The sequence below is a fragment of the Lupinus angustifolius genome, chromosome LG14, assembly GCF_001865875.1.
Source record: "Lupinus angustifolius cultivar Tanjil chromosome LG14, LupAngTanjil_v1.0, whole genome shotgun sequence".
In the NCBI taxonomy this organism is placed as follows: Eukaryota; Viridiplantae; Streptophyta; class Magnoliopsida; order Fabales; family Fabaceae; genus Lupinus; species Lupinus angustifolius.
Window position 1 is genome coordinate 3,642,498 of NC_032022.1, and position 60,684 is coordinate 3,703,181.

The 60,684-nt window shown below is 34.0% G+C and overlaps 2 protein-coding genes and 1 long non-coding RNA gene across 3 annotated transcripts; 2 read left to right on the forward strand and 1 right to left on the reverse strand.

Moving 5' to 3' along the window:
- Positions 12,227 to 31,895, reverse strand: LOC109326038. Its single transcript, XR_002105210.1, has 3 exons — positions 31,885 to 31,895; positions 25,298 to 25,305; positions 12,227 to 12,308 (listed from the first exon to the last, which is right to left on the reverse strand). It is a non-coding gene; the product is annotated as an uncharacterized LOC109326038 (long non-coding RNA).
- On the forward strand, positions 14,365 to 19,917 carry LOC109326037 (glutamine synthetase nodule isozyme-like). Its single transcript, XM_019558675.1, has 12 exons — positions 14,365 to 14,539; positions 15,361 to 15,400; positions 15,490 to 15,593; positions 15,684 to 15,732; positions 15,833 to 15,939; positions 16,319 to 16,406; positions 17,077 to 17,205; positions 17,958 to 18,032; positions 18,163 to 18,216; positions 18,333 to 18,370; positions 18,462 to 18,621; positions 19,546 to 19,917. Exons 1-12 carry the CDS (start codon positions 14,466 to 14,468, stop codon positions 19,696 to 19,698), a joined length of 1,071 nt encoding a protein of 356 aa, XP_019414220.1. The 5' UTR covers positions 14,365 to 14,465; the 3' UTR covers positions 19,699 to 19,917.
- Positions 55,389 to 60,676, forward strand: LOC109326102 (D-aminoacyl-tRNA deacylase-like). The gene is made up of 9 exons (XM_019558764.1): positions 55,389 to 55,673; positions 55,871 to 56,054; positions 56,281 to 56,423; positions 56,931 to 56,994; positions 57,660 to 57,712; positions 57,913 to 57,968; positions 58,312 to 58,386; positions 59,040 to 59,225; positions 60,395 to 60,676. The coding sequence occupies exons 1-9, from the start codon at positions 55,419 to 55,421 to the stop codon at positions 60,486 to 60,488; spliced, it is 1,110 nt and encodes a 369-aa protein (XP_019414309.1). The 5' UTR covers positions 55,389 to 55,418; the 3' UTR covers positions 60,489 to 60,676.

The window sequence follows — 60,684 nt, forward strand, 5'->3', positions numbered from 1 at the left end:
TTATTCAAAAAGATTTTGTCTCCTCAAGAATTTGTTAATATTTAGTTTTATGTTTATTGTTACTTGTTTATATTCACTTTAATTCAAAACCACGAAAATATGTTCAAATCCATTATTTGTGCATTAACATGTTTATATGATTAATTTTATTAGGCAATTCCTTGTGGTTCGACATAACCCTATACTATACTACAATTGAATCTTGAAAGAGGTGTAAATTGTAAATTAGTAAAGTGTTATCAATAAATTTATTTGTTGAAAACACCTTTTAATATACAAAAGTGATGAAACTAACTTATTAACTTTTATTTATTGTTATTTACTTTCCGCATTTTATTTATTCTTTAATACCAACCTTCCTTAAGGAAGAAGTTTGGTTTGTTAATAAAATGAACCCGAAAGGGAGTAAATAAATAAAGGTCACTAAATTTATTATTCTTTTGTTCTTTATTTATTTATTTGTATCTAACAAACTAACTATTCATAACTTTTATATATTAGAATACCATTAAACCAGTATTGGAATTTATTCCACAAAACCGAGATGGTATTCAAAGGTACTTAATAATTATGTAATAGGTAATTGCTTCGATACCATTATACCGACGTTAGAATTTATTCTAACAAAGCCGAGATGGGGCAAAGAAGGAATGACTTATTCACATGATTATTAAGAAAGTAAGTTGTAACTGGAATATTCTTGAAACCATTATACCGGCGTTGGAATTTATTTCAATAAAGCCGAGATGACAAACAAAGAATAAAACTGAGTTCTCTTACTTACAAAAGGAACATAACGAAAATGAGAGTATTAATCTTTCAACAAATTGGCACTACTGTCAGGACGATTTGTTGAGAGGAGAAAACTCCCAACAAAATAAACACTGAACAACCCTTTCAACAATGGCTTAAGAAACCACACATACATAATCCAAACAAACATACAATTGATTAAGTATAAGATTTCTTAATATCCAAGACAACCCCAAACTTTTGAGGTAGTTTAGGAGATCTGGATGTCATATTTTGACACCACTATGTCACGATGTATTCTCCCTCACCTTAGGTTGTCGATTGAGTGATTCCCTTTAAGTGTGAACGAGTAGGTTGTCCAACTTCTGAAGCTTCAGAAGTAAACACACACAAAAATTAGTGGGTTTGCGAGTTAAATTTTTTGCATGATAACCCTAAGGAAAAGACATATTTTAACCTATCATGGACTCAATCACTTTCATCCATCCATTTCAAGATTACATATTCTTGAACCATCCCTTATCATCGAAACTCATGTTTAAGAAAACAATCATTTTTAAACTTAAGACTTTAACAAAGTTTGTATTTTTAACTTTAACCCATATTAATACTTTCATAAAGACTTTATAAGGCATATTCTCCACTTTAAGGTAAGTTTATTAACCAAAATCAACACTTTAAATCAAGATCTCTTAAGTTAAACTTACCAATTTAAAGTAAGCTAACTCAAGTGGATTCAATAAAACTCTATGATCATCTCAACACATTTCATTCTATTAGTAACCACAAGGGTTGCTAGTGTTGATCACATAACCAAGAACAACATATCAGAAGTTCACATTTTAAATCAAGATTTCTTAAGTTAAACCTACCACTTTAAAGTAAGATAACTAAAGTATATTAAATAAAACTCTATGGTCATCTCAACACATTTCATTCTATTAGTAACCACCAGGGTTGTTAGTGTCGATCACATAACCAAGAACAACATATCAAAAGTTAACATTTTAAATCAAGTTTACCATCTATGACTTCATAACACTTTAAGTTTATCTTAACAACGTCCCCACTTTAACTAGTTTACCATCTATGACTTCATAACACTTTAAGTTTATAAAGTTAAGACTTTGCTAAGTCATCTTTTATCCCAAGTCATTACTTGAACTTGGAAATCAAAGGATAACCTTTACTAATTAAAGCCTTAACACAAAATACTTTAAAACAACACTTTTTCAACAAAAACTCACCCTTTTTCATAATATGGTTCATAACTTCACTAATGTGCCCAAAGGGTGTCATCCAACAACATTTCATTCTAGGTAATCACATGGCTTTTTAATGTTGATAACACATCCATTAAGCACACTAACAACACTACTTTAACACTTTCAAATACACTTAAACTCAAACATTTTGGATTTCAAAAATAGAAAATAAACTTTTCCTAGACACATAGGTCATGATTTTTAGTCAAAATGGCAAGGAAATTTTTTTGGTTTTTTAACTTACCATTAAACACATTAAAGGTTCCTTTGATGTATAAATCATCACCTTTAAAAACACATTCAAACACCAACATTAAATTTTCTAGCATTAAAACCGAAAAATAAACTATTCTAAACTTGTCCAAGACCATGGTTTTTCAAGCCAAAAATAATTGGAAAAATCGAAACTTTACATGGTTTAAAAACTCCTTAAAGGTTCCCTCGATATACAAATCATCACCTTTAAACACATTCAAATACCAACATTATATTTTCTAGCATTATATAAAAAAATAAACTATTCTACACTTATTCAAGGCCATGGTTTTTCAAGCCAAAAACAAGTGGGAAAATCCAAGCTTTACATGGTTTAACAACAACAAAATACTTGGATCCAAACAATAAAAAGAAAACAGCCCCATGAACAACATAAAAAATTGATAACTATCTAATGATGCATGTGGGATAGATTGAGAAACCAAGGAGAGAAATACCTTGAAATCTCTTTGAAATACTTAAGAGGTAAAGTGAGAAAGTGAGGAGAGGAAATGTTCTCCCTCAAGGCCAAAGGTTGCCTTTATAGAGAGGAAATCAAATTGGGGGGGTTTATTAAGGCAGCAAGTTTCTGATTGTGTTATTTAATGACATGTCGATTCTTTGCTCGTCATCTCGGCTTTGTTGGAATGCATTCCAACACCGGTATAATGATTTCAAGAATGTTCATTTTTTCTCCGATGATGCTTGCTTTATTAAGGCAGCAAGTTTCTGATTGTGTTATTTAATGACATGTCGATTCTTTGCTCGTCATCTCGGCTTTGTTGGAATGCATTCCAACACCGGTATAATGATTTCAAGAATGTTCATTTTATCAAAAACTTAACTTTATTGAATTATTAATAATTTCATACCATCTCAGCTTTGTTGAAATAAGTTCCAACGTCGGTTTAATGGTATGAATTTAGCAAATCAATACAAGTGATAATGAGTGATATTTAATTAGTTAGTGACTTTATTTATTTACTCCCTTTTCGGGTTCCTTTTAACCATACCATAAAGGTCGGCCTTATTTTATTAAATTAACCATACCATTTCTTATGAAAGGTTGGTATCAAAAAAATAATAGAATGACAAAAGAATAAAGTTATAAGTTAACCGTACCACTTCTACCAAAGGGGTGATATAAAGAATAAATAAAACAATAAATAGTTCGTTGCAGAATTTAAATGATAGAAAATAAATGTTAGTTGCGGAAATGTAAATGACTGAAAGTAAAAGTTAGTAGTTAGATCACTCATTATAACTGTGTATTTTTTCTTTTCACAAAGATACAACTTATGACTTAAATTGCACTTTGATTCAAAGTTTCTTTCTTTGTCAATAAATAAAATTTATAAGTTAACACTTTACTTTATTACATTTGCATCTCTTTCATTTCAAGATTCAATTGTAGAGTATAGGGTTATGCAAACCACAAGGAATTGCCTAATAGAATATTATTATAAACATGTTATATTACTAATAATGTTTAAATATATTTTTTGGTTGATTTTGTTTAAGAAATATGGACAAGTAAACATAAACATAAAACAACTATTATGCACAAATTCTTGAGGAGGAAATTGTTTTGGAAATATGGATTTATTTCTACACTTAATTGATTTTTAAAACATTACAAGTTATGTGTTATACTTTTGGCTAATTCCATACGTCATTTGTAAATCCTTCATCTAGTGTCCTAGAATGATAACATGATTTTCAAACCTTATGAAATACACTAACTAATAGTTAAGTGCCACTCGTCGGAGCAGGTTGTTACACCCTACTTCAGGCTCCATTAACTTTATTTAGCCTTGAACATAAGTTGGTTAAAATAGATGCTTAATATGGCAAGTGAAATAAGGTGTAGGTTATACTTTTTAGTTCACTTGTCAACACTTTAAGAAGAAGCATTTTGAATCTTTAAATCAAGTTTTAGGTGATCAAGCTAAAACCGCATTAAGAACTTCATAAATAATCAAAACTTAACCAAAAAATAATAACTTGAATGCATTGATTCCAAAAGATGATAAATTAAAGAGAAGAAATTACACCATAACTCAAGTCAATTTGTAGGAGCATGAGTCATCTATCCATGGATGAGATGCTTTTGGTCCCAAATGAGATTACAAAATTATGTTTTTGCATCTCATTTGCCATCTCCTGTCTCATCTTGAATTAAGCAAGAAAAACTACAAACTACACTTACCTAAACTACTTTGGAGTGGATATTCTCCAAGAAAATTATAAGAAGAAGAAGAGAAGAATTCGGTTCAAGTGTGTGGATGTAGGAGTGAATGTTAGAATGAAGAATGGAATGTGTTTTTGCCTTTTAGATGCATCCTTTATCTAGGCCTTCCTTGACCCCGCCAAGCTGCTTGTTTCCACTGTCAAGCTGCTGACCAAACCCTTCAGCATGGGTTTGGTCACTTGGCCAAGCAGCTTAGTCACCTGCTTGAGCTGACTCATCGAATTTATGGTGGGCTATTTGACTAAGCTATTGTGAGCTACCGCAGAAAAGCCTATGAAGGCTACTTGTAGTGAGGTCATGCATGATGTCACAAATACTTAGTGGCTAAGTCAACTTGACCAAGTTGCAGGGTGCACACCGCTACACGCCCATGTGGCACCGCTGAGCTGCCTGCTTGAGCACCTCTGACCGTGTTGGTGGTGATGTGGCCTGGTGTTTGCTGACCTGGTCAGGTGTGTGGTTCCACGCTGGGCGGTCCAGGTGCTCTACTAAGCTGTCTGCTTGAGCAGGTTAGCTTGTGCTAGGCTTGTGTTCTGACCGTGCCAGATTGGTTCTGACCGTGTAATTTTGGTCTGATCGTGTCAGGTTGGTGTCCACGTCAAGCTGGGCGTGTGTTTGTCCAAACTAAGCTGCTTAATGAACAGCTTCATGTTGACTCCACATAGGCCAAATTTTTTATGAGTCATGCTTATATGTTGAGCATTTTGGCCTATTTTGAGAACTTTGTAAACCTTTGATAAATTCTTCTCTTTTCTACCTAAATCCTATAAAATACAGTACAAAAGAAATATACAAAGCATATATACATGATTGTGATATTTTATCCAAAAAGTGTTGAATTAAGTTGGTCTTCTCAATTTATCCAAGGATAAGTGCCATGAAAAGTATATGAAAATTAGGTATTTTGGCACTTATCAGGGGGAATCAAAGTGGATTTCCAAAATCATTATGATGTAAGGAGTTGATGAGTGATTTTTAGGAATTGTGCAAAGAATGTATTTTGCTTCTTCAACAAGCAAGCATGACTCATGGATGGTGATGTGACTAATGAGATAAAACATTATGATTAAAACCATGCCCGAGTCTTGTCGGCTAAAACTCGGTCGAATATTAAAAATCTCCCAATTTAAGGTTAAGTTTAGAACGTCGAAACATGATTTTGGAGTTAAAAATACCTAGAGATGCGTTATGGAAATAATTGGTGTCTATTTTGACTCGAAATAATATTTCGAAGCCAATGGTGAAATCAGAATTTGATTCTAAGTTACAGAACTCAAAAATCAACTTTTGGGTCGAATTTATGGTGAATTTGGGTCTGAAAGAGGCCCGAAGAGTTTCAGTCTCATAAAATTATGCATATTTACCATAAATTAGAAAATCACAATAAAAGACTAAAACTGAACAGAGGTTTAGCCTAAATCAATACCGATTAATTTCTAAAATTAATCGCTTGTCAATTAAATAATTAAAAAAATGCGCACAGAAAATCACGGTGCTACAAACCCAACATAAATAAAACCCCTACACAAAGACCATATATAATACCCATCTAACCGAGCATAAAACTCGTGGGGCCAAACACCCCATCACCGAGGCCATAATGTTAGGGCGTCTCGTAGAGCGACTCTCAACGAAGACGTTGAGACTTTTTAAATTAAAAAAAATCTTTTTATTAATCCGCCCTTACTAAAGATCAAGGAGTACACTTGTATTTCGGCTAAAAAGGGAAAGGTTTTTTTTTTCAAATCCAAGTTTGACTCTAATTAGATCCTTAGCGCAAGCGCTAAGTCAGCCCTAAACTAAATGCCTTATGTAATGTAAAAAAACCAAGGAAAATAACGTCAAGTAGAAAGGGACAAGGTCTTACAACACGATCGATATATCTTTTCTTTTTCTTTCTCTCTCCTCTATAGAAAGAGGGGATGATACGTGGCGTGGTATACCTGATCGTTTGGTCAACGAGACGTACATCAGTCGACATAGCTCCATTTAGATTAATATACATTTATTTCACTTAGCCCGCCTCTCCCATGACTTTCCCCTTTACCTAATTACTTAGCCCGTTGATCAAGGCCATACCTGATGTAAACAGTAGTTAAACAATGTAATTAAACGGTTAAATCTCTTTGGTTTGTTTGTTCACAACTCAATCCTCGGTTTCAAAAGATAAATTTCAGATTCCCACCATCAGCATAAGCACCAACATTAACAAACCCACACAAATTAAGTGTTCATGCACTAGAGAGTAAACCAACTAAACGAAGATAAACTCACAAACCAGTTTCCAAATAATAGGATTAAGCAACCACATTCAGAAATAGGATAGAGAAATAAAAAGTAAAGAAACTGAAAATGCATTAATAACAAAACCTCAATAGTTGTGATACATTACAAAAGGAATTTAGTCTATAAGTTTAGTCTTCCATTGAGTGGAAGAAACAAACCGAAAATGAAGAAGATGAATGAAAATCAAAATGCTTAGCAACCCCTAGCAGAGCCAAAAAGAGGAAAAAATGAAATTGTAAAATGAGTGAATGTAAAGTGTTAGATGGAATTCGATTTCCCATCTCTAAGTAAATAGGTAAAACTGAAATGGGCCCTAAACAATGTGCCCAAAAAAATTACAATTAAAAACTTCTAAAATACAATCGTCACTTTAACACATATTTTTGCCTTCTATAGTGCCCAAGATGTCCTTGATGCCAAATATGATATGAAAATGATAATAGAATTAATTAGGCTAAATAATCCCAAATTAACTCATTATAGGAATATTAGTCCAATAAAGTCTAAAATACTAAACTATGTCAAACAAAGTCAACTAGGCACCAAAAAAACATTAATCATGCTAAATTAAGGTTATGAGTAGTGGGTAATATATTGCTCATCAAATACCCCACACTTAACCATTTGCACTCCTGGGCAAAATCAAGAAATAAGGCTATGCTAACCGATATGCACCAAAGTGAGTCATGCAAGAAGATCACAAAAACTAGGAAAATGAAACACCTAAGAAAATCACATACTTCACAATGAAATCTAGGAAATGCAATAAAATGGGCAAAATCAAACACACAAGACTGAAAGAATCGAATCAAGATATCGATGAACATCATCCAATGAATTCAAGTATGCCAAGAAACCAATTAAACCAAGAGGCGAGTCACAACAATGATAGAACCTCATAATATATGCTCTCTAAAGTATTTACACTCATGTGTCTTAGGTTGCAAGTGTTTACACTCAAAGCACTTCATGAAAGCAAACACAACTATAGGCTTGACAAGCCTCTAACATCAACATCATAGCACATGCACATAAAGATCAAAATGACTTTTCAAGGTTGTAATGGAGCCAATGACAAGGTAGGATAAATATAGAATATGTAGCTAAAACAAAATGGAATAGAGGAGCAATAGGGAATAAGTAAAAAGTAAGTTAAAATCAACCCCAACATAAGACCAAATCTCTAATTCCAATCTTCTTTGCCTTGATCAACCTATTATTAACTTTTGTTTCTCTTTTTATTGTTTTTCTTTTTCATTTTCGTGTTATTTAGGAACACTTATGTACACAATTGTATCAACCATTAAGACATAACCAACAAAAAGGGTAAGGGGTGTGCACAAGGTAGAGTTTGATGCTCGAGCTGCAACCAAATGAGCCTCTGCCCTAGTTAGACAGCAAGAAGGGGGCCACCTCAAACAAAAAGGGCAAGGGGTGTGCACATTTTAGAGTTGGATGCTCGAGCTGGCAAAGGAGAATTTCGGCCACAACCAGAAGGGAAAATATCTATTTGCAGCTCGGGCCACTAGAGACCAACCTGGTATATATGGGCAACACCCTCCCAGAAGCTTAGAAAATGAAGCTCGTCGAATGTTTGAGGGCCAATAGGGACCTCTTTGCATGGTCTGCAACTAACATGCCTAAAACTGACCCCTCAGTAATATGTTGTCAGCTGACGACCAACCAAAGGGCAAAACTAGTTCTCATAAGTGAAGGAAAATGGGTTCCTAAAGAACAACAAAGGTCACTCATAAAAAAACGAGCTTTTAGAAGCTGAATTCATCTGAAAAATCACTTATACCTCATGATTGGCAAGCGTGGTGTTGGTCAAGAAGCCCTCCGAAAAATGGCGGATTTGTGTGGATTACACAGATTTGAACAAGATGTACCCAAAAGACCCTTGCCCTATTCCCAACATTGGCCATTTAGTGGATAACTCCTCACGCTATCAGTACTTATCCTTCATAGATGCTTACTCGGGCTATAACCAGATCCCGATGTATCCACCAGACTAGAAAAAGACTACTTTCATCATTGACTAAGCAACTTATTTTTACACGGTTATGTCGTTTGGTCTAAAGAACGCAAGGGTAACATATTAGAGAATGATGAACAAGGTATTCAGGATACATATTGGCTGACCCTTAGAAGTGTACATTAATGACATGATTGGAAAAACCCTTCCTCAAGAAGATCATTTCTCCATTCTGCATAACATTTTCCGACAACTCCACAAGTATAACATGAGACTCAATCCGGAGAAATGTACTTTCAGCATTGAAGCTGAGAAATTCCTCGGCTTTATGCTGACCAGCCGAGGAACAGAAGCCAATCCCACCACATGTTCAATGAAAGAGGTTCAACAACTGAATGGTCGGTTGGTCATCTTGTCCATGTTCCTCCCATCAGCCGCCAAACACTCTCTCCCATTAATTCCAGTTGTTGAAGAAGAGTAAGAGATTTGAATGGTCAGTTGATTATGAAATGACTTTTCAAACCTTCAAGCAGTACTTGGCCGCCCCACTAGTGCTAACTAAGCCAACACCCGATAAGGTGTTGTATGTCTACCTTGTAGTGGTTGTGGCCACCACTTTGATTCGTGAAACCAAAGAAGGTCAGAGTACGACATATTTTACAAGCAAGGCACTACAAGGTCCATAAATCAGGTATCAACGATTGGAGAAAGTAGCATATACCCTCCTGGTGGCCACTAGGCAGTTACGCCATTATTTTCAGTCTCACCCAACACTGGTCAGAACCAACCAGTTTATCAAACAGATCTTGCACAAACTAGAATTGGTCGGTCAGATGATAACATGGTCATGTGAACTCTCACAGTTGGATATTCGGTATGAACCGCGAATTGCTATCAAGAGCCAAGACTTATCAGACTTTGTTGTCGAATTGACCACACATCCGGACAATCCGAGGCAGACTTGGACGATCTTCATTGATGGATCTTCCAACCCCAAGGGAAGTGGGGCTAGAATACTACTAGACAATGGCAATGGGATGACCATCGAGCACTGTCTTACTTTCACCTTCCCAACCTCCAAAATCTAGGCCGAATATGAAGCCTGTATAGCCGGACTACAATTAGTAAGGGAGGTTGGGCTGAAAATATTGTTATCCGTAGTGATTCCCAATTGACGGTCTCACAAGTAAATGGTGCTTACCAAACCAAAGACACACTCTTGGGTAAGACACACTCTTTGGATTGGATTGAGAAGAAATGAGATCTGGTCTAGATAAGGGAGACGCCCATAAAAAGGAGGGTAGCGGATAAGTATAACACCTCGGTCGTCCCCCGAGGATTTGAAGAAGGTTCCCTGGTCCTTTTGAGGGCAGATATTGGTCGAGTCAAAGGGAAGTTAGCACCCACTTGGGAAGGGCCATACCAGGTATTAAGCAAGATTGGGAAAGAGGTTTCACGATCTTAGAATGTTGCCAACCTCCGTGTATTTTACCATTAAAATGTAATGTCAACCCCTTTTGAGGTTGGACAACCCATTGTAACACCAAATATATATATATATATATATATATATATATGATAATGAGATATTATTCATTTCATGTCATTGTCACAAGAACTTCCCTGACATCTACACCCCCAAATACGTGTGCCATGTCCCCCTTCAGCGGCGTTTCATTAAATCACCCAAGGCGCAGACCTTGTCCACCTTACCTCTGATAGGTCAGAATGGTCGGGCATGCCCACAGTATCCTCCAGAGCCACGTCATCCACCTCAACCATTATAAATAGGGGTCTCCCCCAACAAGAAGTATCACTTAGAACTTATCACTTTCCATTATTACTCTCTACTTACTTATAGCCTCTCATTTATTGGTCCCAAACATTACCTCTATAGTCTTATACTGACTTGATCATCAGCGAACCTTTTCAGGTAGCTCCACTGGCGGGTCCAAGTCTACTTTCGCCCAAATAGCAGAGAAATCTTACCCGTACCTCCAATCCGACCAATCCGATCAAGCACAAAAGAACATTTACATTGATCTATTTTCAAAATACTTGTTGACAAATTTCTAATTAAAATGTGACTGGGAAATTTAAAAACTCATAACAACCTAGAAAATAAATGATAAGATAGATATCCATTGCTAACAAGTTACTAGAAACAAGAATCCATAATCGCTGAATTAGGAAATCAGAATTTCCTTTTCCCGTTCATAAATCATACGTACAATAATAATTAAGTAGGATCAATGAGCATTTGTTAAATTAAGTTTACCCACTGAACAATGAATGACTCACAACTTGGACCCTACTAATTCTAAAGAATTTACATAGAACAAGCTCGTATCGTACACACATTTTCACCCTACTGATCATACAATTTTTTTGTCGAGTTTATATTTTTTATATCAACAATTAGCACTAACAAAGTAACAATACGTTTATCTAGTGGTGTAAAATTATGTTTGATCTCTAGTACGATCAAGAGGTTAAAGGTTCGATTCTTGCATACGACAGTTGTTGGACAGGACAACCATACTCTCCGATAAAGATTAGTTCCTTACCAAAATGTGAGATGACAATATTAGTAGCAGCAAAACAATATATGAACAATTAGCAACTAACCATGATAATAAAAGATAAAAACAATTTGTACCAAAAAAATATGGATTTCACAAACTAGTTTAAGGGGTAATTAAAAACTACTTGCAAAAGACATAAAGTTTAGAATCATTTTTACCTAATAAGAAAAATACTAAATCTCCATTCCACAAAAAAGTTAACCCAATAGAAAAAATCATAATAGTTTTTAGGTATATAAATTAATAGATTGATCCGAAATCTGATTCAAATCCAATATAGCACCTATGGGTTACATAAGAAATATATTGGATTGATTCGATCGCAACTTCGAATGTGGAATTAAAAGGTATCAAATAGGAAATGATACTTTGAATCATAGAACTATAATGAAATACACGATCAACCAACATTTATCAAATTTGAAAAAGAGTCAGAAGAAATAGTTCAATCCTCTTATTTTGATTTCTCGAACTGAGAGATCTATGAATCGGGATCCTAATGCATATAGATACAAATAGTCCAATGAGAGCAAGAATTTCTAGGAATATTTCATTTCTGAGCAGAATAGTCGTTTTCAAGTAGTGTTCTATCTATTACATAATAGTCATTTTCAAGTAGTGTTCAATCGATTACGTATTAATCAATATTCGATTGATTAGTCTGAGGTTATCGGGAAAAAAAGCATGTCTGTAGTGAATTTATTACACGGAAGTGCTAGTGTGGGACAATCTACCTTGACTCGTTTTTATAGTTTACATACTTTTTTATTACCTCTTTTTACTGCCGTATTTATGTTAATGCACTTTCCATTGATACGTAAGCAAGGCATCTCCGATCCTTTATAGATAGTATAGTCTAGATCGTAGGCATTTGTAATTGAGCATTTTTCATTTAGGGGAGGAACAATAGTATTTCACTACAACAAATATGTCTTATTCTTTAATACAATAAAAAATCAGTTAATTACTCCTTTTTTTTAAGACGAAGAAACAACTTCTATTTTCTCGACTTTACTATTTACTACGGCGACATAGAATTAAATTATTACTATATTTATTCATTTTTCTACTTCTTCTTCCAAGTGTATGATAACCCCAGGGAGTTGTGGGTTTTTTCTACCAATTGGGACCCTCCCTTCACCACCCTCATGGGGATGGTCTACATGGTTCATAACTACTCCTCTTACTACAAGACGCTTAGCTAGCCAACACTTAGATCCGGCTCTACCCAAACTTTTCTGATTTACCCCAACATTCTCCACTTGTCCGACTGTTGCTAAGCAGGTATTGGATATCAAATGGACCTTCCCATAAGGTAATTTTAATGTGGCTGATTTTCCCTCTTTTGCAATTACTTTCGCTACAGCACATGTTGCTCTAGCTAATTATCCACCCTTTCTGAGTGTCATTTCTATGTTATGTACGGTCGTGCCTAAGGGCATATCAGTTGAAGTAGATTCTTCTTTTTGATCAATCAAAACCCTTTCCCAAACTGTACAAGCTTCTTACCAAGCATACGAATTTCTGGATGTAGATGATGATATCTATACAGATGGATCTTATATATATATATATTGCCTAATGAAGTACCGCATGAGTAGATATATAGGAATCCAAATATGTTGAATCACTCATGTTATGATCTTCTACATCCTAGGTCTTCACGTTCCTTCATCTAGCTTATGTTCTTATGTAGCATGCAATATGTATTAAGGTCTCATAAAATTATTTATGAGAATAAAGCGCTATTAGTTCAGTTTGGTAGAATGCGGGCCTCCAAATCCCGATGTCGTAGGTTCAGATCATACAGAGCGTGATTTCATTCTTGTTAGATCTAGACAGAACGACACTGCGAAATATTTGAACCACAGTCTAAAGTCTGAATTTGACCTATAGGATTAGGATTAAAATAAAGAAATAGTAGGTCAATAAACAAAAGTGGTGTAAATTGATCAAATGTCTAACTGATCATCACATCAGTATCGTAAATATGCAGTTACGAATAATTCAGCCAAAGTAATAGGAATGAGACCTAACACGATTTCAATGAGAAAAAGGATTAGGATTAAAATAAAGAAATAGTAGGTCAATAAACAAAAGTGGTGTAAATTGATCAAAGGTCTAACTGATCATCACATCAGTATCGTAAATATGCAGTTACGAATAATTCAGCAAATGAGACCTAACACGATTTCAAAGAGAAAAACTTCAATCATTTGAATTTGTTTGAAAGGGAAAGGAGAGGTAATATCTATCCTTAAATATTATTAATCTATATTGACCATGAATCCCAACAACCAAGAAATTGGAAATGAACACGATAAGAAACTGTGGTATATCTAGAATATAAAAAAATTCAATTCATTTTATCATTTCAAATCAAATATGCAGTGTTATTAATATTGTACCGGTCATCAAACCGGTTAAGATACTAATATAGTGGTATAAGGTTCAACTTGTGGTTCACTCATTAAACCACATTTGAATGAAATTAGATATACATATATATATAATTTAGTAACATTAATGTTGAAAATCAACAAAAAAAAAACAATAATTTTTTTTGATTAAAAATTTAATTTTAAATAAAAATTGACTAATATGACTGTTACAGTTTAATTGAACACTGGTCGATATGACTAATATGATTGCATGACCAGTATAATTATTGTAATATACTAGTATTGAGATCAACTGATTGGTTTACATATAATTATTGAACTGGTAAGCACGAACCAATTTTTATAACACTGAATATATAAGTGTTACTAATTCATTATTTATTGTTCTTTATTATCCGTTTTAAGGGATCGTTATTCTCCATCCTCGTTACAGTGTTTCATATTTTGCATAATATGGTCCCAAATATTACCTTATTATTTAAAGCAGTCACTTATTTTTATCTATTTTAATAAATTGTTTATTTGAAAAAGTCTTTGTAGGAAAAATAATTCCAACCAAGTGAAGCCACTATAAAAAGGTTACCACAGGAATAACTACGATCACGTTTCAGTTTTGAATCCTCATATTCAACGAAGAAGGAGGAGAGAGTGAAGAAGAATTCGTTCCTTGCATCAAAGTTTTGATTTTTGAAGATGTCCCTGCTCTCAGATCTCATCAACCTTAACCTCTCCGAAACCACGGAGAAGGTGATCGCTGAGTACATATGGTTAGTCACATGTTCATGTTAGTTTTTTTTCTGTTATTATTTTTTTTGTTAATATGTTACCTATTAACAAATATAGAAATAATATAGCATGGCCCTATCTATCTTATTTACATGCAACAATTATTGTTTTATTCAAGTGTGAACTCTTGGATAGAGGGAATTAACAAAGGAAATAATTTATAAGTGGGAAAGGCAATAGAATTATTGAGGTAAGGTTTTGGTTCAAGACATGTTATTTCACATATGACTCTTCACTCTTCTATACACATGTATAAAGGAGACTCTCTAGTAATCGGAGGTTCTCCGATAACAGCAGGGTCCAACAACAATTTGCAGAATGATTTTCATCATGGTGTGATGCTGCTCTGCATTTTCTTGCATAACCTGTTTTAGTTCCATATCTTCTAGAAATAAATATGAAAAAAATCTTATTGATAAATAAAGTTGGGAAGGTATCCACTTATTAAGTTTTTTAAACTTTAGGACAAGTTAATATTTAAAAGGGGCAAAGTTCTATTTTTTTCATTGGGAATACTAAAACGGGAAACCTTGCTTCAACGAAACTTTAGCTCCATTCAACTTGGACTATTATGATTCGGTCTATATTCATTAAGTTGTGTATAACAAGGAAAATAATTATTTATATCCCTGCTTTGACTTCGTCTTTTGTTTTACTGATTATTATCATGCTTGGTTTTTTATATTATTTACTATTACTGCTATAATGAGTCCGTTAACTTCTTCAATTCCACCTAATTTGTTTTTATCAGAATTTCTCCTTTTGATAAACTCTAATGATCCTGCTTCTATTTTCATTGTAGGATTGGTGGATCAGGATTGGACCTTAGGAGCAAAGCAAGGGTAACGCACAGTTTCTAGAAAAATAAAATGTGAATTTTATATTGTTTGTTTTATAACTAATGCAAATATAAAATGGTTATGGGATATAGACTCTACCAGGACCAGTTAGTGACACATCAAAGCTACCCAAGTGGAACTATGATGGTTCCAGCACAGGTCAAGCTCCAGGAGAAGATAGTGAAGTGATCTTATAGTAAGCTATTGTTTTTATGTTGAAATTTTTAACACCACTTCAATATTTTTTCACAACTTTTTTTCTTATTTGGGGTTTGATTCTATATAGTCCTCAAGCTATTTTCAAGGATCCATTCAGAAGGGGTAACAATATCCTGGTTAGAGTTTTTGTCTACTTGGTTTTCCCTAGCTTGTGTAGTTGAACTTGTTTTTCATGGTGTAACCCTTTTTTTATTTTTCAATTGAAATTGACTTAAGGTAATGTGTGATGCTTACACTCCTGCTGGAGTACCCATTCCCACTAACAAGAGACATGCTGCTGCAGAGATTTTCAGCAATCCTGATGTTGTTTCTGAGGAACCCTGGTACCTGTTCATTATTGCTTCATTACATTAAGCTTATAACTAAGTGTTTCAATCATGTTTTTGTTTTTGTTGACAACTTTCCTTTTGAGGCAAAGAAAGAGATAATAAAATAGTAAGTGTAACATCAACACGATGTTGGTCTAATGGTGTAAGACTTTACTAAATCCCCAAATAAATTAAGATGTTAAGGGTTCAATTCTTGGGAGTAATACTTATTGGGAAGGACAATCACACATCCTAAAGTGGATTAATTCCTTATCCATAGGGTGAAAGGATATACTTATAAAATTGTGCAACCATGTAGCATGGATAACATAATTGTGACTTTTTCACATGAGGTTTTGTGTGCCTAACTATAGGTCCATGGTTTTGTGAGTAGGTATGGTATTGAACAGGAATACACCTTGTTGCAGAATCATATCCAATGGCCTCTTGGGTGGCCTGTTGGTGGTTTTCCTGGACCGCAGGTGAAGACTCGTTAACCAAAACTTCATTTTAGTCCTTAAAAGCATCATTTTTTTAATATATTGGTCCTTTTCCTAGACCAATTTAACTGTAAAACAGACCAATTTCATTATGTTTTTAAACATAAGGACTAAATGTGATTTATTTTCTTGGACTAATATGAAATTGACATTTTGGCACCCCAGTTGTACAAAACTATTGGCCCTATTACTTGATTCCACCTCCATATTGAGATCATGGTCACAATTGCTTGACCTCACAATTGTCACAATTGTGATGTGACACTAAGTCACAATAATACAATAATGTATGTTCACAATGCAACTATATTTAAATTGTATTAGATGGCAGTTGGGCCAAACTAAATTTAAAAATATTTTTGTAATGACACATCTATGAGCTCGTCTCTATTTTTAATTTCCTCGTCATATTGGTATGAGGGGTGTTTAGTAACATTTGGCGTCTCAAATTTTCAAATGTTGCTCCCATGGGACCCCCAATATGGCACTAATCACGTGCAACATAAGAACAAATGATATTAACCAGAATTACCATAATTTGGCAACTTTGAAATCAAGGTGAATAATTGAATAGATTTTCCAATTTAAACTTGTTTTCTTTTGCTATTTTATTTGCTTACATATGTTCTAATTTTATTTGGTTAATTAATAGGGACCATACTATTGTGGTATTGGTGCTGACAAGGCATATGGTCGTGATATTGTTGACTCACATTACAAAGCCTGTCTATATGCTGGCATTAATGTCAGTGGAATTAACGGGGAAGTGATGCCCGGGCAGGTTAGTTGGTAAAATTCATTCTCTGTTTTAATTTGTAATTCATAACATTAATGCTAAGTACAATATTAAGCTTATTAAAACTAGAGTTTTCCATAAAAAGTAATGAAAATGTTTTTTAGTTAGAAATAACTAATATAATTGTTAAACATTTTGAATGATAAAATTGGGAGACAACTATTTAAAGTTCTTTTCCTTTGTCATTTCAAAAGATTTTTAAAACCCAACTTTTAAATGTTATAACATCATTTTTTAAAAGCTATAATTCCTTTCAATTTTTTTTGTTAATCAAACAACTCTAATAAGTTACTATCTGATTCAGAAGGCTATAGCGAAAAATTATAAGTTCGCACAGCAGGACACCACTATTGTGGTTTTGATACTTTCCATAATTATAGTAATATTAGTCATACACTCACACTTGCCTACAATTTTCTAATGAGGATGGAGATCACCTATTTCAACTTAGTGTCTCCATTTCTATCTCATTTCACTTATATCTATACACATGAATATAACATATTATTTTAATAAAATAAAATTAAAATGAAGTTAAAATAAAGTATTATTTTTGACTTATTGGCAAATACTAATTAGTCCGGGACATATGACATAAATTTTGTACGACAGTCCAATTACGATGAATACAACATTTACTTGTCATTTTTTACCCTTAAAATTTTAATATTTTCCTTTCGTACAAATATCTTTCAATTATTAAATTGAAACATCACTTGTTGTTTTTCTAATTTTAGTGGGAATTCCAAGTTGGTCCATCTCTTGGCATCACTGCTGGTGATGAGATATGGGTTGCTCGTTACATTTTGGAGGTAGGTATCACATGCCTACTCTTAATGTCACTATCACCAAGTTTTTAATTATTTTATCTTTCGAAAGACCAATGTTTTCATTTTTTGATCTAAATTAAGAAACTAAATTTCTTTATTTCTGTTTTAACAGAGGATCACTGAGATTGCTGGTGCTGTGGTTTCCTTTGACCCTAAACCAGTCAAGGTTGAATACCCCCTCCCTTTTAGTGCAAATATTTTGACCATTTCATTCCTTTTATTTTTTATGGAATTGGTGCTGACCCTTCTAGTCTTGTTACTTGGGTTATTAAAAAAAACCAGGGTGATTGGAATGGTGCTGGTGCTCACACAAATTACAGGTAATTTATGTTAATTAAATGAAAGGATTGAGTTTAAACAAATTTTCTTTGGTTTCATGGTTGACAAGTGCATGCAAAAATATTGTTGTAGCACCAAGTCCATGAGGAATGATGGTGGTTATGACATCATAAAACAAGCTATTGAGAAATTGAGCAAGAGGCATAAGGAGCATATTGCTGCTTATGGAGAAGGCAATGAGCGTCGTTTGACTGGTAAACATGAGACAGCTGACATCAACACCTTCTTATGGGTAAGCAAGAATACAATGACTTTACATGCACTATTACTTTTGCACATTCACTACTCATCTTGTGTACAATTTTTACTGTTTAATAATAATGGAGGTCAACTTTAAAATATATGTATTGACAGTGTATAAGTTTTATAATACTATCATTGTATCATTTTCATTTATGTTTAATTATTATTGACTCTTCAGAAAATATAAAATAAATTAATTACAAGTAATATATCGACTCTATATAAATCTTTACATTGAAAATATATAGGTATCCCCTAAACTTTTGAATAGTGTTTTGTAAGAGATGTGTTTTAGAGCAAGGCATCAGATTAAAAAATGTAACACTCAGTACCTTTTAGTTGGTTGAAATTGAATAGAGTAAAACTTATTTAGGCATGTGAGTGTAGGCACACAGGTACAACTAATCAAAATAAATCCAGATTAGTTGTCATGGCTAGGTAGGCATGTGCATAAAAGCATACAGGTTTGAGATAACCTGAAGATATGGCATATTAGATTTAATGAGTTAAACAGTCCAACCCAATTGGATGGTGTGATATACAATTAATGATTATGAATATATATATATATATAAATAATTGTATATAAATATATAATTATAAATAATTAGTAGTTACATATAATTGATTGTAGTAACATTTCTCTACTTTTTCTAGCCGAATAAAACAAAAAAAGTAGAGCAGTACTTCATTTTTTTATATTTTAAGTGAATTGTTAGATTTACATCTTGTATTATCTTGTATTATTATTACGGTTTAACCATATTTACTGCTGGGTCGGAATTTTTACGGTTCAACCTTTCATCCGGTTAAACTATGAACCAGGACCGTTAGCGACTCCGATCAGGGATTACATAGGATCGTCCGCCAGTTCCGTTTTCATTGATTTGAACTATTTTCGTGTGAAATGCAGGGAGTTGCAAACCGTGGTGCTTCTATTAGAGTTGGAAGGGATACTGAGAAAGCAGGGAAGGGTTATTTTGAGGACAGGAGGCCTGCTTCTAATATGGACCCATATGTAGTCACTTCCATGATTGCTGAAACCACCATTCTCTGGAAACCATGAGCTACCACTACTAACATCATTTGTTAAAGTTACGGTGGCATGCATGATAGTTTAGTGCTTGTTTGTTGGTTCTAACTTACCAAGGCTAACTACTTAACTAGTTCGTTGTTTTCCATTTCATTCTCTCGTTTTCCTATTGGATGTTTCAATAATTATGTACTGTTTGGTTATCAAGTAAATGATAATGGCAATAGCAATATAGCATACGACATTGTTATGTGGGTGAAATATAGAAATGTGTTGATTTTAGTATTTGTTACTTTACCAAATAAAAGTACATTTGGTGGACCACTCAATATAGCTTGATCATGCTTTCAAAAATAAGAGTTGTTTCACATTGTGATTTTGGAGGGGAATGGAATGGAATGGAAGACTTTGAAAAACCTCTTCTTATTTGGGAGTATGAATGATAATGAGTACCTGGACCTGTCGGTATTCGTAAAAAGTACTCACAATAGGTTGGGTATTGTGAATACCCATTTTTGTCCGGCTCAGGAAAAACCCAAAACATTTTTTTTTAAAAAGGTAAACAAATAATATTAAATAGGAAAGTCAAATCAATGTTTTTAAGGTATCTAAGTGTTTAGGTTAACCAAAGTTAAAAAATAATAAAAATAAACAAGATGTGTTAGGGTTCCTAAATTTAAGTGATTAAGTTAACCAAAATACAAAGCTAAAATTAAATTAATTTAGAAAAATGATTTTTCATCAACAAAAAACTAGGACCTAAAAACCCACACCCTTTTAAGATAATTTTTTATTATTGTTTTATTATAAAATAAATAGATGATAATTAAAAAGATTTTTTATTAATTTTTATAAGTGACATATTGATTGTGACATATTCTAAATATTCTTTTTAAATTCCAAATAAAAAAAATTAATTTAATTTTTTTCAAAAATATAATTTTTTTCAAAAATATAATTTTAAAAAATTGAAACATACTCATATATAATTATTTATATTTTTTTTTGGGAATTTATAGAATATAAAAAGTAATTAAAATATATTTAATTAGGTTTTAATTAGATTTTCAAAAAAATAAAACTAAAAGATATATTTTTCTTAACTAAAATATACTCAACCAACAAACATTTTTCTACCTAAAGAGCTACATAAACTTTCGATACCATTAATAGGGATACGTAAGACTAGAGTCAATTTTGTCATGCACACTAATAAAAATAAATAATTTTTTATTTTTAATAATTAATTAATGAGACAATATAATAAATAATAATAATAATGAAGTCATATATTTTAATGAAGGGTACCGTTTAAGGCAGACGGGTAGGGTGTTAATACATTCCCTACCTTGTAACCAATTCCTGAACCTGGATATCAAAAATTGAAAAGCCCAAGGTAATTAGGCTTATAAGATTTTTCTACATTTTTAACTATAAAATGTAGTAGCGACATTTTTAACATAGAATGGATGTCATTGGCAAGTTCTAGGCTTCTTATAAAGGTTATCATATTGCATCTCTTTCAACTAGATAAACCCAAATATTATGATATTAGAAACATGAGACTAACTCAAGCGGCTAACTCATAATAAGAGGTAACAATATGAGTGGTCCACGTCACCAACACTTTGAAGCGGCAAAGACCGCGACCAATGAGGCTAGTGTACCTTCTATCCAAAAAGGTATCACTAATACTCGGGTATATGGCATATGTGTACCTAAAATGTGTACATTATATCACATAATAATAAAACAATAGAAACATGCACATATACTTCATATACACAACATATAATTACACAATTCATACAATTAATAATTTAAGCATGTAACATATACCTATACATACAAATAATAATTAATAACATATAATTCATATTTATACATATAATTAAAATTAATCATATCATTCATATTTATAACACTAAACTAATAATTAAGCATACAATTTTCATATTTTTATATACAATTAATAATTAAACATGCAATTTTCATATATATACACACAATTAAAATTAATCATATAATTCATATTTATACATGCAACTTTCATATTTATACGTACAATTAAAATTAAACATATAACTCATCTTTATATATATAATTAATAATTAACTAATCAACAAAATAATAATAATAATAATAATAAATAAACAGTCACACATTTTATTGATTGTGAGCTGGACTCTCTCCAAAAAGTCCCTACCAGAGTCGTCAACTGTCACGCCCCGATTTTCGGCTGCACGACTTATTTAGAATCGCCACTACATTTTATAGTTAAAATGTAGAAAATCTTTTAAGCTCAAGCTTTTGGATTTTTGAAGTCCAGGTTCAGGAGTCGGTTACAAGATTTCAAAAAAATAAAACTAAAAAATATATTTTCCTTAACTAAAATATACCCAACCAACAAACATTTTTCTACCTAAAGAGCTACATGAATCTTTGATTCCCTTAATAGGGATACGTAGGACTAGAGTCAATCTTGTCAGACACACTAATAAAAATAAATAATTTTTTATTTTTAATAATTAATTAATTAATGAGACAATATAATAAATAATAATAATAAAGTTATATATTTTAATGAAGGGTACCGTTTAAGCCAGATGGGTAGGATGCTAATATCTTCCCTGCCTTGTAACCGACTCCCGAACCTGGATATCAAAAATCTAAAAGCCCAAGGTAATTGGGTTCAAATGATTTTTTTACATTTTTAACTATAAAATGTAGTGGCAACATCTTTAACATACAATGGATGTCATTGGCAAATTCTAGACTCCCTATAAAGGTTATCATGTTGCATCTCTCTCAACTAGAGAAACCCAAATATTATGATGTTAGAAACAGGAGACCAGCTCGAGCGGCTAAAGAGGTAAGGCTAGTGTCCCTTCTATCCAAAAAGGTATCACTACAACCCGGGTATAGGGAATATGTGTGCCTAAAATGTGTACATTATATCACATAATAATAAAACAATACAAACATGCGCATATACTTCATATACACAACATATAATCACGCTATTCATACAATTAATAATTTAAGCATGTAACATATACCTATACATACAAATAATAATTAATAACATATAATTCATATTTATACATATAATTAAAATTAATCATATCATTCGTATTTATAACACCTAATTAATAATTAAGCATGCAATTTTCATATTTTTATATACAATTAATAATTAAACATGCAATTTTCATATTTATACATACAATTAAAATTAATCATATAATTCATATTTATACATATAATTTAGGCATGCAACTTTCATATGTATATGTACAATTAAAATTAAACATATAATTCATCTTTGTATATATAATTAATAATTAAGCATGCAATATTATTCGAAATTAACTAATCAACTAAATAATAATAATAATAATCTATACTATTAATAAAGGGAAAACACAAAATAACCACCATCATGGTGTAATTTGTGTTTTCCTATTTTGCCCTTAATATCTTTTTATTTCTACCAAAAAACCATATAATATTATTTTATCTTTATTATCTTCTTATTTTAAAAGTGTATTTAAAAAATTGAATATTAGACCAATTGAATAAATTCAACCGTAAATTTAGCGCAAAAAATTATATTTGAATTTATAAAATACAAACTATACATTACAAACAATAGGAAAAACGGGTTGACAGGCACGACAGTGCATGTCAACACGCTAGTAATAATAATGGTAAATAAACAGTCACACATTTATTGATTGTGAGCTGGACTCTCTCCAAAAAGTCCCAAGAAGAGTCGTCAACTGTTGTGCCCCGATTTTCGGCTGCACGACTTATTTAGAATCGTCACTACATTTTATAGTTAAAATGTAGAAAAATATTTTAAGCCAAAGCTTTTGGATTTTTGATATCGAGGTTCAGGAGTCGGTTACAAGGTAGAGAAGGTATTAGCACCCTACCGACCCTCCTTAAGCGGTACCATTCATCAAAATATATGACTTTATTATTATTATTATTTTTAGATTGTATGATTAATTATTACAAAGAAAAAAATATTTATTTTTATTACTATGCCTGACAAAATTGACCATGATCCTACGTATCTCTATTAAGGGAATCAAGGCTTACGCAATTCTTTTGGTAGAAAAATGTTTGTTGGTTGGGTACATTTTAATTAAGGAAAATTTATTTTTTTAGTCAAAATATTGATTTTGCATATTTGTTTATTGGTAAAAAAGTTTTTTAATTTATTTATTAATTTTTATTATTTATTTAATCAAGAAAATAGAATTTAATTGATTTTGAGATTTAATCGATTGAAAAGAATCAGCATATCACAACCTTTCGAAGATGATTTGAGAAGAAAGAGGCCTTCAAGGCGACCTTCTCGACATCTTTGATTAAATCTCAAAGTCATTTTATTCCTGTTGAAAATTGCTTATTTATCATGTTTTATTTAAAAGTGTTAAATTTGTAGAGGTGTGGTTTGAAATTTTATTATATAAAACAATTATGGATTATTAAATGACTAGGGTAACACTTAATTTAATTGAAGAATGCACTAAAATACTTTGTTTTATACTTTAAACATTTACTAAATTATTTTTAGGAAACCGATGTTCTTTATTCATAATTGCTGGATAATTACAGAGAATAGAAAAATCGGTTGCTAAGAAATAAAAAAAAATAGAATACTAACTACTCATTAAAAAGAGTGAGATTCTATTTATTTTTACCCATTATCCTTAAAAATTTCCATTTTTATGTATAATGTCATTATTATATTTTATATGATAATTAGTAAATTGTTAATGCCGAATTTATTTTTTTACAGATTTAATATTGGAAATATAGTATGCAAAAGAACTAATTAGAACCCATTAAAACACATAAAATTACATAACTTTACATCGTGTAAGTTGGGATAGGGTGTGACTTGCCTGGAGTGTATGAGACACGTGGCAGTAGAAGAATGGATGGCGCGTTGTAGCTGGGTGGACCGGGGCACATGTCAGGACGTAGTTGGTGCAATATTATGGTCACACACACACGAGATCCTGTGTTCTCAAGGTCGGGCTAATCTGGTGAAACTGGTTGAACCGTGGCTAGGACGCGTTTCGTCCTGTGATTGGCTGCAGACGGGTCAATGCGAAAGTAAGTAAGTAAATCGCACAGTGACTATGGCGGGTGCACAGCGCGAATTCTGATCGCAGCTGCACTGGATCGCTTAGAATAAAAAAGTTTTTCTCTCTCTCTCTCTCATAGTGGTTATGTTTCTTTTGCAAATTATTTTTTTAGCGTTTTTTTGGAACTAGAGGAAGAAGACTTTCACTCTACTAAACTAGTGTATTTATAAAACTCTTTAACCTTAACCTAATCCTAATAATTTTCTCACTGAATGGCTATACACTAATCTATAATCCTAGTTTTTTGGGATTTAAACCAACCCACCAAGTCAGGTTTAACTTGGTGTTTTAATTTATTTATTATTTTTTTGAAAATCGAATTAAAACCTACTATAAATTCCGAAAAAATATAAATAATTATATCTGAATATGTTTTAATTTTTTAAAATTATATTTTCGAAAAAAATGAAACTAAAAAATATATTTTCCTTAATTAAAATATACCTAATCAACAAACATTTTTCTACTTAAAGAACTAATGTAAGCCTTGATTTCCTTAATAGGGATATGTAAGACCAGAGTCAATCTTGTCAGGCACAATAATAAAAATAACTAATTTTTTCTTTGTCATAATTAATTAATTAATCAGAAATTTTAATAAATAATAATAATAATAATAATAATAATAAAGTCGTATATTTTAATGAAGGGTACCGCTTAAGGCGGACAGGTAGGGTGCTAATACCTTCCCTACCTTGTAACCGACTCCCGAACCTAGATATCAAAAATCCCAAAACCCAAGGTAATTGGGCTTAAAATATTTTTCTACATTTTTAACTATAAAATGTAGTGGCGACATTTTTAACATACAATGGATGCTCTTGGCAAGTTCTAGACTACCTATAAAGGTTCTCATATTGCATCTCTCTCAACTAGAGAAACCAAATATTATGATGTTAGAAACAGGAGATCAGCTCGAACGACTAACTCATTATAAGCGGTAACAATATGAGTGGTCCACATCACCAACACTTAGAAGCGGCAAAGATCGCGACCAGTGAGGCTAGTGTTCCTTCTATCCAAAAAGGTATCACTAATACCCGGGTATAGGGCATATGTGTGTGCCTAAAAAGTGTACATTATATCACATAATAATAAAACAATACAAACATGTACATATACTTCATATACATAACATATATTACGCAATTCATATAATTAATAATTTAAGCATGTAACATATACCTATACATACAAATAATAATTAATAACATATAATTAATATTTATACATATAATTAAAATTAATCATATCATTCGTATTTATAACACCTAACTAATAATTAAGCATGCAATTTTCATATTTTTACATACAATTAATAATTAAACATGCAATTTTCATATTTATACAGACAATTAAAATTAATCATATAATTCATATTTATACATATAATTTAAGCATGCAACTTTCATATATACGTACAATTAAAATTAAACATATAATTCATATTCGTATACTGAACCTTCTTGCGCTCCTCATCAGTCCATAAGCATTTAGGCTTTTCTTTCGGTTCGTCATCCACTAAGTGAAGTGGGACGAATGGTCCACTAATCACGGATTCCCAAATGTCCGAATCAATGGCCTCTATAAAAATCTTCATTCAGACTTTCCAGTAGGCGTATCCCTCGCCACTGAATATGGGAGAGCGATTAATGGATGCGCCATCACCGCCAAAGGGGATGGTGGAACCCATTTTAATTCTCTTAGGATCATGCGAATATGGTTGAGCTAGTACGTCGTACTAGCTCTGATACCACATGTTAGGTATCAGTGGTCTAGGCACACATAGAAGGGGAGTTGAATAGGTGTAGCGGTTATCAATCACCACTTCTCGGACCAAAACCCAGTTCTGGAAACAGCTCAGTTAATCAATTAACTAGTGGGCTTAATAGATTAACACACAACTGAAGCAGAATGATCAGAGCAGCTAACTACACAGTTATTTATTAACAGATAAGCAGAGATACAACAAATATCTTTATGCAATATTAACAAGTATATGGCAGGGTATAAGCATACAAATATGAGCTTCTAACTCGCATTAAAACAACAAGAAATGTAAAGGAGATTAAGAGAGAACAACGTGCACAGATGAATTTTTATCCTGGTTCATTTGCGGTCCACTACAAAATACATCCAGACCTCCCCTTCTGATCTTGGGAGATTTCCTTCTTCACTATATTGAATACAAGTATAATCACATACACCAATACAATGTACAAGACTCATGATGCTTCTTTCTTGAAATCCTAGAACATCTAATCCTTGGTTTGACTCTACCTATCGCCTGAGAAAACCTTTCTCGCAAACCAGCCCCAGCCAAGATTCTCGTTCTCAATTCAAGACCTCATAGTCTTGGTGAAGAACCACTCTATCTCTATGGTAGTAAGACACCAAGAGACAAATTCAACACACAAAAACATATTACAAAAACAAGGTTTAACAAGCACAATAATGCTCAAAATATAACAATGAAAAACCTTAAGACTAACCCACTCACAATTTACTCAAGCCATCATGCATATGTGAGTTAATCACAAACAGTAAACACAAAATATCTCTCTAAGAATCTCTATGAAGAATGCATGAACATGTGAAAAATAAAAGGATGAGATTAAGCATATGAAAATAAAGCATGCAAATAACAATGAATCAACTTCAATAAGGCATGTTAATCTCTCTTCCTCACACATGCATTTATCTCTGCAAAACACAAAGTAAATCATGAAAATATGCTCTTTAATCAATCCTAAACAATAGTATGCAATGCTACACTTCTCTGCAAATTGCCTAAACTTATACAAAACAGTTTTGACACTTCAAACTGTTGCAATCAGCTAAACAGTTAAAACAGAAAACCGTTATAACATACAAAAGACCTATTAATCGATTAACCAGTGTAACATGATTAAACAGAAACCAGTTGTAACAAAAAAATTGATATGACAGAAAAATAGTTGAGTTAATCGATTAAGTCACCACGTTAATCGATTAACCAACATATTAAAACACGTGATTCAAAAGGCAAACTACTATATGTTATGCTTAACTCCTATACATGTTTTAGCAATTATATTATGCCTAATATGCACATATAACATGTATGATTAATGCATGAACATACAATTAACTAGATGATATGTCTCATGAATGTGATATGACAATTATAATGGCTTGAGAGACTTGTATCTAGATTTACCTCACTACTAAGGCAGACATCCCAGACTACTTAGAATAATGACTATATTGATATAACCTAGTTTAGATATGACCAATGAGCTCTAGGCATGTTAATTGTTGAGCCATCTTCAAGCTTTAATAAAACATTGCCTTCATCAAAACATAGGCAAAGCATTGCTAGTGCGATCCTTGACACTTTGCACTTTCACAGAATTTGGATAATACTAGGTTAAGGACCAAGAACGCACGTCGGTGTACTACCGGAACTTGGAGTGAAAAGGGTGAAACCAAAGACACAGGTCAGTGTACTACCAGAATTTGGATGACACTAGGTTAAGGACCAATAATGCAGGTCGATGTACTACCGGAACTTGGAGTGAAAAGGGTGAAACCAAAGACGCAGGTCGGTGTACTGCCGAAATTTGGATGACACTAGTTATTTTAACGTGTGATGCCATGTTTATGTTGTTTCATTTTTGTATGGATGCAAATGCATGTTATGAAATGCTCATGTTCGACAATTCTATAGTTTTTCAACACAGATTGTGTTGTAATTAGTATTCATCGCCATTGCTCTGTCACATCCTCAACATTTGGTTGTAGATTGTTGTTTGTAGGGAACGATGTTGTTTGTTCATACTAGAAGACAACGATTAAATTTGTCCTTCAGCATCAAAGTGCTTTTTTTTTCCAATATTAATCAAGTCAACATGTTTAAAATTCTTAAGATAGTACAAGTTTAATAAAAACAAGATATGCAAACAAAAGGCTTTAACTCATATGTGACTAAAGAAATATAAACGTGTTTGGAATTTTGTGTTATGGGTAGAGTGGTGGGAGTTGGTTTTAAATAACAAAATATGTTAGATCACCATTGCACAATCATTGATCCTCCAAAAAATTACCCCAATATTGACTTATTGCCTTATACTCTTAAGAGACCTTTCATTTTTCTTTTGTCCCTAAGTTTTTCTTAGACCGCCCTTTCGGATTTTCGACCTAGCGAGATTTATTCATTTCTTTAAGAGTGTTTGTGTATTGATCACACTATGCATAGACTTTTAAGAAAAAATGTTTTGAATTTGTTTTGGAGTCAGTCATTTGGTACCTTGGTGTGTATCTTAAACAGTTCGAATCTCAACAAGTACTTTTTGGGCTTGTAATGCGGTATGGTTAGGGGTTTACAAGATAGGAAAGGATATAAGGCTCAAATAATGTGTTTCCCGCTTCCAACTTTCTCCATATTCTCCATAATCCTATTTCAAACATCTCCTATATTTCAATCATGGATACGATTTCCATTCGTTTTGGGAAAGGAAAGTTTTGTAACCATTCTAGTTTGAGATTTTCTTTGATTTGCCCTAACTTTTGCCTAAGGTTTTACTAAAACTCTTAGCGGGCTCTTTTTGTAATCCACTAGATCCCTTTTTGATCTTTTGAGGATTTGTTGGAAAACTACCATTTCCCCGGTTTATTGGTGTTTCTCGAAGGTGTTGTATTTTTTGAATAAACTTCTTTCATATTATCTTGCCTCAAAAGGGGTGACTTGGAATATCTTCATTGGTGTTTGGAACAATAAAGAATCTTTATGTCATCAACCTGACCTGTTTGAGGATACACACGGTATGAGATGTGTTTACATCATCCTCCTAAGAGAGTGCGCAAAGGTATGCAAAAATGCATCATCAATGCACAAACTTTTTCTTTTGTTTTTTCTTGTTTTTTGTTTTTTTGAAAGGTCTCTCAAGCATAATACTTCTTTACGACATCTGAATTTACGGAAAGAGGTAGATCATTTCCGTCCATAGTACTCAATATCAATGCTCCTTTAGAGAATGTTGTTTTCACCATGAATGGTCCATCATAATTTAGGGTCTATTTACCCCTATGATCCTTCTGGATTGGGAGTATCTTCTTAAGCACAATATCTCCCTCTTGAAAGTGGCATGGTCAAAATTTCTTAGCCTAAGCTTTCATGAGTCTTTTCTGGTATAGTTAACCATGACATATAGCAACTAACCTCTTCTATTCTATCATGTTCAGTTGGTCGTACTGCTCCTGGATCCATTCTGATTCTTTCAATCCTAATTCTACCATGATTCTGAGTGACATAATTTATACTTTAACAGGGAGCACTGCCTGAATCCCCATATACTAGCGAGTATGGTGTTGCCCCAATTAATGTACGTACCAATGTGCGATACCCATGTAGAGCAAAAGATAACATTTTGTGCCAATCCTTGTATGTCACCACCATCTTTTGAACAATATTTTTAATATTCTTGTTTGCTTCTTCTACTGCTCCATTCATCGTAGGGCGATAAGGCGAGGATGCATGATGCTTGATTTTGAATTCGCTACACATCTCGGTCATCATCTTATTGTTTAGGTTGGTGGCATTGTCTGTGATGATTTTGTTGGGTTACCCATATCTATACACAAACTCCTTCTTGATAAATCGTAGTACCACTGTCCTGATCACATTGGAATATGAACACGCCTCAGCCCCGTGAAGTAGTCGATGGCTACAAGGATGAAGCGATGCCCATTAGGAGCCTTTGGTTATATTGGTCCAATCACATCCATTCCCTACATGGAGAAGGGCCAGGGTGCTGAAAGGATATTTAGAGTATTTGGTGGAGCATCGATGTTGTCTGCATAAGTTTGACGTTTGTGGCATCTCTTGACATAAGTACAACAGTTTGTCTCCATTGTCATCCAAAAGTAACCTTCCCTTAATATGTTTCTAGCCATAGCATGTCCATTTGCATGAGTTCCAAACGAGCCTTCATGCACGTCCTTGAGTATCACCTCAACCTCTTTGTCTTCTAGGCATCTGATGAGTACCATGTCATAATTCCTTTCAAAAATAATATCCCCATCTAGAAAGAAACCCATGGCCAATCTTCTCAAGGTTCTCTTATTATTCTGTGAGGCACCAATGGGATACTCCTTTTTCTGTATATAGACCTTGATGTCGTGATACCATGACTTCCCATCTCGCTCTACTTCTATCGCACAACAATGGATTGGTTGATCTCTGATTTTTATTTTGATGAGAGATTGGTCTTTCCCACTTATATGGAACATTGAGGATAATGTGAATAGGCATCAACTAGTTTGTTATCCTCTATCGGAATGTGGTAGAAGTCGATTTCTTCAAAGTTTTAGCCATTCGGTGGATATGCTCCTTGTAAGGTACTAGCTTGTTGTCACGAGTCTCCCATTCTCTTTTTAATTGATGGATGACTAGGGTTGAGTCCCCAAAGACCTCTAGAATTTTAACTTTTCTCTCCAATGATGCCTACAAACCTAGGGTGCATACCTTATATTCATCTATAATGTTGATGTAGTCAAAGCATAATGTGGCAATAATAGGAGTGAAGTTGCCTTCTAGATATACAAGTACGACTCCTATCCCGTGTCCGAGTGCATTAGAGGCCCCATCAAAAATTAACGTCCGTACACCATCTTTTGATGGTTCTTCCAAGGATAGACTCATGATACCTTCATATGGGAACTCCTGGTCCATTGGTTTAGTCTTCTTTATGGGTTGGCTGACAAGATAATCTGCAAGGGTACTGCATTGGAATGCTCTCTATGTCACGTATACTATATCATATTCTGACAATAAGACCATCCAATGAGCGATTCTCCCTATTAATATTTGTTTCTCAAAGATATACTTCATAGGATCCATCTTTGAAATCTTCCAGATGGTGTGACTCAACATGTAATGCCTCAAGCGACGAGATGCCCATGCTAGAGCACAACATGTACGTTCTAGCAATGAGTACCTTGTCTCGCACTCAGTGAACTTCTTGCTTAGATAGTATATGGCTTGCTCTTTTCTGCCTGATTCATCATGTTGGACTAAGACACATCCCATAGAGTCATGTAGCACTGTTAAGTACATTAGAAGAGGTTGATCAGGTACTGGAGGCATCAATATTGGGGATTTGGTCAAATAGTGTTTTATGCTTTCAAAGGCTTTATGGCAATCGTCATTCCATCTTATTGCTGACTCTTTCTTAATAGCTTGAAGATTGACTCATATGTAGTTGTTAGTTGGGAGATGAACCTGAATATGTAGTTCAAACGCCCTAAGAAAAATCTGACTTCCTTCTCGGTTTGGGGTACTGGAAATTTCATGATTGCTTTGACCGTCTCGGGATCTACTTCAATTGCTTTCTGTCTGACAATGAAACCAAGGACTCATCCTAATTTAACCTCGAAGCTACATTTTGTGGGATTTAGCTTGAGGCTATACTTTTTGAGTCGTTCAAATAACTTTCGTAGATTCTCCACATGCTCTCCCTTTGATTTGAACTTGCATATTATGTCATCTACAAAGATCTCCACCTCCTTATGCATCATGTCGTGGAAAAGAGCTACCATGTCTCTCTGGTATGTGGCCATAGCATTCTTCAGACCAAAAGGCATGACTAGATAGCAAAAGGTTCCCCATGGGATGATGAAAGTAGTTTTATCTACATATTCAGAGGCCATCTTGATCCGATGATAACCGAAATACCCATCCATGAAGGAGAAAAGGGCATGGTCTGCAGTGCTGTCGACCAAGATATCTATATGAGATATTGAAAAATCATTCTTTGAGCTAAGCTTTGTTCAAATCTTGATAGTCAATGCAGATCCTGAGTTTACCTCCCTTCTTTGGTATGGTTACAACATTAGCCACCCATCCTGGATATGTAGAAACTGTTATGAACCCGACGTCTAGCTATTTCTCTACCTTATCTTTCACCCTTAAGGAAATATCTGGCTTTATCCTTCATAGCTTCTGCTTAACCAAACGTGAATTTGGATTCAACAACAGCTTGCGTTCCATAATGTTTCTATTCAGACCAGTCATATCAATGTACGTCCATGCAAACACATCTTTGAACTCGTGCAAAAGCTGAATCATCTTTTTGCCTCTTCCTCTTTCATCAATGTTCCTACTTTCACTTACTTCTTGTCGTCCTCTGTCCCCAAATTTACTAGCTCAGTGGGATCTTCACAAGGCTTAATCTCTCTGGACTCTTGCTCAACCATCCTCAATAACTCAGGTGATGCCTCCCATTCTTCATCATTATCTCTTCCGTCGAGCTGATTAATTGGATGATCATGATTGTATGTGTGGCTAATAACATGGTTATTATTTCTGGGGTTAATATCGGATCTGCATTAGGTTGATGTGTTGATTAGTTTTATTTTCTTAGGTTTTTCATGGTTTTACTTCTTTTTTGTGTGTGCAAGTGTAAAAATATGAAGAATAAAATGAAACGCATAATATGAAGAAATAAATGTATTTTATTGAATTCAAAAACTTGTACTACTTAATGAAACATAAATAGATGTCCTTATTCGAAAGGAAAGAAAATAAATCCAATAGCTTTAGACATGGCTAAGGGATTCTATCATCTTATTACATTGCTTCTAAAAACACTTGTGGAGACGCGTCTTCCTCTATCCAGTTTTTGAGAGTGGTGCCTAGAGGGCACTGAAAAACATAGTCTAACCCATCTTCTGAATCATCATCTCCTACAACAACAATCATTCTTGGTTCCAAGCCAACACTAATGAAGTTCTTGCTAATGTGTGGGATGAACATCCTTCCAGCTTCATACTCCCATTGCCCTGGGCAAGCCATCTTTCCTTTCCTCTTCTCTTCAACAGTTCTATCTCTATCTCCCCGGGTGGGTTTGTATACCAGGCCATATCGACCCTTGGTGTGTCGTAGCATGACTAGGCTTTATCTTCCTTGGCCAAACTTTCCAAGCCCTTTTCCTGGCTGATAGCCCTTTTTCAGCATTACTCTAACCATCATTAGTGATGCTTATGAAGGTTGGGGACTTAGTTTGGATGTCCCCCCTCCTATAAATGAGGCGTTGGCAATCTCTAGTGCTTGGAAGGATGTTCCAATAGCTTCCTTCGTTGCTTCGATATACGAAGTGTCAAGAGATCTTGATACCAACATATCTTCATCTCCGAAAATGATGAGGAGCTTTCCATGCACTGTGAATTTAACTCGATAGTGCAATGTAGAAGGCACAACCCCAAAACATGGACCCATGGCCTTCCCAATAAACAACTGTAACTAGGATTGATGTCCATGACATGGAATACTATCTGGAAAATGCAGGTTCCTATTTTTATGGGCAGCTCTAGTTCCCCTGTGAACTAGACCATGACATCAATTGCACATTGGTCCACCATACCATTGACAAAAGGAAAGAGGATACTGCAGTAGATTGCTAATGCAAATGTTGGTTTAAACATATTTCAATCCTCTTTCTCCACCACTTGATCAAGATGCTTCTTCATACAACTCCACTTTAAACCATAACAAGGCTCTTGCTTCATGATGTGGGATGCAGATGGATGGACACCTATCAATTATTCAATGAGACCTTCAGTAACATTCTTTGTGCCAGTGAACAAATATACCTTAAGCCTGCTCTCTAGTGGGATGTCCAGAAGAATATCATATTCTTCAATTGTTGGAAAAGCATCTACATTTGGAACGAGAAGAAGATCTGCCATTTTACCATACTCCTTTGCAAATCGACTCTTAATATCTATAGGGACTTTAGAGAGGAGCTCCACCAAATGGCTTACATAAAAGGTCTGCAACTCGAACTTCACTTTATTTTTTATTGAAAGAGTGTTGTTAGAACCCACAATTTTAGAACTAGCCTCCATGTCTTGCTATATCAAAGAACCTCTGTTTGAAAATGTGTATGTTTATTAAATTAATGGAAAATTGTTTATATAAAAAATGATGAATGAATATGAAATGATTTATGATATGATTAATGTAATAATATATGTAATGATTTATGATATAAAACGGTCTAAATCCCTCTTTTAGGATAGTTGACCCTATCTTGTATGATAATGTCACTCATTCCAATATAAACTAAATACCAGGATATGATAGATATTCAGTATATTGCCGAGGCTTAGTTTAGGCTTTCCAAAAAGTGGACAAAACTTGCGCTAGGGCTTAAGGCCCATCATTGGGAGTGATGATAATATTTTGGGACGTGACTCCCAAAGTTTTTCCAAATTTATGTTGTTATTATTATTATTACAATTTTGGGAAATAAAAAATTACCCTAGGGTATGAAACCCTTTTGTGGGTATAAAATTATAGTGCAATAACAAAAATGAGTGATGAACTTTGAAATTATTTAGAACGTTAAATCTCATTTTATGACATGTATGAATGCAGAATGAGGTGGACATAATTTCTTTCCAGTGTCCTACACATGGTATACTTATAGGGTTTTGGATAGACTAATGATCACACAACCCTATGGAAATGTATTAGGTCTCATAGTGAACTCGATAAATGCTCTAGACTTTTAAGTCACCAAATTGCCTTCAACCTCGAAAGAAAGGAGTCTCAATATCCTAGGTTAGAAACAAGAGGAGTCAAGGCCCTCGAGCGTCTAACTCACGATACCAGGACAATTTGGGTGGTCTATTATGCGAATACCAATAGACAAGTCTAACACCGATAATGCACATGTCCCTCTTATCTCAATCTTAATCTCAATCTTAATCTCTAACAACCCGGGTATAGGGCGTATGCGCGTGTAAATCAAGTGTAATGTGAGTGTGTGAGGAAGCAAATTTCTTTTAAAAAAATAAACATTCATCCCAAAGCTGCAAAAAAAATGGAGAGCATATACAATAATAATAATAGACAAAGGAAAAGAAAGGAAAAAAGTATTTAAATCATATAATTGGCTACAACTAGGCCTCACTCTCTTAAAAAATCCTCAGCAGAGTCACCACCTGTCGAGCCCCGATTTTCGGTTATACGACCTCTTTGAGTCGCCACTACATTTTAAAGATAAAAATGTAGAAAACTATTTTAAGCCCAATCACATTGGGCTTTTGGATTTTGATATCTAGGTTCGGGAGTCGATTAAAGATCGATAAAGATATTAGCATCTCGTCCGCTCATAAGTAAACGGTACCCTTGCCAATTGTATGATTTAAATACCCTTAATTTATTAAAATTTAAATTGTATAAAACAAATATTTATTTTCTATTTTTATGTCTGACAAGATTAAATTTTGCTCCTACAAATCCCTAAACGTTTTAGGAAATTAGGACTACGTAGTTCTAATTTTAAAATAATTTGTTGGTAAAATAATCAACTCTTTAAAAAGGAAGAAACAACAAAACCTAATGTTCGCACCACATCTCATTTTATAAAGGTTTGAAAATAATTATAATATTTTTTTGTTTTTATTATTAATTTATGAATTAATCGAGTGAAAAGAAGCGTCGTAACGCGACCATTCAAGGATGATATGAGAACATGAAGTATTATCATGACCTGCCTCCATTCTTTGATTAATCACAAAAAAATTATATCTTTATTATAAACAATGTTATATGAAATTATTTCAAGTCACACAACCTTTAATAAAAATAATTTTAAAATCGAAGATGTTCTGAATTTTTGTTAATGAAATTTTTTATTTAATTACAACTAGAAAAATTAATTAATAGCTAAAGATAAATCCTAAAAATATTTGATTAATAGTCACATTAAATAGATTTTTACCACTTTCTGTTATTATTATTATTATTATCCATAAACAATTAAAGTTTTTACTTTTTTATTTCTATAGTTGGACTTCTGGAAGATAAAATAAAAGTGACATTATTATTTGTTAAGGAATTATGATTTAATAATGCACATTAATGTAAACATAATGAAAAGGAAATAAAAATATAAATAACCTGAATGGGGCTGTGATTCTGTGTGGCTAGGAGTAATAGTATCGCCTACGTGTCACCTTTATATTGGTTGAGGAGTGCAAAAACTTTGCAGACACCATGTGTCAGTCCGTGGTTGGATACGTCTAAAGGTGTACCACGACTATGATGCACCGACACATAGTGGAATGGAGGCTATGGAAGACGCTAATCCGGTACGGACGAGTCTACGCAAGCACCATAGACCCGCTGAGTTGTCTAGCGTTGATTGGGCCAAAATGTGGGTTCATGACGCCTAATCTGCACCTTGCTACACAGGAACGCACACTATGACTAGGAGTCTCATTCCTAGGTATACGCGCCTACGTGGAGGATTTTACACCGCCTGGCTTGTCACAATATGATTGGGCCATCTCTGAAAGTCAAAGTTGACTTCACCCTTTATGCACGAACATGATTGGCTATGGTGGAGGTTTCACGGTGCCAACAATGGAACTAGTGGCACTAGATCTTTTACTCTCCTTCACTTTTCAGGTTTCTCTCTTTTCTATTTTTGGATTTTTCCGCAAAAAATCTTTTTCTCTCTTTTGGAAACCCCAACACTAACATAAACTCACCTAATTATAAAAAAAACTAATATAACTTAATCATCTAAACACTTGCTAAATTGATTTTTATTGTGGTAAGTCATTATCCCACTTTTTGTGGGATCTAAACAACCCACCAATTGTATGTGATTAAATGTGTTCATCATTCTATCTTTTCTTGCATAATTCTTGCATTTCTTTTAGAGATTTCATAGGGTAGAAATTATGTTTCTGTATAATTCTGAACTCATACATATTCTTGTTATTTTGTGGGGTTTGTATAGGGTTTATAATTGGATTTTAATTTTAATATTGGAGCCATATTGTGCTTCATAATACTCTAGTTTTGTGTTGTTTTTGTGATAAGGAAAGTCGTCTCTTGGTGTCTTACAACTAAAGAGATTAAGTGAGTCTTCATCATGACTTAGAGGTCTTGAGTTTAGAACATATTCTTGGCTGGGGCTAGATCGTAGGAAAGGCTTTCCTAGGTGATTAGAGTAGTCAAACCATGGTAGGGGTTCTAGGAATTTAAGAAGGGAACATATAAGGTCTTGTATTAGAAGTGTGCATGTAATATACATTTGTTTCAGTATTTGTGAAGAAAATCTCCTGACATTGGAAGGGGAGGACTGGATGTAGTTTTGTAGTGGAACGCAAAACGAACCAGGATAAAAATCCTTATTGTAGGCTCTTTCTTTCCCTCATCTCTTTAATTTTCAAGTTGTTTAAATGTCTATTTTAGCAGATATTTTGAATTTTGTAATTCTGCCATATAGAGATTAATTATGTTCAAATATATATGTTGTATCGTTTCTATAATATCGGTGAGTGGTTGTGCAAACAAGCCATTCAGTAACTGTCTGTTTTGTGCAATTTAATCGATTAAGTCAGTGCTTCAATCGATTAAGTGGGCGTTTTCCAAAATAGGGTTTTGGTACGGAAAGCGGTATTTGAGAATTGCAACACCTATTCAACCCTCCCCCTTCTAGGTGTGTTTTGTCCACTGATACCTAACAAGTAGTATCAGAGCTAGTACAATGTACTAGCTCAAACGCATACGCGTGATCCTTAAGGAAAACAAATGGGTTCCACCAACCCCTTTGGGGTGATGGCGCATCCATTAACCACCCTCCCGTATTCAGTGCTGAAGGATATGCCTACTGGAAAGTTCGCATGAAAATATTCATAAAAGCCATTGACTCAGATATTTGGGAATCCGTAGTCAACGGGCCTTTCGTTCCACATCATTTAGTGGATGATGAACCGAAAGAAAAACCGAAAATTCTATGGACCAATGATGAACGTAAAAAGGTTCAATACAACCTACTTGCTAAAAACATCATCACATCGGTCCTATCATATGATGAGTTCTTTTGGGTTTCACAATGTCAAAGTGCCAAAAAAATGCGGGACACTTTACAAGTGACTCACGAAGGCACGAGCAAAGTCAAGTGTGTCAGGTTGAATGCCTTGACACATGAGTATGAGTTGTTTTGTATGTTACCGACTGAATCTATCAGTGACATGCAAAAATGATTCACTCATATAGTAAACGCATTTCTTTTAGAGATTTCATAGGGTAGAAATTATGTTTCTGTATAATTCTGAACTCATACATATTCTTGTTATTTTGTGGGGTTTGTATAGGGTTTATAATTGGATTTTAATTTTAATATTGGAGCCATATTGTGCTTCATAATACTCTAGTTTTGTGTTGTTTTTGTGATAAGGAAAGTCGTCTCTTGGTGTCTTAATTTTTTTTTACTAAAGGAGAACTTACTAATAAAGTTTTACGTTGTCTTGACAGGAGATGACAACCTAGAGTTACAGTTATCATGGAATCCAAGGATCTTGACTCCATGCCTTTGGCGACATTATTTCGAAAGCTTCAAGAGCACGAGATGGAGCTTGGACGCTTGACGATGAACGAGGAATCAGACCGTAAAAAGAAAAGTATATCTCTTAAAGCAAAAACGTCTCAATCTATAGAAGAGAAAGAATATGATGAGTCTGATTCAGATATGGATGATGAAACGTTGAGCCTTCTCAAATGAAAATTCGGGAAATTCCTAAAGAAAAGAGGCTTCAAACGTTTCCAGAAGAAAGAAGTGCGCGAGTCAACTAGAAAAGGCAAGGGTAACAAAGAGCGTTTCACTTGCCACGAGTGTGGCAAGTCAGAACACATGAGGTGTCAATATCCTACTTACCTCAAGAAAGTTGATTCATAGAAGAGCACTCCTCGGGACTTCAAGTCAAAGAAGGCCTACATTGTATGGTACGTACTATAGGAGATTCCTACATGCTTTTATTGTGGCACACAAGGCCACACTTCCTACTCTTGATATATCAGGAAGTATGGTATACCTAGTGGTATATATGTTTGGATGAAAAAGGGAGATAACTCTCTGGTTACTAACAGAAAAGGACCCAATATAAATTGGGTACCTAAAAAAGGCAAGTGATCTATTTTGCAGGTATGCCTACGAGTACATAGGCAACATTAATATCTTGATAGTGGATGCTCGAGACATATGACAAGAGATAGATCAAAGTTCCTAGATGTATCCTTGAAAGAAAAAGGGTTTGTCACGTATGGAGACAACAACAAAGAAAAGATACTTGGCACCGAAACAATTGGCAACTCAAATCATGCAGTGATCGAAAATGTGCTATATGTTGAAGGCCTGGAACACAATCTCTTGAGTATCAGCCAACTCTCCGACAAAGATAACCGTGTATCTTTTGATTCTGAATGATGTATAATTCGTGACAATATATCTAATAAAGTTAAGTTTGGCAGATATCGTATTAATAATATCTATATGGTTAACCTACAGGATGTCACTACTCTATTTTCAAAATGTTTTATATCTCAAGCGGGTGACATACGACTTTGGCATAGGCGCGTCGCTCATATTCATGTAAAGCATCTAGGTAAATTGTCTCAAAATAATTTGGTTGATGGGCTACCAAAACTTGATTTTAAAACTCAGGAAACTTGTGATACTTGTAAAAAATGTAAACAAGTTAAAAACTCTTTTGGTAAAAAGAATGTGATATCCACAACAAGACCCTTGGAGCTTCTCCACATGGACTTGTTTTGACCATCACATGTTATGAGTTTTGGTGATAGTTTTTATGCTTTAGTAATTGTTGACGATTTCTCTAGATTCGCATGGACAATATTTCTATCGTCCAAGAGCGATGCATTCAAGTCTTTCAAAAATCTTGCCAAACAAATCCAAAATCAGTTTAACCATAAGATAATATATATTCGATCTGATTATGGTGGTGAATTTGAAAACCATCAATTTGATAAATTTTGTGATAAATATGGTATTATGCATCAATTTTTGGCTCCTCGTACCCCTCAACAAAATAGAGTTGTTGAGAGGAAGAATCGAGTCTTAGAGGAGCTTGCTAGAACCACGCTGAACGAAAGCAAAGCCCCTAAGTAGTTTTGGGCTGATGTAGTGCATACAGCTTGCTCTGTGATAAATCGCATACTCTTGAGGCCTACTATTTCAAAAACTCCTTGTGAACTTTTAAAAGGCCAAAAACCTAATATTGCTCATTTTCATGCTTTTGGTTGTAAATGCTTCATCTTAAATAATGGAAAGAGAGCTTTAGGGAAATTTGAGTCAAAAGCTTATGAGGGTATATTTTTAGGGTATTCATTGCATAGTAAAGCTTATCGAGTCTTTAATAAATATTCAATGCAAGTATAAGAGTGTGTGCATGTCCATTTTGATGAATCTTCTCCAAAAGAGAAGAGTTGATGATGTTGCAAGTGCTTTAGAATAAGCATACTCTAAGAACATGGACCAGGACAAAGAACAAAAAGCAGAGCAAATTGTCCAAGATGAGCATCTGGACCTGTCGATCGCGTGGAAGACCAAGAAGGATCATCCACTTGACAAAGTTATAGGTGATATCACTACGGGGGTGGTAGCCCATAGTTCTTTACGTAATTTTTGTAACTTCGTTGGTTTTGTATATCAAATCGAGCCAAAGACCATCGATGAGGCCATTAAGGATGTGCACTGGGGTATAGCTATGCAAGAAGAGCTTAACCAATTCGAGCGTAATAATATATGGGACTTGATCCCTAAACCTAAAGAACATCCAGTGATTGGTACTAGATGGGTCTTTTGTAACAAATTAGATGAACCTGTCTTGATCATAAGAAATAAAGCATGCTTAGTGGCCAAAGGATACAACCAGGAGGAAGGCATTATGATGAGACCTACGCTCATGTAGCCAGATTAGAGGCCATTAGGATGCTTCTATCCTTTGCATCGATTATGAACTTTAAGCTCTTTCAAATGGATGTCAAGAGCGCCTTTCTGAATGGCTACATTCAAGAGGAGGTATATGTTGATCAACCTCCCGACTTTGAAAATTTTAAATATCTGAACCATGTATATAAGCTCAAGAAGGCCATCTATGGTCTGAAACAGGCCCCTAGAGCCTGATATGATAGATTGAGCTCTTTCCTTTTGGAAATAGGGTTCGTGAGGGGTATGGTTGATACTACCCTCTTTATCTGTAGATTAGATGATCATGTATTATTAGTTCAAATATATGTTGATGTTATAATTTTCGGATCTACTAATGACATTCTTTGTAAAGAATATTCTGAGATGATGCAGGGAGAATTTGAGATGTCGATGAAGGGTGAGATGACCTTCTTCCTTGGGCTACAAATCAAACAACTAGGAAGTGTTATCTTCATTCATCAATCGAAATACTGCAAGGAGTTACTTAAAAAGTTCGACATGGAAAAATGTAAAGAAGCTTCAACACCTGTGGCGTCCGCTTGCTATCTAGACAAAGACAAAAAGGTAAAATCTATCGAGGTAACCAAATATCGAGGGATTATCGGCTCATTATTATATTTAAATGCAAGTCGCCACGATATTATGTTTAGTGTTTGTATGTGTGCTAGATTTCAAGCATTACCTAAAGATTCAGATTATACTGCTGTTAAACGCGTCATGAGATATTTAAAAGGAACAACTAATATGGGATTATGGTATCCTAGGGATGCCTCATTATTCTTGGTAGGGTATTCCGATTCCGATTTTGCTGGATGCCAGTTGGATCAGAAGAGCACTAGTGAGACTTGTCACTTACTAGGCAGTTCCTTAGTTGCATGGCAAAGTAAAAAAGCAAGCTTGTGTTGCTTTGTCCACCGCCGAAGCGAAATACATTGCGCGCTCAAATCCTATGGATGAAGCAACAACTTAAGGACTTTGGACTTAATCTAGAAAAGATCCCTATAAAATATGATAATACAATTGCCATAAACCTATCGAAAAATCTCGTTTTGCATTCGAGAACCAAACATATAGAAATTGGACATCATTTCTTGCATGACCATGTACAAAAAGGCGATTGTGTGCTTGAATTTATTGAAACTACTAAGAAATTGGCTGAATTTTTCACCAAGCCCCTCTCACGAGATACTTTCTATGTTCTTCGAAGAGAACTTGGAATCCTTGATGAAAAATATCTTGATTAAAATTTTCTAATACCTTATTATGTGTTTCGCATGTTAAATGTCTTATATGCTTCAAAATGTGTATTTGTTGAATGCATTATATTCCTAATATAACTCATGATCTATCATGATAAGTTCTATATGTATGTGTGTTTGATTAAGAATTGCTTGATATATGTTAGAAATCTTTGCATACTTTTAAAACCCAAAAACCTCTTATTTCTACAAGTCTGATGCATGTTAATCAATTAACCATAACTCTTAATCGTTTAAAATGAGTTCTAGTAGCCAAAAATTAATTTTTCATGAAATTTAATCTATTAACATCCTACTTTAATCGATTATCTGGGCTCATTTCTCTAAAAATCTGGAATTTTGACTATGATTAATCGATTAAATGCAGCGTTTAATCATTAACGGCAACAGTTAAATTGGAAACACTAGCGTTTTTGCCATTTTTTCAAACCCTCTCTTCCCCCTTTTCTCTCTAAATCTCAGAAGCAACAACAAAATTCAAAGTTTTGGCTTAAAAGAAGAATTAAACCTCACTTATACCCATATTGTACCTCATTTCATCCCACTTTCTCTCAAATTCTCCAAGACACCCCATTCCCAATTCCAAACCCTAAGTCTATGTTCCCTCCCTTATCCTTCGTCTCCTCTCATATACTCACGATATTTCACTCAAAAATGGAAAGAGGACGTCCAAAGAGGTTCAAGACAACTGCTCAACGCACTCATAGGTCTCCTATTGCTTCATCTTCGAATCCAAGTGTGAGGCAAGACCCTGGAGATCCCTACTATTCTCTCATACTTCAGGAGACTCGGTTGTCAAAGTTTCAGGGCATGAAACCAACTTACATAAGGTATGCTGATCTAACCTGGATGCCGGAACAAAATTTTGAATTTCTGTAAGGTATGCAAGCTCAGGGAGCTGTCATGTTTCTAGAATTAAAGGGAAATTTGTACCCCACTTTGATTAGAGAATTTTAAGCCAACTTTAGATATAAGGATGGCAAGTATTGGTCCATGGTTTCCAGAACCTTATTTGAGATGGATAGTGATATCTTTATGAATATGGGTGGTTTATCCACTAATGGTGCTGGCCTAGGTGATTGTGAATGGCTTAATGATTTTGATGTTGCTGAGTTTTCAAATCTTTATTGAGAGGTCCCCATCTGTATATCCAAGGAGAACGAACAAAAGCTGGTTCGTTATCTGTAGAGAATAGATTGCTTCACTATCTGATAGCTTACATTTTAGTTCAGAGGAACACAAATCATGCACAACCTATTGTGATTGATTTGAATTTCATGTATGATGTTAAGGAAAATATTATGATTAATTGGCCTGAGGAGATCCTCAAGGTCATGTATAATGTCTCTACCTCACAATCCAAGCTGCTACCCTATAATATATTCATTTTGAGGATAATTGATTATCTGCATATTGATGTGTCTAACACCATCATCACAAATACTTATGATAAAGATCACCTTGTTGGTGAAAGTTTAATCCACAAGATGAGTATCTACAAGTATGGAAGTACTTGGCAATACCAAGAGGATTACACTACCATGGATTTGGATCTATCTAGTGATGAGGATCAGGCTGGAACAAATCAGGCTAATGCAGGAACTCGGGGGGAGCCGACTGGAAACGCGCCACATGAACCATCCTTTGGATTAGGTCAGTTGGATGCCATGGAGCAAAGGTTGAATAATAGAATGGACCCACATTTTCAGTCTCTTAAGGACTCCTACCATACAGACTTGGAGCAATTTCAGGAACGTCGGGTTGCCTACATTGATAACCACCATCAGGCTATGAGGAGCTTTGTTCAGAACACTACTGAGGCACAAAATGATAGGTTTTGTGTGGAATTTAAAAAGCTGAGATTCCTCATCCAGTATGATAGTAGTCTGACAGTTCCTGGTGACAGAGACCTTCCTCCGCATCCCTAGATTAGAAGACCTTAGACCCTAGGTTGCCTTAGGTTTAGTTCTTCTATATGGCTAATTTTCGGGATTTTTGCTGCTTTGTACTTTTGAGACATATTTTCTCTTTGATTTTTGGGTTGTAACTCTAACTATCTACCTTTTCTGAACTATTATGACTTGATATACATGCCATTTGAACTTAAATCGTTACCATTTTGGTTTTAAGTTACGTACATAATATGCTTATCTATGTCAAATATAGTATAAATATATGTTTAATGGTACTTGATCATGATTGGTTATATGCATCTCTTATGTTTGATTGAGTCTGTTGTTTGAATGCTATGATAAAATTGCTTTGTTGTTTGATGTGTGCAGGTTGTAAATAATATTCAGCTCCCATTGTCTAGCTATGCGCTTTAACTTTGAAATCAACAACCATGCATTCTATGACCATCTTCAAGCTATGCATCAAAACAAAATTTGGTGTGGAGTTTATCATCATCAAAAAGGGGGGATTAAAAGTGCAAAGTGTCAAGATAGCACATTAGATTGCCTATGTTTTGTTGAACACAAGGATTTAGTGAAAGCTTAAAGATAACTCAACAAATCAACATGCCAAGGACTCAAGAGCTTCATGTCTAGACTAGAGTCATAAATAGAGTTATCATTAATAGTCTTATATATGTGTCTTAGTTATTGAGTCTAGGTTAGGTAAACCTAGATACAAATCTCACAAGTCCGAAAAACAATCATATCATTTACATGAGACATGCCATCTATTTTATTATATGTTCATGCATTAATCATACATGTTATTTTGCATCTTAGGCATAACATAATGGTAACACATCATACATGTTATTTTGCCTCTTAGTTGATAAGCATAACATATAGGTAGTTTACCATTTAATCTCTTAGCTGAAAAATATGCCAGTTAATCGATTAAGCAAGGCATTAATTGATTAACGTGAAATCAGTTTTAACAGATAACTGAAAAACAGAATTCAGTTATTCTTAACAACCTGTTAATCGATTAAAAGAGCACTTAATCGATTAACTGGGCGTCTAACAACTTTTCTATATAAACTGTGTTTTTACACCATGCTTCATACATTCATTCATTCATTTTTAGAATTGCTAAGTTGCATATTTTTCGTGCTCATTGTATGTCATATAGGCAGAGAGAAATGCATGTGAGATGGTGAGAGATAGTATCATTCTTAGAATTTAAAATGTCATCCAATTGCATGTGATTAAATATGTTCATCATTCTATCTTTTCTTGCATGATTCTTGCATTTCTTTTAGAGATTTCATAGGGTAGAAATTACATGTTTCTGTATAATTTTGAACTCATACATATTCTTGTTAATTTGTGAGATTTGTTTAGGGTTTATAATTGGATTTTAATTTTAATATTTGAGCCATATTGTGCTTCATAATACTTTGGTTTTGTGTTGTTTTTGTGATAAGGAAAGTCGTCTCTTGGTGTCTTACCACCAAAGAGATTCAGTGAGTCTTCACCAAGACTTAGAGGTTCTGAGTTTAGAACATATTCTTGACTGGGGCTAGATCATAGGAAAGGTTTTCCTAGGAGATTAGAGTAGTCAAACCAAGGTAGGGATTCTAGGAATTCAAGAAGGGAGCATCTAAGGTTTTGTATTGGAAGTGTGCATGTAATATACATTCGTTTCAATATTTGTGAAGAAAATCTCCTTATTGCAGGCTCTTTCTTTCCCTTATCTCTTTAATTTTCAAGTTATTTAATTGCCTATTTAAGCTGATATTTTGAATTCTGTAATTCTGTCATATAGAGATTAATTATGTTCAAATATATATGATGTATTGTTTCTATAATATCGGTGAGTGGCTGTGCAAACAAGTCATTCAGCAACTGTCTGTTTTAGGCAATTTAATTGATTAAGTTAGTGCTTTAATCGATTAACAAGGCATTTTCCAGAATAGGGATTTGGTGCGAAAAGCGGTATTTGACAACCGCGACACCTATTCAACCCCCCCCCCCTTCTAGGTGTGTTCTGTCCACCGATACTTAACATCTTGACTTATGTACCAATTATAAGTGGTGGGCTTCATTAGGTGCAGTGGAAGTACCTGCAAAAGAAGGGAAAAATGTCCCAAATGGCCTATATGTCCTAGATGGACCAAGTGCAAATACACATTGTGAAAGGGACATCTAATAGGTAAGGTTGTGTTAGCATTTTTTCCTGTAACTTATTTTTAGAGTTTATGATTTTTTTTGTGACCGACACTATACACATCCCCTACAAAGGCTCCAAACTCAGGGAGGCACTAAAGCCGAAACTAACACACTTAAAACTAATGAACTAAAAAAATATACATTCAACGTGGGTTGCCTCCCACGAAGCGCTCGTTTAACGTCATTAGTTTGACGGTTGATCCTTGTGCATCACACAGGATCCCATAAACTCATAGCCTGAAGTGGAATGAGTGTTTTTACTTTCGTTTTAGGTGCTTTCCCTTACTCCCAATAATCAGATTTAGGTATGACCCTCAAGCTCTCCTCATGTGGGTTGAAAGGGAGTGATGAGCTTGCATTTATAGATTCACTAATCTCAACTACTTCCTCATCAAAATTCAAAGTGTCACTTTCCAGCATGCTTCTCTCTCAGGGATCATCAGATTTTACTTTAGGCACTTCCTCCATCACTACTTGGTTTAGCATATCAACCCTGCAACATGAATGCTCAAGAGAAGGTTGTTTAATAGATTTAGCAATATCAAATTCAACCTATTCATCCCCTATGCTTAGGGAAAGTTTTCCATTTTTAACATCAATTATAGCACCAGAAGTAGCCAAAAATGGTCTACCTAATATGATTGGAATTCGTGCATCTTCTTCCATCTCAAGTAGTACAAAACCGTTGTATGAAAAAATTCAACTTTGATAGGAACATCCTCCAAAATGCCTATAGGGATTTAACTGATCTATCCACAAATTAAAGTGATATAGTATTGGGTTTTAGTTCACTCATGTCCAATTTTTTACATACAGATAAGGGCATGAAATTCATACTTTTCCCCAAGTCACATAAAGCACGACAAAAATTATTGTCACCAATTAAGCACGAGATAGAGAAGATATTAGGATCTTTTAGTTTAGGAGGAAATTTATTTTGAATTAAAGCACTACACTCATCAGTTAGAACAATTGTTTCATAATCCTATAGTCTTCTCTTTCTATATAGAATATCTTTAAGAAATTTCATGTACACAGACATCTCCTAAAGTGCCTTAGTGAAGGGCAATTCAATATATAATTTTATAAGGATATTTAAGAATTTTCCATATTTATTTTCTAACTTTGCATTTGAAAATATCTTGGGAAAAGAAATTGGTGGTACATATGGTGGTGGAGCTATATACTTAGACATCTATTCAAAATTTTGTTCCCCTTCAGGGAGTTGTGTCTCAGTGTGTTTCTCCTCCACTTATGTATCATTCTTAGTTTGAGGAACATCCTTGAGTTCCTTTGCACTCCTTAATCAGATAGCCTTACAATATTCATTATTTCGATTTTTCTCTGGTTGTCCTATAAACATCCTTGTTTGCCTATTAAAGTTGCTAGTTTGTTGGGCAATTTGTGTTTCTAACATTTTTCCATGGATGGGCAGGTTTTCTATCTTAGAATTCAAATCATTTAACATATTTGAAACATTTTTATTAATCACGACCTGATGCTCTTGAAATTTATTAAGGTTAACAAGTTATTGTTCCTGACTTTCCATTATTGTTATAAAAAAGGGATCAACAGGAAAATATTGTACCTGTGAAAACTTTATTGTATATTTCCTATTACCTTGCTCATCTTGATGTTGGTGATTTAAAGTGTTGTTGCTCCTCCCGGAAAGGTTGGGATTTGTTCTGTTAGTATGGTGGGTTGAATTGCCGCAGGCTCCTCTCCTTGTGGTCATAGTAATTGCATGATTCAGGTTTTTATCGACCTAAGCTCCATGTACAGATTCAGTTAATTGTTTGCATTCAGACCATTCTTTCCCTTTTGCTCCACATCCCTGACATGTTGCAGTTATAGACCCAATATCATTAACATGCTATTTTTCCAGCTTTCCAAACCTTTGAGAAAGGTTCTCCAGCATGGAAGTTACCTTTTCCATTTGATTTCCTGAATATTGTGCACCAGAGTCTCTCCTTGGATGATGTCTCCTCTCGTTCGCCCATTAGTGATGATTGGAAACCACATTCTCTAAGATCTTTGAAGCAACATCAGTTCCTTTGCACATAAAGGCACCGTCTACTGAAGAGTCCAACAATTGTTGTGATGGAAAGTCTAGCCCACTGTAGAAGTTCTGAACCAACATCCAATGTGGATTACCATGATGAGGGCAATCTTCAGCCAACTCATTTAATCTTTCCCGGACTTCAGCAATTGACTCCCCATCCTTTTGACTGAAGTTTTGGATGAGGTGTCTATAGTGCACAATTTTGGAAGGAGGAAAGTATTTGTTGAGAAAAGCATCCTCTAAAGTTCGCCATGTTGCTTGAATTTCAGTATTTTGATTCCTTAGATACACCTTAGCTCTGTCTCTAAGGGAATATAGAAACGTACGTAGGTGAAGGCATCTTCGAAAGCCTCATGGATCTTTACAATCTCATAGAATTCCAAGAACTTATCAATATGGACATTCAGATCTTCATGAGCTTCTCGTCCAAATTGGTTTTGCATCACCATTTGGATCAGATCAGCTTGCAAGAAATAGTTCTCTACCTCAATAGTTGGGCGAATTATTCCAGGACATGAACTACGAGCAATAGGGGTTATGTAGTCGCAAAGTGGTTTTTCATCTTGTTCAGCCATTGTTTGTACACGCACACGTCTTTCTCTTGCTCTTTCTCTTTATTGCATTCTTCTTCTACGAAAAGTCATTTCTGGCTCTAAGTAGTAATTCGAACTTTGCATAAACCAAATGGGCAACCTGCAAAGGAAACAAGAAAAAGGAAAATGTGTAATACACTAGAGTAAAGTAATGAATTAATTGAGAATTAAAGAAATTTTGATATAGTCCCAAGTAATACTTCCAAAAACTTGATAGGGCAAATTGCAAGTGCACGATTATATCATCAAGTAATAAAATATACATCCCACGAGGACTGAAAAATTCCATTAGATATAACAATTAATTTATACTTAACTCAAAGAAGAATTAAAAGTGAATTTAAAAAAATTGGCAAGAATAATTATGAAAATAATAAAAACGATTGAAATCTAATTTAGGAAGAGTTACTGGGATAAGGGTTACCACCATTACACTCGCAAATCCTTGTTTTCCTCCTTTTCATTAAATTTAAGTTTTGAGGGTGAATTGCTCTTTGATATATGTCATCCTCTCTCGAGCTCTGACACGTGTACTCAATTAAAGTCACACTTACTCTTGTGGTATGATTATCAATCAAATTCTTTACTTAGATCTTTCTATTCAATCGCTTCATAGCAACCCAATGTGAATTCTAGAAACTCTGAGAATCCTAATACTACTATCATGAATTAAAATTCTAGTTTGAATAACTAAATGATCAGATAGTTGAGTTCACCATAGGGTCTTTCCCCATTGTATCTAAGAGATGTAATTTGTTGGTCAGACAACTCACACTAATAAAACTCAGTTTAATGATTCAAACCACAACACTCAATGAAATATAAGTAAGAACACATGTTTATTGAATGTAAAAGGGCATGGCCCCAATCCTAGAAACAAAAGGAATTACTCACTCATGATGAAGAAGATAATACCAAATTCAAAATTAGAAAATTGTAATGTAAAGTGTGTTCCATCCTTGAGGGAGAACCCTCATTTATCCTAATTACAAACTGTTGGGCAAAGCCCAACAAAACAAATCTAAAAAATAGAAAAATAATATAACATCCACGACTGTGGATGTATGTGGTGCCTTCACTTCAAGTTGCTTATCTTCTATCCAGACTTCAATGCGACTTCTTTTGACCCTTTAGTTGGTCTTCGTATAGATTCAACATTGAATTCCATCTTCTTTCACCTAATCTCTACTCTTTTTGGCTTCAATTCATCCAAACTGCACAACATAGCCAAAACATCCGCTCAACCCGAACAAAGAGAAATAAAATCTAAAAACAATTATAAAGTCTTAATTATGTCTTAAAATGCAAGTTAAATGCAATGAAAATGTAACATAATTTCACACTCATTAGTGAACCGTTCGATTTACTTCCCGAGTTAATATGGTTTAACCGGGTTTCACACGGTCAGACCAAAAAATTTCTGAGCGGTCGAACCCTCATTCGGTTAAGACAACAAATCATAGTCATTTTCAAGTCCGGTTAGTGGTCAAACCGGTTGGACTGTCCGATCTGATTCTCATAACATTGGTTCTATAGTGTAAGAGTTCTTTATATTGTTACTACATCACCCATCTTTCATATTTAATCATCATTGACTCTAAAATAAAAGTAATACAATTGAGTGTTAGATAATGCATTGAATGTGTATAAATATTTGCACCGATAATTCATAGATATTACACTATTCTTTTAAAGAAGATGTGTTTGTCTCTCCTAGTTGATTGGATAGGTTTAAATTCTATATAAAAGAAACTAGGATACAATATGAGTGATATGTGCACTTGGATGTTCCTAATAGGTGGACCTCCACCTGTGTATGCTTGAAAGTGTATTAAAATTTCAAAAGGGTTTCATGAGACTATGTGAGAGAAATATTGATTTTGTCTTGATGCAAGGTGGTGTCTCAAAGAATGATGATAGCGATAATGTCAAATGCTTTATTAAATTCTTGAAAATATTTTATGATGTCACTAAGAAAATTATGAGATCAACTTATGTGACTTCTTCTCTATATTTCAATGAGCATTGTGTGATAATGATAACACTAGAGAATTGGATTGGTAGTCATGACTCATTGCTTGGTACTATGGCTATAAACATGAAAGAAAAATATAATAACTATTAGGGAACGTAAAAAAAGTGCATGTTATGATCTTTATTGTTGTCATACTTGATCCTCGAAACAAGTTTCATTTTTTAAGTGGGGCTTTAAGAGGATTCATGATAAGGATGATGGAAAAGTTTTATGTAAAAAGATAAATGATACATTATACAAGATTTTTGCTAAGTATAGGTTGTTCCTTAGTGAAGGCTGGGAAAATTATGCACAAGCCAGTTAGAAAATTGAAATACTAGACTATGATGTACCTACTGAAGTTTCAGTCACAATGGAATTTGAGAAAGATGTGAATCTTCATGAGACAATGAATAAAAATGAAGTATATTTGTATCTCATGAAGGGTTTGGAGAAGAAAAGTCCTAATTTTAATATATTGAACTGATGGAAGAAGAATTCCACAAAATATCTTATTCGCAAATAGCTATAGGTGTATTGACAATGTATGTGTTGCTTCAGAGTCTGTTTTTAGTGCATGAAGTAGAATGCATAATTATTATATGAGCTCTCTTACCCCAAAAACAATTGAAGCTTTAGTATGCACACAAAATTGGTTTCACTCCTCCTTAATTTCAATAGATGTTGAAGAGCTATCAGAAGACTTTAGAAAAGCTTGAGAAATGTATTTCATTTATTTATTATATTCTATAACACATGTATATGTTGCTATTTTTTAATTCACATTGATTATATTTGATCCATTTTTTAAGTATTTAAACAAATCCCACAACCAAATGAAGAGGAATCAAATGTTAATTCTGATTAGGTGCATTCCTTATCAATTTTATTGATGTCAAAGTTTTAGTGTTATTAATCATTGGTGGGAACTTTCTAATTGTTAAAATTATGTTGTAGGTGTTCATATTGTGTTACAATTGTATTGTCAATGATGTGATGCAACTTTGCTTTTGTTTTGTTTTACTGTTGTTGATTTTTGCTGTTGTTTTGTTGTTGAACATTATTATTTGTTTATGTTTTGTTGTTGTTGAACAATGCTTTTTTGCTGTTATTTTGATATTTCTAAACACTATTTTTTACTGGTATTTTTTGTTGTCGATGTTCATATTGTTTGTTTTTTTCCTGAGTTACACTTAATATGTTAATCATTTTGTTGAGTTTTGAAATGTATGCCCAATGTAAATCTCTTATAAAAAAACTAATTTAAACTAAGCTGAAATCACATATAATTTATGAACCATATTGGATCAGACATCTTAATATAAATAAACCTGAACGAACCGCACTACAAGTTACTTGTGTTTGAATTGGTTGATTTTTTTTTGTGCCTAAAATATGACTCAAATCGACTACAAACACCCATACACAAATTGACCATGTATCCAAAAAACAAAATGAATGACTCTATACAGAAATAAAAATAGAGTAAATTACACTGACATTCCCTGAATTTTAGTAAAATTATACAAACCACCCCTCACTTTTTTTACACCTACACAAACCCTCCTAATTTTTATACTTTCACTACACTGACCACCCCTGCATGAGAAATAAGTGTAATATTTTTAAAAAAATGTGATAAATGTAATTAAGTTAAACAAAATATGGTATATTATGGAGACAAGTCCAAATAATATAAAAAACAATCTATCTTTATTATTTTTGGTTGTTAGAATATATTATAACAACGATTTAAACAATATCTCTTTAGAATTGTTGATGCATTATGTAACCAAAAATAATAAAGATACATTGATTTGTATATTATTTGGACTTGTCTCCATAATATGTCATGTTTTGTTTAACTTAATTGCATTTATCACATTTTTTGTTTAAAATATTACACCTATTTCTCATGCAGGGGTGGTCATTGTAATGAAAGTATAAAAAATTATGGGGATTTGTGTAGTCGTAAAATAATAAGGGGTGATTTGTATAATTTCACTAAAACTCGGGAGTGTCAGCATAATTTACTCATAAAAATATTAACAGAGCTCATACAAGAAATAAAGAAAAGGAAATTAACACCACTAGCTTCTATTTTTTTAAGATCCTCTTTTGGTTGATGAAACTTCATTTGCCTTTTGTAAATCCTTTTATTTGGATTTATTGGAAAACGGAGAACCAATCTCCTTCCTTAATGTGATGCAAAATAGAAACTTAAACGAATGAGAATAACACTCATCAAATTGAGAATAACACTCAATCTCACCAAGTATGATGAAATGCAAATTCTTTAATTTCTCACTAGGAATAGTGTATTATCATATTATGATAAATATCAACTCTCTCACTCTATGTTATTTTTATTACTTGTTTGTTGTCTTTTCTTCTCATGTTCTCTTTATACAGTGAAGAGGAGGAAAAATATCCATAAAGAAATCGTGAATGATTAACTTTTGTCATATTTTTATTTTAGGACACATTGAAAATGTTATTTCAACTTTCTAGGTTGAACTTTATAATCTTCAAGAGTCAACAATAATTCTGAGATTTTGGAAAGATCGTCATTTAATGTATTCAATTGTTCATCTATGAAGGTTCAATAGTCATGTAGTCATATTCAATTGAGGTCACATTAAGGTTCAATGTTAATATTCTCTTATTGATTAGGAAGAATTTCCAACAAAGTTTAAGGTTCAATGTGCATATTCTCTTAGTGTCTTTCTTATTGATCCTATGTGGATTTAAATGTTCCCACTATTATCTAATTCTTTTCTTTTTTGCCTTTCAAATGCAACCTTCATATTTGGAGGCAATATCTCATGAAAGTTATAGTTAGGTCAATTTTCTTCTCTGGGATAAATTTGACAATCATACGCTTTCAAGAAAATTTCTTTAGAGAAAGTTCTATCCACATAGATTTCTTGTCTTACCCTCTCAAATATTACGGTCACAACATAACCGCATGAAATTTCATTCAACTATCACTTCATACATGTGCATGTTCTTTGTATAAAGTTGTGTACCTTATTCCTATCCACACAATAATTAAGCGTAAATGTTATATGTCCTTCAAGAAACATTGTACACTCCATTCTCTCTTTCTTAGAGATATTGGATTGATCATTTAACATATATTATTTAACATGTTACATTTTAATTGAGGATTGTGAATATACCTACATCATCCAAATGTATATATTATAACCAAACATATTAGTATCAATAATAATATCACACAACATGAAACATATCCCACAACATGAAACATATCCCACTAAAGTTTTGGTTCCTCCTTCTTTTGCATATTTATAACCAACAATTTATTGAATAATCCATGGAATCATGAGTAAAGAAATAATAATTGAAAGAAGATAATAAAATAAATTTAAAAACGAATAAAAGCAAGAGCAAGTTTAGTGATCTTTTATAAAAATATGAAGATAAAATTACTTGGGTACATAAAAATTTGTGACAATCTATAATAGTAGGCATTGTGCCACACACTTGTAATATCCTTAAAGGATCAGGTATGCCTTTATCTAGACATACACACTTTAGATAAATTGACAATATCAAAGTTAATATTGATATATTTATATCACTTATTCTTATATTTCCTATCTCAAAAATAAGTTCCAAAATACAATGGCCAAAAAAGTTCTCCAATTTTTGTTATTCAAAATATTTTTTATATTAAAAAAACATTTTCCGAAGGAAATAATGTGTAGCAGTAACAGAACATGTTAGTTCATCGCTTTCCCTTTCCCGTGTTCCACCGTGTGCTTCGATATTCAACAAAACCACTTTCCACTGTTTCCCATATTAAATCTTCATCTCCTTCACCTCATCAAGGAAACAAACATACACAACAACAGAGAAAACCCACATCAATGGTTACAACACTTGTTATCGCAACCACATCCGACCCAGCTTCCATCAACCCCGCCAATGCCCTCCTGGCAATGCCTTCCTGGCAACCTGGTCCCCATTTCCAGGTTCTAACACTTCAACATACTTTTTTTGTTTACTCTTTCTGTTACCGGTTCAAATCCTGTAAACAGCTTCTCCACTTACGTGTATAAGTAAGACCGAATACATCTACCTTCGGTGGGATTCTCTTGTACCTATTATTTCATTTTATTTTTATTATCTTTTTTAATGTGTTGGATTGGATTGTGGTGACTTCAATTAGGATGATATGAAGAGCTTTGTTAACGAAGGAGTGAGGGTGTTGCTACATGGCAAGAGTATTGTGGTGGAGGATGACCTGGACAAGAGGTGGGAGGAAATAACTGGGGAGGTTGTTGATGAAGTCATCTTCTTCAGCAAGCACACTGCTGTTTCTAACAAACCTGCCCTCACTGTTCACCCTATTGGTAATTTCCTATAGTTACCCTTTTGTGGGGTTGCTTATGGTAGTTTTCGATGCATAAATGGAGTATAATGGAACTAGATGTTCTTGTATGGCATCTTTGGTTCCAACTTTTTAGTGGAACCAAAATGTCTCACTGTTTATTATACAGTATACTGAACATATGTCTATGGTGCACCAAAAACTTTTATTATTCAAACGAAAGTGTAATGATTGTAATGTGTGTACAGGAGTTCCTCATTTGCGTGAAGGTGATGTTCCACCTCAAGGTGGGAAACCTGGATGGGCAGCACTGCCAAATCCTCGGATGGGGCCATGGCTTCGACATTTGAGAAAATTGGCTCAATCTCGTAATCTGGTCCCAGAATTTGAGGTGTATTTTTTGTTTTAATTGGAATTTGAACCAACTTTATTTTCTTGCCTTTAAATGTTGTTTCTTGTGTAATGATTTGTCTTCTTTTCTAAGTTAGCATCCATGTAGTTTGTCTATAGATGCTAGAATCTCGTCTTAGGTGGTTCCCTCATAAAGTGGAGAAGACATGTAGACACCCCAATCTAGAGAGTTGATGAGATAGAGGGCAGCCCATAGTTAAAGGTACATGAGACCAAGAAAAAATAAATGCAAAACTAGAAGGGTTTAACTTTAAATGGTTTGTCGTTACGATAAGAGATTATGATGTTGTTTGATCCATTTAGGCAACCCACCTAGTGAGAAAAGACTTAGTTGTTATTGCTGACTATTGTTGTGGTGTGGTTATAAGGAGTGGTTAAGAAACTTCGATATTAAATTATTAGCCTTGGTTTTTCTAGTTATATCTTAAGCACTTCTGCTTTAGACCCAACATGACTGGTAACAATTTGATCTATTTCCTCGATTTAGATTACTTTGGAGGCTACTCATCATGGGCCATTAACAAATAAGCCAACCATGTTTCTGGAGATTGGTGAGTGCTTTTTCATACCTCCTAGCTTTATTTTTCAAGTCAATGGATCTGAAAGTATAAGCACATTGCATATCTATTAGTGTTTTAATAAACTATGATGAAAAATGGTGTTCTGCGTCCAGCTTTATTTTGTTTTCAGACCAATGTTGTCTTTATTATTATGTTTTTTCTCCTTCTCAATTCACATTCATCTTCTCCCATTTGAAAGTACAAGTTATGTACAAACAAGGTTCCATTTTTTCTAAGTTTTCCATGGTAAATGAGAAATACTGTGTTGAAAGATCTATCTTAGCTTAATACTTCATTTAAGTATTATACTAGCTCTCATATTTGGAGAGTCCAGAATGGATGAAGGTTTCAGGAACTTAATTTCAAACTAATTCCGAGGGTAGACATATTTCAAATTAATTCCGAGGGTAGACATATTTCAAATTTATAGTCCTTTTGAAGCCTCTCTCCAGTCTGCTTCCATCTATTATCCTTGGTCCTTTCATCCTTGTTAGCATATTATTGACTTATTTCCTGTAGATGTTATTTTCCCTTCGACCCAAACTACTTTGTTACCTTTATTTTGAAGTAGTTTATGGCTGCTAAATTTCATTATTAAATTACACATGTATCTATTAGCAATAATTTGAACTTAATACAATAACTGGTTTTCTTAGGTAGTACTGAAGACTATTGGAAGAGAGAGGATGCTGCTCAAGTTATGGCTCAGGTTAGGTGGACTTTTATACTTCTTATAACCTTTGCCTCGATATCTAGAAGAACGCCCCTGTGTGGATAACATTCTTTCACAAAACTTCTCCCATATTAGAAATTGATCCTATACCTATCTTTTTCAAAATAAAAGCATTAGTTAAGCATCTGGTTAGTAATATTTTATTTACTGACATGATATGGTTTGGTTTCTTACAGTTAGTCTGGGAAGGACTTGGACTTGGAGGAGGGACCGATTTAGGAAATTGGAGCAGGTAAACTGATTGACTAAGAAGTCGGATAAATATGTTGATGCTTGTTACAACACTTGTTTTTTATTTTCTATTTACATGAGGTATTTCCATCTTGCAAGCATCTCTATGGATTTGCACCCAATCTGTTTCACAGGATGGTCCTCCCATGACCCATTTTCCACTTTGGATTTGGTGGACTGTAGTATCTTTTCCTGACATGTTTTAAATCGTCCTTATGTTGATATTGCATGATGGTAGTGTAGTTTTTGAGAAATTTTAGGTTTGTCTCCTTTAGGCTATAAGAGCTTCCTTTTACAATTGGTGAAGTTTTTCTAACCTATATCTAAATCTCACGCTCTTGTAGGGAGAACGATAAGAAGAAAGTCCTTCTTGGTATAGGCGGTGGACATTATGCACCTCGGCATATGGATGTAGTATTGTAAGCAATAGAATACCTTTTATAATTTATTTTCGATTTTATCAAGGAAAGGCTAGAACCATGAATTAACTAAACTAATGGAAACTCAGCTATTCAATCTCACCACTAAATTTTAGGTAATTTGAAAAGCCCTTAAACTTTACTTGGTGCAGTCTCTCCCTTAAGGTTTTGATTGTGTTTTTTTCCTCTTAAGATTCCCATTATCTATTTAATAAGTACTTAAATGACACTTTGATAAAAAGGTGTAAGTTACAAATTCAGATAGATTATGAGGGTAAATTGCCGTAATGAAAAGCTTGGGATTAAATTTCACAGATATATGTTGAAGCTGCTTTTTTTATAAGCTTGAGCTGTTTGTTGGTGCATCATGAGATTTTTAGGAATCAACTTTTACTACAGCACTTTGAGAAGATTTACATACAAAAATTATGATTATAAAAATGCTTTTTAACCTTTATAATAAAAAAATTCGTGTGTAATTAACAATTTTATATTTTAAAGTATTGTTCATTTTTAAGTTTTCTCAAACTTGATCCCATGCTGTATCAGTTACCTGATGGTGACTTTATAATTATAACCCTTATCTTTGGAGATGCATTTTATGTTTGGCTTAAATGATATATGGATAAACATGCTTTGCTCTTGCAATCTAGGAAAGATGATGTTTGGGTGGGTCACCTACTTTCTGGATATGCACTACCAATGGAAGATATTAGCCAGTCAAAAGGACAAACAAATGTGGAGATTGGTGGAACTTGGAGAGAGTCTATAAAAGCAGCATATGAGGCCACTAAATCTGCTTTTCCTGGTGGTGAAATTATTGCACATCTTGACCACAAGTGAGTTCACCGAACATTAGTCCTTCTTCAATCAGCAAGCTATTAGCTAGCGAAGCATGAACTGAATTTAGCTATTTCATGACTAAGTGCTAGGAAGTTTATAAAAAAAAATCATCTGCAAGGCCGACGTTTTGAAGAACTTATTGTCTAAACTTTGTTTTCGTTACGAGATTTCTGTCAGCTTGACCACTATTTGTTTTTATTTCCACTTGTTGCTCTCTTGCAGTGTTTCATCAATAATAGATAGTAAAGAAAAAGAGTAAGAAGAACCTTCTATAGGTACGGACAAAAGGAGAAAATGTGATTAATCCTTTTCCATGCTCCGTTCCCAACCTCCTTACTCCCACCTAGTTCTTATCCTAACTCGATCCTTAAGAATAGGAAGACTTCAAGTAGATTAATGGAAGTTCCTCCCCACTAAGAAAAAAGAGAAGAGACAAGTATCTAGTAGAACTGTCTTGGTTGCTTTCTCCGAGTGTTTGCTAACTTTTCTAAGTTAATAGTCAACTAGGGACTAGCCCAAAGTTCAATACTCGAAATGGTCGCCAAGTTTCCAACTAGTAATCATTCTCATTTCTTATCCTCTCAACTTCTGTCAGATTTTTATTACTGGTTTTGCTTTGTAGTAGCCTGCTTATCACTAAGTTAGAGCTTTAAACTAAGTTAATGCCAGCAAATTGTGACTTTGTGAAGGGACTTGCCAAATTCAAAATGAATCTAGTAGGAGTTTTTGCACCAAACACTATTTTCTGGAGATTGCGTATCATTCAAAAGGGGATCAGAATAAGTCTCTAGCATATGCTGCCACTATAGTGGGTCTTTAATTTGTAGCATGTTACATCTGTCTAGTTCTTGAATGCTAGAACGTGGTGTTTTTACAAGTACTTTCCTGGGCGTTTATGCGTCTATTTTTTAGCTTGTGCTTTTGTACCGAAAAAGTGAGCAAATGTTGAAATCTAAGGAAAAAGAAGGAAACATTAACCATGCTATGAGCAAGTGTTGAAATGTAAGTATGATGTCTAGTAGAACAAAATTTCAATCTGTTGTAACTGACTGATTTTAGCCCTGCCGAGAAGATGAATCTTGGCTATGCCATTGCAGATAGGACTTTATCCTTTTCTTTTTCACCCAAGTTAACATTTATCCTTAACTACAACTTTTTTCTGCAGGAGTTTCAAGGGCTGGCAAAAGAATGCCATAACAGGATTCCTTGCAGAGCAGAACATCAAAATTGGAAAACCAAACAACTTCATTCAGTATTGACTTTGAAGGATGGCACTATGGACATAGGTTCAGCAGAGTGTGGTTAGGCACAGGCTGAAGCTTTTGGTAGACCAGGCTAGCGTTCACTTGAGATCATTGTGATAGTTAATAAGTAAGTGGAGTTTAATATAAGAATGATAATGATATATACACAAACTCTAATTGTAATAGAAAAATGATATATATATATATATAT

What these genes read in the sequence shown, in the direction of transcription:
- LOC109326037 (XM_019558675.1), top strand. Translation starts at nt 14,466, where the DNA reads ATGTCCCTGCTCTCAGATCTCATCAACCTTAACCTCTCCGAAACCACG. An exon ending in GTGATCGCTGAGTACATATG is followed by an intron (nt 14,540 to 15,360) that starts GTTAGTCACATG and finishes TTTTCATTGTAG; the next exon opens with GATTGGTGGATCAGGATTGG. An exon ending in GAAGGGGTAACAATATCCTG is followed by an intron (nt 15,733 to 15,832) that starts GTTAGAGTTTTT and finishes AATTGACTTAAG; the next exon opens with GTAATGTGTGATGCTTACAC.
- LOC109326102 (XM_019558764.1), top strand. Translation starts at nt 55,419, where the DNA reads ATGTTAGTTCATCGCTTTCCCTTTCCCGTGTTCCACCGTGTGCTTCGA. An exon ending in AACCTGGTCCCCATTTCCAG is followed by an intron (nt 55,674 to 55,870) that starts GTTCTAACACTT and finishes GACTTCAATTAG; the next exon opens with GATGATATGAAGAGCTTTGT. An exon ending in AACCATGTTTCTGGAGATTG is followed by an intron (nt 56,995 to 57,659) that starts GTGAGTGCTTTT and finishes TGGTTTTCTTAG; the next exon opens with GTAGTACTGAAGACTATTGG.